Source organism: Moschus berezovskii, chromosome 1 (assembly GCF_049115385.1).
Source record: "Moschus berezovskii isolate FMDL1 chromosome 1, NW_MosBer_1.0, whole genome shotgun sequence".
In the NCBI taxonomy this organism is placed as follows: domain Eukaryota; kingdom Metazoa; phylum Chordata; class Mammalia; order Artiodactyla; family Moschidae; genus Moschus; species Moschus berezovskii.
This window is the reverse complement of record NC_142460.1, coordinates 1,934,880-1,992,100: the sequence shown is the minus strand read 5'-3', so window position 1 is coordinate 1,992,100 and position 57,221 is coordinate 1,934,880. Positions and strand designations below refer to the sequence as shown.

The 57,221-nt window shown below is 52.1% G+C and overlaps 1 protein-coding gene across 1 annotated transcript; it reads right to left on the bottom strand.

Annotated features, from left to right (window-relative positions):
- Window positions 1-42,557: 42,557 nt before the first annotated feature.
- On the bottom strand, window positions 42,558-57,020 carry RRP1 (ribosomal RNA processing 1). Its single transcript, XM_055414857.2, has 13 exons — window positions 56,801-57,020; window positions 54,814-54,896; window positions 53,356-53,413; window positions 51,762-51,847; window positions 51,287-51,348; window positions 49,349-49,478; window positions 49,189-49,253; window positions 48,864-49,021; window positions 45,943-46,022; window positions 45,207-45,304; window positions 45,051-45,070; window positions 44,058-44,168; window positions 42,558-43,076 (listed from the first exon to the last, which is right to left on the bottom strand). The coding sequence occupies exons 1-13, from the start codon at window positions 56,931-56,933 to the stop codon at window positions 42,844-42,846; spliced, it is 1,317 nt and encodes a 438-aa protein (XP_055270832.2). The 5' UTR covers window positions 56,934-57,020; the 3' UTR covers window positions 42,558-42,843.
- Window positions 57,021-57,221: the final 201 nt, after the last annotated feature.

Sequence of the window (57,221 nt, the reverse complement as noted above, 5' to 3'; positions counted from 1 at the left end):
TGCCATTAAATTTAATTGTCTCTTAGCTTGTGAGTTTTCCTGTAGTTAGGTTTGGTTCTGGTGCCTGGGATGTAAGTAAACGGGTAAGCCCACCAGGATGTCAGGGAAAAGCAGAAGACTCCAATTATTGACACTTCCTTGGGGCCGGAACCTCAGATGTAGCTTCTCTTTGCCCTGTCCAGGCCTGACCCCAGGGCAGTCCTACTGCGGTCTCCACTCCACGCTCCCCTTTGGGGACCGGGAGCCCTGACTTCAGCACCACGGCCAGCTCTGGACTTGGGGAGACAGTTCCTGCTCCTCTCAGCTCAGATCTTTTGTTCTCTTCCCACATCTTCCGGACTCTCACAATTAGACAGGAGGTCAAATACCCCACAGTGTGAGGGGCTTTGGGACTAGGTTTGTTTAGGCGGGGCAGGGACTAGATCAGTCCCAGGGCCTCCACCATTCGTCTGGCCCCTGGTCCTCAAGGAGCTCATGTAGCTTCTCCCTGGACACCACTCTGACCTGCCCTCTCTCTCTAAATCACTAACCCCACTTTTACTGTCTGAGACATTTATTCACTCTGCAGATTTGCTGAGCAAGCTCTGTTCTCACCACGGATGAGTTCAGTGACCAGGGATGAACAAGACAATCCCAGTAGATGTTGGAGTCTGGGGGCAAGGCTGGCACCAATAGGGAAGTCCTGAGCCTCAGACCACCCACAGCTGTGACCAAATGGGCATGAGGGACAGAGGCAGCAGACACTCCCAGGAGGGAGGTCATCATTCAGGTTCCACAGTAGCAAGGGGACTCAAGGTCAAACAGCTGGAATGCAGCAGGCAGGCTCTAGCATCAGGCCCAGGGCCCAGGGTTGGCAGACAGGCTCCTCGAGGGGACATCAGTAGCAGGCCAGGCAGCCAAAGCTGGCCTGTCTGAGCAAATCCATCTGTGATTCCGCCTGGAGGTAATTATCAGCATCTCCCAAAAAAATTTGTACACAAAGATGTTCGTCAGATAATTTAAATTGTAAACAGAACAACATCAAAAAGGAATAGTTTCATCAATTTAATAAAATATATAGTAATTAGAATTATTAATATTGAGGTGCTTACCATAAAATCTCAAATGATAAAAGAAGGCTAAAATTTGTACACATAATTGCTTATGTTGTTGTTATTTAGTTGCTCATTTGTGCCCAACTCCTTGTGACCCCATGGACTGCCCGGCTTCCCTGTCCTTCACTATTTCCTGGAGTTTGTTTTCAAACTCATGTCCATTGAGCCGGTGATGCCACCCAACCATCTCATCCTCTGTTGTCCCCTTCTCCTCCTGCCTTCAGTCTTTCCCAGCATCAGGGTCTTTTCCAGTGAGTCAGCTCTACACATCAGGTAGCCAAAGTATTGGATCTTTAGTTTCAGCATCAGTCCTTCCAATGAATATTCAGGGTTGATTTCCTTTAGGATTGACTGGTTTGATCTCCTTGCTGTCCAAGGGACTCTCAAGAGTCTTCTCCAGCACCACAATAATTTCTTACAACAATACAAAAAGAGTTCTACATATTTGGGGGAAAGATTGAAGGAGTATCAGTCAAAATACTCAGAATTATTGTCTTTATGTGGTCAGACTGATCTACTTTTTTTTTTTTTTTTTTTAGTTTTCTGAATGTCTCCAACTTTTTTCAATTAAAATTTTATTTTTTAATCTAAAAATATGTTTCTGTGGCAGTTACCCTGTTTCTGAGAGGCAGCTCCTAACACATGATGAAATTAGCTTCCATCCACAATTCCAGTGACGTGCATGGGTGGTTCTGGGTCCACAATGAAAGGATGATAATTATGTACCATTAAATAGGAAACGCAGTTATTAATAAGCCTCAGTGATTAATCCTCCATCCACCTCACAGTTGTGCTGGTAAAAATCAAAGACAGGAAGGTACCCAGGAGGAAATTAAAGTCCAGCTCAAATGCCAGGAGCTCACGCTCTAGAGCAAAGCCTGATGCCCACTTGCTAAATCCTAAACAGGACAAAGAGGCTGCAGTTTATACTTAACTAGACCAGATTTGCCTCTAATCCTGGAGAGCAGCTCTGCCACGGTGAGAAATGACAGGCGTAGAGCAGGTCTGTTCGAACCTCCCCTGGAGCCTGTGAATGTCCCCAGCAAGGACCTGAGGTGGGTCCTTCAGCATCCTTCCATGAGTACAGAGGTCTGCAGTGGAGGAAGCCCTGGTTTCAGGGAGCTCTGTGGCACCTAGGGCCTGCAACTACTGTCCTCTTGACCATCAGCTGTGCTCCCATGGAGTGTGATTCCCGCAGCAGTGGGGGCTGTGCTTGCAGCTCATCATGTCCCCCAGTACCCAGCTCAACAAACACTGGGCATCGTGCTGGGACATTTGTGGTAACCGCTGCCTTTGTTTGAAGGCGATTCGGGATTTGTTTTAATGAGGTGTGTTAAGACACACAGACACAGAAATGATGCCAGGAAGGAAGAGGTTTATACACACAGCTCCCTGGAGTCAGGAGACATGTCAGAGCAGGCAGGGCCCCATGGACAGGCCCCAGGGTCGCCAGGAGACAGAGGAGTAAGAGGAGAATGCGGGCAAGAGCTAGTTACACGGTGTTTTCCACAGGAAGGAGCTGGCAAGGCGGGGTCAGCAGTCTTGGGACTAGCTAGCCTGAGTCATTCCAGCAGGCTCTGCGCCCAGTGGCTGTTCCCAGGTATTGGGCACCTGCCCTGGGTGACAAGGGACAGTGGCCCAGAGTGATGGTCCTGTAGAGGAAGGGGTGGGGTATGGGCTGTCTGATTGGTTGATCTACATATGAAAGAAGCACTCGAAGGTGAGTGGTTCACTGTCTGTAGGAATTAGTTAACCTGGGCAGGGCCATCCCTCCAGGGTCAGCAAGGCCCCAACATGACAAAGCATCAGACACAGAAAATAAACAGATGGGGTGATGCAGTCTCCAGAGATGTGTATCTTATTGTCAGGGAGTCTGAGCTGCAGTTTGCTGTACATTTACTGGTTACATGCCTGTCTTGTGACTCCTGGGCCTTGGCGTTGGCTCAAGTCCTTAAGATGTTTTCCGAATACTCCTTCTTTTCTGTGGGAGTCTTTGGCGCTACCTGCCAAGCATCTCCATTTTCCCTCTGGGAGGGAACGTGCGGTAGGACTGTGCTTCTGGCTTCCTGTAAACAGGGAGGGGAAAGGGACAGTCACAGGGTTCTTACAATACATGCGAAGTAGAACAAAAACATTGGAAGGGGGAATGTGTGAGTTAAAGATATTCAGAGTGTACACATAGCAGCTTGGAGGATATGAGAGTGGGGTCCAGGAAGAGTGAAACAGAGGAGGGAGAGGGGACCCCAGAGCATGGCCTGACTCTCTGAACCTCTGTGGCTTCCCCCAGCACAAACCATAGCTCCATCCCACAAGCCATGGCAGAGCCAGAGGTCTCCTGACAAACAGCTTTGGCTCATAACCACTTCTGGAAAAAACAAATTCTTTACTGCTAGTGAATAAACTAGAGTCCAGACTCAAGCCCTACATATGACGGTAGGAAGGAAAAAACACCCCATGAAAAATTCATCTTGGATTAATTGATCTGAACATAAAATGAATGGCAGGTCCTTTGGGACACATTCCACATAAAAAGAAAGTGCTGAAAACACCACTGCTTTGCTCCAGCTTTTAGCCCATTCTGAACAAGACGGAAATCTACTGGCTTCCTTAATGAAATGATGGTCCCTTGCTCCCAGGTTGGTGATGGGTTTCCCTCATTGTCATCAATTAAAACAAAACAAAACAAAACACCAAAACTAGCAGCTGCCTTTGCTTCGCTTGTTGTGGACTGCTTTGAGACATCCTTCTCCCAAAGGACGAGGTGCACTTGGGGCACAAGAGATGGACCTCCTGGGGATATGTTCCTTCCCAAGCAGCCTTGAGCACCAGGGTTTGACTTCATTAAAGGAGTCAGAAAAGGGTACCTTACAGACAGACCCACACACAGTCACCAAACTGGCAGCATGATGGCCCAGCTACACTCTCATGGGCTCCCAGCATGACCACCATCCACCAGCAAGAAGACAGCATGGCCAGGAAGTGCCAGAAAGACCAAAACCCTCTAGCACATAGCCATGGACATAGCTCTAGCACATAGCACATCGCCTTCCCCAGGTCCCTTCCCCCAGCTCCACAAGGCCAACCACTATTGACAGAGCTGAGAGCTAGCACGCACCAGCAGTTCTGGACTGTTGACAGGGAGAGCTGCCATGCACCAAAATTAGAGAGAGGGAATATTTTAGCAGGAATAGCTGATTTCAGAATGGCTGAGTAAGGACTTCCAAAAAACTGTTCCTCCATAAAAGTAGTGAGAACACCGGCCAAAAAAATTATGAAAATGAACTTTTTCAGTACTGTGGAAATTAACCAAGGGCTTGCAACAATCTGAGAAACATTTATTCAAGAAAACAGCTGAAACTCAGAGAGAACAGTGAGCTTTGTGGCACTTTAGCTTGCCCTGGTCCCATTCCCCCATTCATCTCTGCAGTAGTTTGAAGACCAGCACCTTCAAAATTTAAGTAGCTGCAAAAGGCAGAAGCCTAGCACCCCTTGGAGGGGACAGATTGTGTTTGGGGCTCACCAAAAGTCCATCTCCTGATATGTCATTGGTTGCCCTGTGTGGTAGACCCTGGAAACCCCACTGATTGCTTGAAATAATTAGTGGCAATTGTTTAAAAGGGCAGCTGTCTGAGACAGGGTTTGCAGTTGAGGCAAACAAGAAGTCAACCAAAACATAAAAGGAAAAGTTTGCGAATGAGATGTCCATAGGGCACTTTGAAAGGCTCTGGTAGAGTCCTGGGAATGTAGAAATTAAACATCACTAGTAGAAAGATCGGAGAAGGCACTGGCAAGCCACTCCAGTACTCTTGCCTAGAAAATCTCATGGACGGAGGAGCCTGGTAGGCTGCAGTCCATGGGGTCACTACGAGTCGGACATGACTGAGCGACTTCACTTTCACTTTTCACTTTCACACATTGGAGAAGGAAATGGCAACCCACTCCAGTGTTCTTGCCTGGAGAATCCCAGGGACAGGGTAGCCTGGTAGACTGCCGTCTATGGGGTCACACAGAGTCGGACACGACTGAAGTGACTTAGCAGCAGCAGCAGCAGCAGTAGAAAGATATTTAGGAGATTCATAAATAGGTGGAAATTAAACAACTCACTCCTAAATCACCAGTTGGTAAAAGGAGATACCATGAGATGAACTAGAAAACATTTTGAAATGAATGAAAATGAAAACATGAAAACTTATGAGATGTAGTGAAGTAGTGCTTAGAGGAAGTTTATAGCTTTAAATACCTACATGAAAGAAAATCTTAAATCAATAACCTAATCTTCCACTAAAAAGAGTAAACCAAAGCAAAAAGAAGGAAGAAAATAAGATTAGAGCAGAGATAAATGAAATAGTATGGAATGGAAAAAATGTAGAGAAAATTAACAAAACCCCAAGTTGACTCTTTGAAAAAATCAACATTTTGATAAATTTTTAGCTAGAAAGAGAAAGAGAGAGAGAAGGTTCAAATTACTAGAATAAGGAATGAAAGAGGAGATATTGCTACTGACCTTGTAGACCAAATAAAAGAGATTTATGAAATGCATGAACAATTGTATGCAACAGATTAGATAACTTAAAGGAAATGGACAATTACTAAAAAGGCACAAACTACCAAAACTGACTCACGAAGAAACAGAAAATGTCAATATAAGTAAAGATAATGAATTAGTAATTTTTAAAAAACTACCCACAAAGAGAAGCCAAGCCAAGATGGCTACACTGGGGACTTCCCTGGTGGTCCAGTGGCTAAGACTTGGCACTCTCAAGGCAGGGGGCTCAAGTTCAATCCCTGGTCAGGGAGCTAGATCCTACACGCCACAACTAAGACCCAGCCCAGACAAATAAATAAAGTATTAAAGAAAAGAATACTATGAGGGTACATTATAATTTTTTCAGGCCACCCCTTGCAGCTTGCAGAACCTTAGTTCCTTGACCAGGAATTGGAAGCCCAGGAATTTAACACGGAGTCCTAACCACTGGGCCATCAGGGAATTAAATTAGTGTGTAATTTAATTATATTTTTCTTGTATAGTTTTTGCTTGGCCTTTATATTTACTTTTTAAAAAATTCTCTTATTGAAAAAGTGATGTAAAAAGAAAAATGATGCTATCTTAATGTAACACTATTCTCATTTTTGTATATGACCCCCCAGATTCTGCTTATATCAACACACATTTTAGAATTACCTGACACTATATTTAAAGTGATGAAAGGAAAGAACCTACAACCAAGAATACTCTACCCAGCAAGGCTCTCATTCAGATTCCACGGAGAAATCAAAAGCTTTACCGACAAGCAGAAGCTGAGAGAATGCAGCACCAAACACTAAAGGAACTTCTCTAAGTGGAAAATAAAAGGCTAGAACTAGAAACAAGAACATTGTGAATGGAAAAGCTCACCGGTAAAGGCAAATACTCAGTAAAGCTAGGAAATCATCCACGCAAGTGTGGTGTCGAAACCAGCAATCGTGAGAAGGAGAGAATGCAAAGGCAGGATTCTGGAGATGCATTTGAAATTAAAAGATCAGAAACTTAAAGAATCTTGTCTATATACACGGTGCAGTATTGAAACTTCATGGTAGCCACAAACTGAAAATCTACAATAGAAACACACACGAAAAAAAAACGAATCGAAACACAGCACTAAAGCTAGTCATCAGATCACAAGAAAATAGCGTTACCTGTGTGAGAATGACTGATTTCTTGAGGTTGCAAGCCAACAAAGATTTTTTTCCTTTTCCAACACAGTCTTCGTGGTGCTGATTTTGAATAGTGTTTGCCGCAGTCTCCACTGTGCTGAAGAACTTTCTTGTACTAAATGACTATTTTTTAATAACTTTAGGTTATTTTAGATTTTGCCATTGTTAATACCCTGCAAAGAATTTTCTTGTGCCAAAGAATTTTACCTCAGTTAAACTCCTATGGAATTAATTTCCAGCCAAGGAAGAGAACTTCTAAAAATGGTTTTGGTAATGTATTCTGTGTCTGTCATCTCATTTTTTTTCTTTAATATTTTTTGTAGAAAAAGTTCAAACCTCAACAGAAAAGTTGAAAGAATTACACACTGTGCACCCACCATCTTGATTCCACAATGGACATTTCTCATAGTCGACCAGTTCCCTATCTATCTCATTTTTATGCATTCAACGTAAGCTGCAAATGTGAATGTCTCCCCACAGAAGATTTCAGCATGCATTTTATTAACTAGAGTTTAAGCTCAATATTTATCTATGGCTATTCAGAAGTAAAACTTACAATAAAATGCATGGATTTGCTTCTTTCTGGGAAATCCACACATCTGTGCCACCCAAGTCCTTATTAATGTGCAGAATGTGAATGTTATTCCAGAAGTTTCCTTCATGCTCCCCCTCCAGCTCCACCCCTCCCCGCCCCGCAGAAGGCACCTTGGTTCTGACTCTCCCCTACTGCAGCTCGGTTTTGCCTTCTCAGGACTTCATATCCATGGGATAATACAGGAGGCGTACTTTTGGTTAAGGTGTAGCAGGTTTTGGATTCATTAATGTTGCTGTGTGCATTGATAATTCTTTCCTTTTTATGGCCGAGTTGAATTACACAGTGCAGATATAACACAGTTTATCCATTTTCCTGTCTGTGGACCCCTGGGCTTTTCCCACTCTGGGGCTATTATGAACAAAGCTGTGCTGTGGACTGAGTGTTACTGTACCCCTCAGAGTTCATATGGTGAAATCTAATCTCCAATCCTGGGTGTTCATTGGAAGGACTGATGCTAAAGCTGAAACTCCAATTCTTTGGCCATCTCATGCGACGAGTTGACTCAGTGGAAAAGACTCTGATGCTGGGAGGGATTGGGGGCGGGAGGAGACGGGGACGACAGAGAATGAGATGGCTGGATGGCATGACCGACTTGATGGACACAAGTTTGAGTGAACTCCGGGAGTTGGTGATGGACAGGGAGGCCTGGCGTGCTGTGATTCATGGGGTCGCGGAGAGTCGGACACGACTGAGCGACTGAACTGAACTGAACTGAATCTCCAATGTGCTGGCGTGATGGGACCCTTGGCAGGTGATGAGTTCCTTCCTCACAGGTGGATTCAACAAGAGGTCAGCCCAGAGGAGGGCTCTCCCAGAACCGGACGTCAACTCAGCCTCCCTGCCTCCAGAGCTGAGAAAAGAAAACGGTCTCTGGTCATGACCCCACACAATCCCTTCCCCGTCTTTGGTTCTTTCTTAAAGCAGCCCGAACTGGCAAGAACAAGCTGTTATGACGATCTTTCAAGGGTCTTTCTGTGAACATCTTTTCCTGTTTTTCTTGGTAAAAAACCTAAGAGAGTGCTTCCCTGGTGGTACAGTGGATGGGAATCTGCCTGCCAATGCAGGGGACCCAGTTCAGTCCCGCTCTGGGAATAGTCCACATGCCACGGAGCAGCTAAACCCGTGCACCACAATTACTGAGCCTGAAGCTGCAACTGCTGCAACCAGTACACCTAGAGCCAGTACTCCACAACAGGAGAGGCCGCCACAAGAAGAAGCCTGCCCACAGCATCGAAGAGCAGCCCAGCCCCCACAACTAGAGACAGCCTGCACACAGCAAGGAAGACCCAGCACAGCGAAAAATAAAATTTTAAAAATCTTAAAAAGAAATAGAAACCTAAAAGAGCAGTTGCTGGATTATCAGTTCAGTTCAGTCACGTCCAACTCTTTGTGATCCCACAGACTGCAGCACGCCAGGCCTCCCTGTCCATCACCAACTCCCGGAGTCCACCCAAACCCATGTCCATTGAGTCGGTGATGCCATCCAACCGTCTCATCCTCTGTCATCCCCTTCTCCTGCCCTCAGTCTTTCCCAGTATCAGGGTCTTTTCTAATGAGTCCGCTCTTCACATCAGGTGACCAAAGTACTAGAGCTTCAGCTTCAACATCAGTCCTTCCAATGAATATTCAGGACTGAATTCCTTTAGGATGGACTGGCTGGATCCCCTTGCTGTCCAAGGGACTCTGAAGAGTCTTCTCCAACACCACAGTTCAAAAGCACTAATTCTTTGGCACTCAGCTTTCTTTATGGTCCAACTCTCACATCTGTTCATAACTATTGGAAAAATCATAGTTTTGACTAGATGGACCTTTGTTGGCCAAATAATGTCTCTGTTGGGTTATAGGGCAATTGTATATTTAGTTTTATAAGAAACTCCCAGCTCTCTGACCAAAGAGTTGTAGTCTTTACCCGGCTATCAGCAGTTGCTCTACTTTGCTGCCTAAACTCCATCTTGTTAGTTTTAGCCATTCTTTTTTTTAATGGGTTTCTAAGTTTCTTTTAACACATACTTAACATGTGGTTTTTACTGATCTGAATATATTGCTGTCCTAAATTCACTCTGAGCCAGTTTACTGAATCATATTCACTTTGATATGTTTTTTTTAAATTGGAGTATAATTGCTGTTGTGTTGGTTTCTGCTGTACCACAGAGTGAATCAGCTCTGTGTATAATACGCCCCCTCCCTCCTGGGCCTCCCTCACACCATGCCTCGTGTCCCAACCTCTGGATCATCACAGGGCGCCGAGCTGTGCTCCCTGGGCTCTACAGCAGCTTCCCCCGCTGTCCGCTTCTCACCTGGTAGTGTGTATATGTCAATGCTGCTCTCCCAGTTCATCCCATCCCCTCTCCCCTCCCCATGTCCGCATGTCTGTCTCTATACCTGCATCTCTATTCCTGCCCTGAGAATAGGTTCATCTGTACTTTCTTTCTAGATTCCACATGTATGCATTAATAAACGATATTTGGTTTTCTCTTTCTCACTTCATCTGTATGACAGACTCTAGGTCCATCCACATCTCAACAAAGGACCCAATTTTGTTCCTTTTTGGGGCTAATATTCTACTGTACATATATGCCACATCTTATTTATCCATTCTGCTGTTGATGGGGCTTCCCTGGTGGCTTAGCTGGTAAAGAATCTGCCTGCAAGCAATGCGGGAGACCTGGCTTCTATCTTTGGGTTGGGGAGATCCCCTGGAGAAGGGAAAGGCTACCCACTCCAGTATCATGGCCTGGAGAATTCCATGGACTGTATAGTCCATGGGGTCACAAAGAGTTGGACACAACTGAGCAACTTTCACTTTCCTCTTGATGGAATAAGATTGCTTCCGTGTCCTAGCCAGTACATTAGTTGTTGTTGTTTAGTCACTAAGTTGTGACCAACTCTTTGCTCACTAAGTTGTGACCCCATGGACTGTAGCCCACCAGGCCCCTCTGTTCATGGGATTTTCCAGGCAAGGACTGGGTTGCCATTTCCTTCTTCAGGAAATCTTCCTGACAGAGGGATCAAACCTGCCTTCTGCTTGGCAGGTGGAATTTTTACCACTGAGCCACCAGGGAAGCTCCAAGACATTAATACTATCGTACAAACACACATTGCTGCAAGTTTTAACCATTCTGATGAGTGTGGTAACAGTAGCACATTGTGGTTTTTACCTTTATTTCCTTGATGTTTAAGGATGCTTTTAATGAACACATTTTCATGTGTTTGTTGGTCGTTTGTATGTCTTCTTTTGTGAAGTGTCTGTTCCAATTATTTGTCCATTTCTTAACTGAGTTGTCTGTCTTTTTATTGTTGAGTTGGAGGAGATCTTTACATATTCTGGAACCCAGTGCTTAACAGATATGCATTTTTACACATATTTTCTCCCAGTCTGTGGCTTACCTATTTCCTCCTTTTTTAGATTATTTATTTATTTGGCTGTGCTGGGTCTTTGTTGCTACACGCAGGCCTTCTCTAGCTCTGGTGAGTCAGGGCTACTCTTCCTTGCAGTGCACAGGCTTCTCATTGCTGTGGCTTCTCTTGCTGCAGAGCACAGGCTCTAGGCATGCCGGCTTCAGCAGCTGCAGCACCCAGGCTCAGCAGCTGTGTCTTTCAGGCTCTAGAGCGCAGGCTCAGTAGTTGGGGTGCCCAGGCTCAGCTGCTAAAAATCATGTGGCATCTTCCTGGATCAGGGATTGAATCCATGTCCCCTGCATTGACAGGCGAATTCTTATCCACTTTTCTACCAGGGAAACCCACCTATCTATTTCATAATGAAGCATTTTGATGAGCAGAACTTCTTAATTTTAATGAAGTCAAATTTTCTTTTATGGTTATTGTTTTCTGTGTACTTTGTAAGAAAGCTTTGCCTACTCCCAAGTCAAAAAGATATTTTCCTGTGTTTACTCCTGGAAGGTTTATAGTTTTAGCTTTTACATTTATGTCTAGGATCTATCTCCATTTAATTTTGCATAAGATGTAATGTAGGGACCTAGGTTTATTATTTTCCACATGGATATCCAGTCATTTAAGACTTTCTTATCTGTATCAGATCACTTTAGTGCCTTTGTTGGAAATCAGATGGTGGTGTTAGCGGGAATCTAGCTTCTCTATTTTGCCCCCATGATGTATCTGTCTACCGTATTTGCCAGGACCTTGCTGTATGAATACTGGAGTTTTATGGTGAAACTTGAGACCCAGTAATGAGTCTTCCAGCTGTTCTTTTTCAGGAGAGCTTTGGCTAGTCTAGGTTTTTGCGTTTCCATATACGTTTGAAACCTGTTCATTAACTGCCGGTTCATCAATCCCAAAATCTGTGGGATTAGGATTGGGATTTTGTATTATATCAATAGATCAATTTGGGAGGGACTGACCTCTTAACAGTATTGGGTCTTCCAAGTCATTGAACATGGTATATATTAGGTCTTGTTTAAGTTCTCACACCATGTCATTGTATGTGTGTGTGTACATGTGTGCAACTTATCATTATTAAAATCACAAAGTTTCATTGTTAAAAAAATGGATACTGTATATAACACAGGGAACTGTGCTCAACTTTGTGTGGCAGCCTGGATGGGAGGAGAGTTTAGGGAAGAAGGGATACATGTATATGTATGGCCGAGTCCCTTTGCTGTCTACCCGAAACTATCACACTGTTAACTGGCTTTAGTCCAATTAAATTAAAAAATTTTTTTAAATCTAAAAATGGAAAGTGCAGTAAAGTCAACATAATGAACAGAAAAGAAAATGCCCCACTGTCTGTGCTATTGCTCAGAGACCCCAACTGTTAACAGGCCAGTGTATTTTCCCCCAGTCTTCTTTCTATGCAGTTTTTGTCTGTTTCGTGTGGCTGTTAGTAGTGAATATAAAGTTGTGTGCTTTGCATTTATGACTCAAACATGCTGTAGCAAACTCTGCGCGTGGTGCCTGCCACGTGCCCTCAGTTTTCCCCGAAGATGGATCCAACACCTGTTTCTTGTCTCTCTGCCTGAGGGTGTGTGTCTCCAGCCCTGGAGACTGCTTGGATGGTGGTGCATGAAGCTGCCAGAAGCCTGGGGACTTGATGTAACAGGAGCAATCCTCCAGCAAGGAGATAGGATGCTGCACGGACCTCTGTAGAATGTTCCAACGTCCCCGGCAGGATGGAACTCCCAGCTCAGGAGGGCATTCTCCTCCCCTCCAGGTCCTCTCCCATCTCCCCCAAGGGGACCACCCCATGCCTTGGACCAGCTTTGGCAGGAATTCACACTAAGATGCCTAGACAGCGTATTAAAAAGCAAAGACATCACTTTACTGACAAAGGTCCATCTAGTCAAAGCTTTGATTTTCCAGAAGTCATGTACAGATGTGAGTGTTGGACCGTAAAGAAGGCTGAGCACCAAAGAAATGATGTTTTCAAATTGTGGTGTTGAAGAAGACTCTTGAGAGTCCCTTGGACAGCAAGACGATCAAACCAGTCCAATCTAAAGGAAATCAATCCTGAATGTTCATTGGAAGGACTGATGCTGAAGCTGAAGCTCCAATACTTCGGCCACCTAAATGGGAAGAGCCAACTCTTTGGAAAAGATCCTGATGCTGGGAAAGATTGAACTCAGAAGGAGAAGGGAATGACAGAGGATGAGATGATTGGATGAAATCACCAATTCAATAGACATGAACTTGGCAAACTCTGGGAGACAGTGAGGGACAGGGAGGCCTGGTGTGCTGCGGACAATGGGGTCACAAAGAGTCGGACACAACTTGGTGACTGACCAACACACTAATATGTGTTTCCCTGGTGTCTTAATTCTCTTGGAAACATCAGCTTTAGTTGCCATGTAATATTCCATCCAATGTGTTTACCACTGTTTTTTCAACACTTCCTTCCTTTTTGATGAGCTTTTCACTCTGAGGAGTTGTATGTGATGCTTTTTTTTTTAATACCAAGGGTAATTTCCTTAGGATCGCTTCCTGGAACAAGAATTTTTTTAAGGCTCCAATTCGTTCTACCAAAAGCAGTCTTCTGAAAAAACTTAAACCAATTTAGAGTCCTCCTGCTGCTGCTGCTGCTAAGTCACTTCAGTCGTGTCCAACTCTGTGTGACCCCATAGACGGCAGCCCACCAGGCTCCCCCGTCCCTGGGATTCTCCAGGCAAGAAAACTGGAGTGGGTTGCCATTTCCTTCTCCAATGTGTACCTGATTTATCATATGCTAAGTGGCCCATATTTTAAAAAGGAATTAGCATCTATTCTTAGTTTACGTAATGGAAAGATTAAAAACCTAGGTGGTTTTCTTCCATTTCAGGTGATTCAGGAAGAAAACAGACACACCGTTGATTTTCACAGCTTCCTTCTGTGTTTCTCTTCTGTGCATGCATGCTAAGTTGTGTCCGACTCTGTGTGACCCCATGGACTGCAGCCCGCCAGGCTCCTCTGTCCATGGAATTCTCCAGGCAAGAATATGGGATTGGGTTGCCATGCCCTCCTCCAGGGCATCTCCCTGACCCAGGGATCGAACCTGAGGCTCTTATATCTACCTGCATTGACAGCAGCAAACGGCTATCGTGGCCATCGGGGAGTGCTGGCCAGAAGGCCCACTGGAGCAGAGGCAGCAGCATCCACAGCAGTAACAGTTTCTGGCCTTGGAGTCAGGTCTGTCCTACTTTGGAGCAACTCAAGGACCAGGTTTGGAGAAAAATCTGATTTTTCATTTTTCAGATGCTTTTCATTTGGCTGAAGAAATGTAATAAGGTGAGAAGCCTTGCGTAGCTGAGAAATGTGGTTTAGGAGAAAAAGATTATTAAAAACTGGCTCTTCACTTGGTCTCCACAGAATTCCACTGGGGTCAGTGTCTTGGCATCGGCTTCCTGGATAAGCAAGATTGACTCCACGTTTAGCTGGTTTCCATGGTAAACAGAATGATGATCTCAAAGAGGTCCATGTTCTGATCCTCAGAACCTGAGAGTATTACCTTATGAGGCAAAAGAAACTTTGAAGATGGGGTTAAAGATGGGAAGATGCCAAGGTGAGGGGGGCTCGATATAATCACGAGGGTCCTCTTGAGAGGGAGGCAGAGGGTCAGAGTCAGAGGAGACGAGATGCTACAAGCAGGTCGGGGCAGGTCCTGTGCTGCTGCCCATGGGGGCAACGGAGGGGCCACGAGCCCGGAAGTAGTGCCTATAGAAGCCGAAAGACAAGAAAAGGCTTTACCCCAGAGGGCCGGGAGGAAAACAGCCTTGCCTAGACCTTGATTTTACGACTTCTGACACCCTGAACCGAAAGATAACACATCTGTGTTACTTCAAGCCACTGCGCTTGGGGCCGTTTGTTCAGTAGCCACAGGAAACCAAGGCAGCTATGGTCTGCTCTCCTGGTCACCAAAGACCCTCACAAACTCGTCTCAATGCTAAAGTCTCCTGCGCAAGCACCACTGTCTTAAAATGTCCAGCAGAATGAGAATTGCTTTAAAAAAACTCCAACATGGTTGGACCCAGACGTTATTGTGTTAAGTGAAGTAAGTCAAACAGAGAGAGAGAAATATATGATATCACTTAAATATGGAATCTAAAAAAATGGTACAAATGAACTTATTTATGAAACAGAAATAGACTCACAGACATAGACAACAAATTTATGGCCACCAAAGGGGAAAGTAGAAAGCGATAGATTACAAGTTTGAATTAACAGATACACACTCCTGTGTATGAAATAGATAAGCATCAAGGACCTACTGTACGGGACAGGGAGCCCTACTCAGCATCTTATAATAAACTATATGGAAAAGAGTCTGAAATAGAATATATATCAATGGGCTTCCCTGATGGCTCAGCAGTAAAGAATCCACCTGCAGGAGACATGGTCAACATGAGTTCGATCCCTGGGTCAGGAAGAGCCCCTGGAGAAGGAAATGTCAACCCACTCCAGCATTGCCTGGGGAATCCCATGGACAGAGAAACCTAGCAGTCTACAGTCCAGGAGTCGCAAAGAGTCAGACACGACACAGCATACATGCACAATAGGCGTAACTGAACCACTTTGCTCCACACTTGAAACTAACACGACTGTAAGTCATTGATACTGCAATTTAAAAAAACAAAAATCAAAAACATCTCAGCCAACCTCCCAGAGGCAGCAATTCTGCAGACACTGCCCAAAGATGCATGACTGGGGATAAAGCATGTTGTGTGTGGGAACCCAGGACCGTGTTCCCCGGCAAGCCCTCTCTGTGCAAACACAGTGGGGGAAATGGTGTCAGATGGTACAAACTAGCAGTACATTTAGAAGAACAACTAGCTCTACTACATATTAAAGATAAAATGGGCATCTTTTCTCTAAGACAGGACCAGCTGGTCCCCTTGCTGGGCCTCAGCTGTGACAGCGCACACCGTGCACAGGAGGGCGTGATGCAGACGCCCCCTCCTGCATCCACCCAAGAGATGCACCTGCCTTCTCCCTTGGGAGACGGAGGGGGGACCAGGTCGTGCCTGTCATCCTTCCGTGCATCTCAGTGCTGTCTCATGTTCATGTGGTTGTGTTCTCAGGGGACCTCCACCCTCAGTTTCAATTTGATTCCTTTCAGTTCAGTTCAGTCGCTCAGTCGTGTCCGAGTCTTTGTGACCCCATGAACCACAGCATCCAGGCCTCCCTGTCCATCACCAACTCCCAGAGTTCACCGAAACCCATGTCCATTGAGTCGGTGATGCCATCCAACCATCTCACCCTCTGTCGTCCCCTTCTCCTCCTGCCCTCAATCTTTCCCAGCATCAGGGTCTTTTCAAATGAGTCAGCTCTTCGCATCAGGTGACCAAAGGATTGGAGTTTCAGCTTCAACATCAGTCCTTCCAATGAACACCCAGGACTGATTTCCTTTAGTATGGACTGGTTAGATCTCCCTGCAGTCCAAGGGACTCTAAAGAGTCTTCTCCAACACCGCAGTTCAAAAGCATCAATTCTTCAGCGCTCAGCTTTTTTTATAGTCCAACTCTCACATCCATACATGACCACTGGAAAAACCATAGCCTTGATTAGACGGATCTTTGTTGGCAAAGTAATGTCTCTGCTTTTTAATATGATTTCTTTAGCCAACCAATAAAGTGACATTAAACACCTACTGAGTACAAAGCCTGCTGGTCATTATTTCTGCCAGTGCAGGGCCATTTAGGGGAGACTGAAACATGAGTCATACTGTCAATACCTTGACTTAATTTCTGCTCTATTTTTTTACTTTCTTTAAAAATTTATTTTCATTGTAGTGTATTAATACTTGCTTTACAAAGTTGGGTTAGTTTCTGCTGTGCAACAAAATGAATCGGGTATATGTTTACCTATATCCTCTCTTGTTCTTTTTTTTTTTTTTAATAAACTTTAGATTTCCCGAGGTCTGAGCTGGCCCCCAGGTCTTTGTGGAAATGAACGTGTCAGGTGGGAGGACAGAGCTGATGTTGTTAGCGGCTGGTTGGCTTGGTCATGATTCAAATATCGAGGCACAGCTGCCTAGCCTGTGTGTGTCGCATCCCCCAGGCAGGCCCGTGACTGTGGGAAGCTGGAGGAGGGGGGCCGATGCTCATGGCCCTTGGCCATTCACACCGTTCCTCTCCCTGTGTCCCAGAGGAGCCACAGAGCCAGCAGAATGAGCATCTGGAAGGTGCTCAGACACTGGGGAGGGGAAAGGGGCCTGCACACATTGAGTGCCTGCTGTGTGCCCTCAGAGAGTCACCTCTAAACAGTCCCTTCAAAACGATCCCCAAAGATAAGCTTTATTGTGCTAAGGTACTGTTATTCCCACTGCCCTGTGAGAACACTGGAATAGTTTGGAGGATGGGGTTGGAAGACCCCCCTCCCTAGAGCCGGGTGACTGCTCTGAAATAGAAATGACCACTAGTGCGGACCTTCAAAGGCTCTGAACCCAGAGCTTGCACGGCCCCCCAAGACAGTACAGACTGACAGGCTGCTATTACTGATACGATTACAACCTCTGTGCTCCAACTGCCTGTTTCACAAACTCTCAGGGCACAACTAAACACGTGGGATACAAGGGCAGGGATGCTGAATGTGAAGGGGTTTGTCTGATCACTCGAAGCGCTTTGGCCTCCAGGGACGTGGCTGCAAATGGTCCGCCTTGAATCTGGGATGGGGGGCCCTGGCTGACCAGGCTTCCTGAGCAGCACACACGACGACCAGGCTGGCCAGAAATAGGCCCACGAGGGTGCGTGGGCTCGAGGCGGGGAACGTGGTAGGAGGTGAGTCATCTGCAGCTCCTGGTGCCAGCACTTCTAGAAACATATTTCAGGGTCCTTTTGGAAAGCGGTTTCCAAAGAGGGCTTTTGACCTGCCGTCGTGTACCCAGGACAGAGAGGAGAGACACTCAGGGCTGAACTTGAGGTAGAGGGGAGGCAGGAGTGGGCTGAGCCCTCCTTCCCTCCTGGGGGCAGACGGCCTGTGAGCCAGGTGGGCCCTGGGGCGGGGGGTCCTTCCACAGCCACCTCGGGGCTCCCAACACAATTGAGAAAGGACCCCAAGGAAGAGGGGGACCTTACTGAGGGTGTGCATCTAAGGTTCCACATGGAGTCTCCGCAAGGGTCTTCACCACCCTCTCATCAGATCCCAGCATGTTGTCCAAGATGAATCTGGCCGAGGTCACCACGGGACAGACACACAGCCTGGAGGCCTCAGAGCAGGGGATCCCCACCCTCCCTGTGGGCAGCAGACCCGGCTGGAGGAGAGTTGAGGGGCCGGAGCCACGCAGCCCCTCTCTCTGGGCCTTTTTCTTCGTTTGCATAAAAGGAGCAGCAAGAGGAAGTTTGGAGGATTCTAGAAGACTAGCCACAAGACCCTCTGCACAGGGGCCGTGGAGCCTGACCCCTCAGGACTGAGCGCTCTGACCCTTTATCATCAGAGAGCAAGTCACCTCTTGGCACTCACTTTCCAGACACCTGTCCTTGGAACAAAAGAACTGATTCTGCCTAAAACAACCTGAAAACAGGTCAGCAGGGACAGGGATGCTGAGCAGCGCCCCTTCCGGAGCCTGACAGTCGAGAGAAAACTGCTTCTGGAGACATTCTCAGGCCCGACACAACGGTGTGTGGGGAACGCCCGCCGCTGACCCCAGGCTGGGGCCTGTGGGCCCGGGCCTTTGAGAGAGGACGGGCTCCTTCGCCCCCAAGTTCTCCTGGAAGTGTCAGAGGGTCCTAGGAGCCTGTGTTCTCATGGTGGAAACCGCCATCTGGAGGCTGTCTACCCCGTTTCTGATGACAGTGTTATCTTGCCCAGTGTGGACGCCCTGCAGTGTGGGTTGGGTGGTCTGTTGACTTGATGGACATGAGTTTGAGCAAGCTCCGGGAGATGGTGAAGGACAGGGAAGCCTGGCGTGCCGCACTCCATGGGGTCACAAAGAGTCAGACACAACTGAGCAACCAAGCAACCATTGGCAGGGTACGTTCTTCATAGGACTTCCCTGCTGACTCAGATGGTAAAGCGTCTGCCTACAATGTGGGAGACCCGGGTTCGATCCCTGGGTCGGAAAGATCCTCTGGAAAAGGAAATGGCAACCCACTCCAGTACTCTTGCCTGGAAAATCCTTTGGACAGAGGAGCCTGGTAGGCTACAGTCCATGGGGTTGCAAAGAGCCAGAACTGACTGAGCAACAGAGCAACCATCAGCAGGTTACATTCTTCATAAACAAACCCTGACTCCCGGTGTGATGGCATTAGGAGCGGGGACGCTGGGAGGATGACAGTGACCCGCCCCTAACTGGTTGACAGGGGATCAGGGTCCCCCGCCAGGGCATCTCTGTCACCAGAGCCCATGCTGGCAAATGGGACAGTCTTGTGTCCCTCTGCCCTCAGTCCTGTCCCCTTACCCCCCGGCTTGGCTGCTATCCAAACGGCCACTGCTTCTGGCCCTGTGACCATCTGCAGCTCTGCCCGGTGACAGAGCTCTGCAGGTGACCCCACACCTCTCTGCTGCCCCTGAGACTCCCCAAGACTGAAGCTGCCTCCCCTCCAAGCCGCGCCCCCTCCGCATGTCTGTCTGTGCCTCCCTAACTCCTGCCAGCCCTCAGGCATTTTCCCTCCTCAGGGGCGCCTACCTCCTGCCCTTGCCCTGTGGAGTGGTCCTGGTAGCCTCTCCCTTCACCCCTTGTCCCAGGGTGTGGGAACCCATAGCCCCCATCAGCCATGCCCCTGAGGAGGGGGCTTGAGTCCAGTCCCCAGCCTCCCCGGAGCCCAGCCCAGAGCTGGGTCAATGCTTAGACAGCAGGGGACCAAAAGGCGATGAAGACAAAATGCACACAGCTATTTTTTAGAATAGCAGTTACTTTTAGAAATTGAGACGAGATGGGGCTTCCCTGGTGGTCCAGTGGTTAAGACTCTTCACCTCCAATTCAAGGGGCTCAGGTTCCTTCCCTGGTCAGGAAACTAAGATCTCACAAGCCATGTGGTGTGGCCAAAGGTAAAAGTAAAGAAGAAATAGAGGTGAGGATGGGTATTTTTATTAATAAACATGGGTGAATTTACTAAAAAACTTGACGCTGACATTATTTGAAATGTGAAGTTCAGTTCTGTGACCAGACACAAGACGCAGGCTGCTTCCCTCCCGAGCGCTCTTACTGAGGGCCACACCCCCAACACCCCAGGAGCATCCCGGCCTAAATGAGTCAGGAGTGATAAGCCCCCACTTTATTCCACATTCTCCTCCTTTAGAGTTGTGGACACTTGGGCTACATACACATTTTTGCCAAGAAGTATGAGTCTGCAATGGTAGGGAGCCCTGCTCTCCTTCACTCCAACTTCTAAGACCATGGAGACTGATCCCTGTTGGAAACCTGACCCAGTGCGGGGAGGGAGGGGGGTGTGCAGGGGCTGAGTCAGGTGGGGTGCCGCCAGGGCTCAGACCCACCCTTCAGGAAAGACTCACACTGCACTCCTCTATGGGCCAGTTGGGGCCGGGGCCAGGATTCGGGGACAATTCAGCCCAGCTCCCGCTCTCAGGGAGCTTCTGCCCTTATGGGGAGACAGGCAAAGCCCGTATTACAGACTGTGGTTAGGGCCATGAACAAAGCAAACAGGGGCTGAGGTAAACACAGCTTGGGGCACCTCTTTCAGTGTTCCAGTGAGGGTGCCTGCCCTCACTGCCTGCCCACTATCCATTCTCCTGGCCTCCCTCTTAATACAACCCCAGTGTTGGTGGTGCAGCCATGATTACAGCTCTGAAAATGTTTCTCAGTTCCTCTTGCAACAGGGTTTGCCAATGAGATAGAAATGATGGGCTGAGACTTTCAGAAAAGTTCCTTAAAGAGGGCAGCCTCCACTGAGAAATGCTCTCTTCCCTCTTCCGTTCTTTCTTCCTACTTGGGATATGATTGTGATGGTTGGGGTTCCAGGGGCCATTTTGTGACATGAAGTGATCTTCCCAAATAGTATTTGGGAATCCAAAGTTTAAACAGAAGGTAAGTTCTAGAGCCAAACACTGGACTTTTGATTCTAAAACCTATATTCCTTACCCCCTCCAAACCCTCTTCTCTCAACACACACACCTGAGGTGGAAAACGTTTAAAGGGGAGCTTCTTGTGGGAAGGAAGACCCCTGTGAGTGCAGGGAGTGTTTCTACTCGTGTGAGTTCAGCTTCAGGCAGAAGGTGCAGACAGATCAGATGACAGCAATTCTTGTTCTCCTGAGAGCTCTAAAATCAAACTCTCAGTTCTCCTCTGTGACTACAACCAGATAGAATTACATGGTGCCAGCGACTTATAAATAGAATGAAATAAATGGGGGGAAACGAGCAGATTAAGCCGCAAGCCACCAGGAGAAATCAGGAGGAGGAATTTGCTCGGTTGCTTTTTCTCGCATCCTGCGACACTGTGGCTGGTGTGCTCCGCCTCTGCGTCTGCTGTGTGGTCCCCCGTGCCACTCTGGCTCCGTTCCCCTCTCCCACCAGCAGAACCTGAGGGGCCAGTGAAGAACACGGTGCTCGGGAGTCCCGTCTGCACTCTTGGGTCTGCTTTGGACCCTGAGTTGGTAGAGTGAGACAGTCCTCAGGAGACACGTTCAGCGGATACTCTGTGTTTGGTGGCTCCACATTCCTGCAGGTGAGGGTCCTGCAGAGAGCAGCCCCAGGCAGATTCCAAGGCAAGCCGGGTTGGGGGACACCGGCTCCGTGGCCAGGTCAGCCCAGGGATGCTTTCTCCTCCAGCATCTTCACCAGGAATTGGATGCTCACTCGTCTTTGCAAACACGCCCAAAGTCCAAAGTCCACATGAAGCAAATTGAAGAGGAGACAAGATTGAAAGTAAGATACGCAGTGCTTTGTCTCCGGAGCAGCCAGGCTCCTGGGATGTGCAGGCGAAGCACCGCTGTGCTCTGCTCCTGATAGCGTGCCGCCGCCACACAGAAGGCGCTGCTGAAATACGTCAGATGGGATGGCAGGAGACGTGCCGAGAGGCAGGAGCAGCTCAGCCTCCCGGTGACACCCCCGCCCCCCACCCGAGCTCTTCCCAGAGACGTCTGCTAGGGCCCAGCCTGCATCTCTGGTCTATGAGTTTTCTTTTATTCATGGAAGAATGAGGACTCTTTTCTTCTCTCTTTTTCCCTCTTTTTCATTTTTGGTCTGTGAGTTTCTAAGCAGGACAGAGAGTCTGCCTCATGGAAGCCTTGGGCATGAGTGCCAGGAAGATGTCCAGATACCCATGTGCAGTGACACCTGTCCTGGCCCTTGCTGTCTGCTTTGTTTCATTATTATCACATTTAAAATTTTGATATGTTGTAGTAGATTGACATGCAGTTGTAAGAAATAATACAGACTGTGCTTTTATTCCTCTTTCCCCAGGGTGACATGCTGCAAACTGCAGAGCACTGTCCCACCGGGACGGCGACACAGCCTCAGACACAGAGCCTCCCTTCCCCGAGCTCCTGCTGCTGCCTTCATCACTTCACTCCCAAGCCTCCAGCCCCACCAGCTGCCAATCTGTCCTCTCTTTCCACAGTTTCGTCATTTTAAAGATGTTCTCTAAAAGGAGTCGTATGTATGTAACCTTTGGGGCTTGACTTTGGCTTCCCCAGCTTAATTTTCTGGAGATTCGTCCAGGGGACCATCTTTGCCAACAGTCTGTTCCTTTTTGTCACCAGTGTTTTTTGAATGGCCCATCTGTATCTGGGGACACGCTGGGACATCCGTGCCCCGGTGTAGGAGCCAGAGCTCCCTCCCCGCCTCTCCAGCCCCAGCAGCCTGACCCAGGCTGAGCTGGGTGTCCCAGGTAAGGCTTCAGGTGGGGGAGAGGGCCCAGCATGGGACAGGCCGTTTCCAGGTGCATGTGAGCTCGGACAGCTTTTAGGGCCTCAGCGTCCAGGGTCAGGGTGTGCGGCAGGCAGCCAGGAACTTTCCTGGCACGAGAGTGCAGCGCCAGGGCAGAGGCTCAGGGTTCTGAGGGCCCAGTCTCAAGGTTTGGAGTGTTGCTTTTAGAAGCTTCCACCTGCTTCTCTGGCCTCCCCACCAGGTCCTGAGCCCCCGCTGTCCCTTCAAACAACCCTTTCCAACAGAACCAGCCTGAGAAATGTCTCCTGCTGTCAACTGAACACTGACTGGGGTACCCCCTTCTCCAGAAATGAGATGGGGTACGGGCCCCTGAACACACAGCTGGGGACAGCCCCACATGCACGAGCCCACCCGGTGACGAGAAGGGAGCACTGGATACAGAGCCCAGCCTGGCTGTGCAAGGGTCACACTCCCACCTCTTGGGTCTCGGTATTCTTGGCTGGAAGCCAACACACGTCACACAGCGCCTCTCATGACAACACCTCTGGCTAGTGGCCGAGCCCTGGGTCTGGCTGTGCAGAGACCTTTGCCCCATGAGCCCTTGTCTCGTGGCGGGTCTAGCCCCTGGAGACTCCTACTGGGCACCTTTCTCCTTTCTCTGCCATTCAACCCTCCCCTTGCACACTCACAGATACACATATTTGCACACCCAGGCTCACCATCACACTCACACATATTTGCATGCTCACACTCACAAGCCCACATTTGGGGTCTGAGTTCACTTTCTGGGACCTTTATGCTCAAGAATGAGCTTGAGATCAGGATAAAGCCGGCAGTCTGCCTGCTGTTTAACTGCTTCATCTGCGTTTCTTGTGCGGCCCTGCTGAGGCATCACTGGAGGAGGAAATGGCAGCCCACCCCAGTGCTCCTGCCTGGAGAATCCCCGGGACGGGGGAGCCTGGTGGGCTGCCGTCTACGGGGTCGCACAGAGTCGGACACGACTGAAGCGACTCAGCAGCAGCAGCAGCTGGGGCATCCGTTTGGTTTTTGTTTCGTTTTGATTTTACCTCCTAGGAAATGAAACCAATGACGCTGGGCAGGCATCTGATGACAGGAAGCACCACCCTTACCCTTCTCCAATGGGGTTGGGGTGACTGCAGGCCTCTCCCCACCCACCCTGGGGGTCCAGATCCCACCGCAGGGTCCTCTCATCTTGCCCCTCCCATCCCACTAGGCCCAAGGTGTTGCCAGGTCACTCCAGATTAGATGCACAAAGGACAAGAATCCCCAGATGCTGTGGTGGGAGCAGGGGGGCTGGCCTGGGTCCCCCAAGGTCAGGAGAGGGCTCAAGGATCCTGCGGGCAGGGCCAGCCCAGGCGGGAGAGCCTTGCTCACTCAGGTAAAAATATAAGTGGGTGCCAAAAACTCAGCAGAGGGATAAATAATATTTTAATAAATCAAAAGGGATGCCCACCCCCGAAATTAACAATAAACAAAATATCAAAAGTTTAAGTAGGACATCTCAGTGGCAGTGGCTAAGAATCCACCTGTCAATGCAGGGGACGTGGGTTCAATCTCTGGTCCAGGAAAATCCTACCTGCTGAGGGACAACTAAGCCCCTGCACCACAGCTACTGAACCTGTGCTCTAGAGCCCGGGAGCCGCACCTACGGACACCCCTGCACCCTAGAGCCTGTGTTCCGAAGCAGAGAAGCCACCCCAGTGAGAGGCCCATGCACCCCAGCGGAGAGGAGTCCCCGTTTGCTGCAACTTGAGCAAAGCCCCCGCAGCAACGAAGACGCAGCACAGACAAAAGTAAACAATTAAAAAATTTTTTTAAATAAAAGCAGAATCTGGCCCTTGCTTCACCAACCTTTTCACTCACCTCTCCTGACCCCAGCCCCACTTAGGGGCAGCTTGACCCCCAAAGCAGAGAGGAAGGAGGGCTCAGGGGCCCGCGTGTGGCTCAGGGCTCTCTGGGCTTTGCAGCCGGTCGGGTTCTCCTGTCACCCACATGGCAGAGGGCTTTGAGAAGTGAGTTGGTCATTCCCTGGAGTCCTACAGCCATGGCTTTGGGCATCACCAATACACATACACATGTGTGCACACACACACATTCACATCTACACGTGAACACGTGTGCACAACAGCTGGCCTCCAGGGAGCCCCTCCTCACTCCCTATGGGCTGGAGCAGTGGCTGCCGAGTCCTCATCAGCCAGAGCCGATTTCTGAATCCGGGTCAAAAGTCCTCTAGGCAAGAACTGATAGAGGCCCAGGCCCCCCACGGGGCTCAGTCAATGACGCTCTCTGACTCAGGTGTCAGCTCTGCCTGGGCACTGAGCCTCCGGCAGGGACACTTCTACATGTGCAGGTATGTGTGTGTGTGTTCATGTGTGGGTGTGAGCTCCGTGTCTACTTCCCTGGCTGGATGTGATGTCCACAGGGCCCAGCCTCTCATGGCACCCACCCCTCCACTCTGCAGCACAGAGTCGCTCACTCCGCTGGAGTGACGGAAAGAATGACATGGGCAGGGGGTCAGCGGGGGTGTGCCTTTCTGTGCAGTCCGTCCTGTGAAATGCCCACGTTGCAGGGTGGACTGTGGTCTCCTGCCGGCTCTGCAAGCCCGCCTGTCAACTTTGTGGCTCTTCAGGGCCATGGGGAAGGCAGGTGGGCTCCAGGGCCAGGGGTGCGATTCCCACTGGCCCCAGGGAGGGGGCGGCACAGACAGCACCACCCACGTGGGCTGCGCTGGGAGCCCCGTCTCGAGGCGGGAACAAGGCCGAGACGGGGCTCTGCCCTTGCTTCCTTCCCAGCCGCGACCCTCTGGGCCTGACCCGACCCACTGTGCACGTCCATTACCGCTCCCTTCTCGCAGCTTCCAGCTCCGTCCGCCCCACTGTTTAGAGCTGACTGTTTTGGGAACCAAATGGCCACTGTGACTCGGCCTTTAAAACCCACTGGAGACACTGGGCTGAAACGTTTGCCGGCGGACTTGGAGTCTGGAGGGACGGCAGTAGAACTGTCTCTCTTCCCTTCAGTGCTGAATGTCCTTTCATGTCGCAAGAGGCTTCTCCAAAAACACAGCATATTTTAAATAAACCGCCCGCTCCTCCCTCTCCTAACCCACCGTCCATGGGAGACAGGCGTCTCTTCCATTTGTGGCTTTAGGAAGGTCCCGCTGTTCCCACGTGGCCCCAGTTTCGAAATTTCACAGCCTCTCCTTTGTCCTTGGAGGGAAACCTCTGTTCAGCACAAGCAGAGTGAAAATAAATGATAAAAACCTTATCCATAACTTATCCGCTTATCCATAGCTGCCCTGGGCCCGTGTGCCTCTAAGTACTTTACACACATCAGTTCACTGAATCCTCAGACGACCCTGAGCCAGCACGTTGCCAATTCCCAGGTGAGAGACGGGAAACAGGGCTGGCTGTCAGTGCTCTGCATCCCGAAGCTGCTCTGGGCTCGATGGTCCTGAGGTCCCCAGGGCCTGAGCCCTGCCTGCTCCCTCATTGCTTGTTAGGAGGCACTGGGGGCTGAGGGCTTCTGAGTGTGTGAAGTGTGGGGGGTGATGTGGGGAAGACCCCAGGTCCTGGGGGCCGCTTGCCAGGGAAGCTTTCATGAGCTTCCAGCCAAGCCATCCTAAGTGCCCATGGGACTGGCCCAGAGGCAGAGAGGGTCTCTGGGAGAGCCAGCTCACCTGGCCGGTCAGCCGGCCCCTCACCCCAGGGCGAGGGGACCCCCCATCAGCAGGTCTTTCCCTCCTGCTGGATTGCCGTGGCTGCCGGACGCTGCCCCCACCTGCTCTATTGGGTGGCTCAGGCTGCCATCAGCCTGCTGAGCAGCCAGGCAGGTGGCGGGAGGGAAGCGTGGCTGCCGGTGGCTCTCTAGCCCAAGGAGACACCGGAAGCACCGAGAGGACCTCCCGAGGCTCACGCCCCAGGCCTGTGGGGCCAGCCCCCAAGGAGCACAGGGAGACAGGTACCCTTACCTGAGCCGGGCGTCGGCCTGCCCGCCTCCTGGAGACTGTCACCCAGCCCTCTCCAGGAAGGAGCTGGCAGATATCCAGGCAGGAGAGAGCAAGAGGGAAAGTCCAGTGACGGGGCAAGTCGGGTGAGGACGGCAGAGCCTCAGTGCTGGCCGGAGAGCAGGGGCTACCCCCTCCCTCCAGGACAGACGGGCCAGCTCTCCTGTACACACACACCCGCACATGCACACAAACACCACACCACACACACACACTCACACACACACACACACACACACACACACATTGACACACACACATTCACTCACACACACATTCACTCACACACATTCACTCACACACATTCACACACACACATTCACTCACACACACATTCACACACACACACATTCACTCACACACATTCACACACACACATTCACTCACACACACATTCACACACACACACATTCACTCACACACACATTCACACACACACACATTCACTCACACACACATTCACACACACACATTCACTCACATGTATACACTCACAGAACACACACACACATTCACTCACAGACATTCACACACACACACTCACACACACACACTCACTCACACACACACATTCACTCACATGCATACACTCACAGAACACACACACACACATTCACTCACACACACACATTCACTCACATTCACACACACATTCACACACACACTCACACACACATTCACTCACACACACACATTCACTCACACACACACATTCACTCACATGCATACAGTCACAGAACACACACACACATTCACTTACACACATTCACTCACATGCATACACAGAACACACACACACACATTCACTCACACACACACATTCACTCACACACACACATTCACTCACACACACACATTCACTCACACACATTCACTCACATTCACACACACACATTCACACACACACATTCACACACACACTCACACACACATTCACTCACACACACACATTCACTCACACACACACATTCACTCACATTCACACACACACATTCACACACACACTCACACACACATTCACTCACACACACACATTCACTCACATGCATACAGTCACAGAACACACACACACATTCACTTACACACATTCACTCACATGCATACACAGAACACACACACACACATTCACTCACACACACACATTCACTCACACACACACATTCACTCACATGCATACAGTCACAGAACACACACACACATTCACTTACACACATTCACTCACATGCATACACAGAACACACACACACACATTCACTCACACACACACATTCACTCACACACACACATTCACTCACACACATTCACTCACATTCACACACACACATTCACACACACACATTCACACACACACTCACTCACACACACATTCACTCACACAAACACATTCACTCACATGCATACACTCACAGAACACACACACACACATTCACTCACACACACACATTCACTCACATTCACACACACACATTCACACACACACTCACACACACATTCACTCACACACACACATTCACTCACATGCATACAGTCACAGAACACACACACACATTCACTTACACACATTCACTCACATGCATACACAGAACACACACACACACATTCACTCACACACACACATTCACTCACACACACACATTCACTCACACACACACATTCACTCACATTCACACACACACATTCACACACACACTCACACACACATTCACTCACACACACACATTCACTCACATGCATACACTCACAGAACACACACACACATTCACTTACACACATTCACTCACATGCATACACAGAACACACACACACACATTCACTCACACACACACATTCACTCACATGCATACACTCACAGCACACACACCCCAGGCTCACACATGTGTGCATACACACAGCACAGATACACACTCACATGCGCACGTGTTCCCCTGACCCGAGCTGTGTGTGGTCCTGCTGACCCATGCCAACTATGAACACAAGAGTGCACGTGGACGTGGGCAAGAGCCCCACCACCACTGTCACACTGAGGACCTGGGACGACAGCCCGGAGTCTGCTTGGCCCTAGGGAGCCCCAAGCAGAGACCCTGATCACACACACACACAACCAGCGCTGGTCCGGTGAGAATGTGTCTCAGAGGTTCGTGGTAGTGCTGTCGGGGCTTCCCAGGTGGGGAAGGGGCTCCACGTGGCCATGAGCCATGGAGGAAGGGATGTCCCCACCGCACAGGGGAAGCCTCACAGCCAGTGCAGGAGTTAACAACGAACCGGGGATGAACTCCCCGCACAATGACATGTACGTGGATCCAACACGCGGCCCTGCAGCGGAGGACCCACCAGCGAAGTCCAGGAGATGACAACTGAGGTCAGAGAGAAAGAAAGGGATGGAAGAGGGTCTCTGGGTGAAGAGATGTAGGCATTTCAATCTAAAAACAAACGCGCAAGTCTGGCGGTCCTGCAGTAGTTAATCAGAATTTAAATAGAATTGAGAATAGGTGTTCAGGACTTCCCTGGGGGCTCAGTGGTAAAGAACCTGCCTGCCAATGCAGGAGACACAGGTTCCCTTCCTGGACCAGGAAGATCCCACATGCTGCAGACCGTCTAAGCCCATGCGCCACAGCTTCTGAGCCTGTGCTCCAGAGCCCGTGTTCCACGACAGGAGGAGCCACTGCAAAGAGAAGCCCGCACTCCACGACTGGAGAGGAGCCCCCACTCACCGCACCTCGAGAAAAGCGTGAGAGCAACGAAGAGTCAGCAGAGCCAAAAATAAATATTTTAAAAAACTGTGTCAGTAATCTAAAAAATTAGATGTTCAAACAAAAACGCGTCCTCCCAGGAGAGGGATGAAGATGGACCTGCCCCCACGACCATGCTGAAATCACAGCTATTCACAGAGCAACTATTGGTGGGAGAGATGGGAAGCTGAGCAGAAAACACCCAGAGTAACACACCCAAGGAGATAGGAGCAGTGTAGTGGGGGTCAGGGGCTGAGGCTGCGGTGGGGTGATAGGTAATGGTGCAGGGCTCCTTTGGGGTGACAGAATGTTCCAGAACTAGGCAGAGAGTTGCACCACTCCGGGGATGTATGAAATGCTGCTGACAGTAAATGTCATGTGATGTGTGTTTTACTGCAATAAAAGCCGCTTAGGAAAACAAGAACCAGGCCAGAGTAAACTGTTGGCTCTAAGGAAGCAAGCACACTTGGGCGGTGACTTGTTCAAACACACAGGCAGTGATAACTGTGATGAAACCAAGTTTATATGCGAAGGCAGGACGAGATCCTCTCTGTATGTTTGTTTGGGCCTCTGCCTCACACATGAACCTGACTTCAAGGCGGGAAGTCCTGCACCCCACAGAGATGGATTCATCCTCTCCCTTCTGATGCCAGCGATGACACTTCTTAGAGGGATGACTGTAGAAGGCCACAGTGACTGGCCACTCTCTGTGTGCACGCTACCTGGACTCTGCCCCCCTGGTGACCTTGAAGTAACATGCCAGACCGTCATTTTGATGGATAACCCTTTGTCTCAAAAACATGCCTGAGCAGACTTTCAACTCCTAGCAGGTGGTCAGTGCTCAGAATTTCTGAGAATCTGCTTCCCGGGTTAGAATCCTCAGTTTGGAGTAAAATTCCCTGTTTGATTCTTCACATGGCCATGAACTGAGTTTTCCTGGCCCATCACGAGAAGCTGGGAGGTGGTTACCTGTGAGGCTGGGCACAGCGTGTGGAGGGGCCTTGGGTCTGGACGGGGAGAGCTTCCGGGACTGCTGTCTGGCCTGGGTGGGCTCCCCTCATAAGCACACTTCTCATGGTTTCTACGTCTGGTTTCTAAGACTACAGGCTTTTGGATATGCCCTGATGGCCATGAGCCTTATACAGGGCAGCTGCTTGTCCCCTCCAACACACACCTGCCACCCCTCATCTGCTCCCTCCCCATGGCTTCCCTGAGGGCTTGCCTACGTATGGGTGCCTCTAAGCATCTGTGTAACCCCCAGAGGAACAGCCAGCTGGCTCCACTGAGCCCACAGACGCCATTGGAAACAGGAGGAGGCAGGGCCGGCCCCTGCTCCCAGCCTCCTGTGTCCATGGGTGCTTGAGGGCAGAGCCAGCAGGAAGCTGGCCAGTGAGGAAGCCAGCAGGGGCTGGGCGGTCCTTCAGAGAGACCCCTGTCCTGAGCTGAGGACACAGGCAGGGGGACAGCCAGGCTGAGTGGGGAGCACTGGTCCATGCCTAGAGCCTGGCCAGTTCCTCAGCACCCCTGCCCCCGGGCTCCCACGTGGGTGTCATGGTGGGAGGGCGGTCAGTGGAGGGGTCAGGGTGAGTGGTAGCTGTGGAGGCTGTGACCGTGGGGCTGATACTGAGGGTGGGGTGACCTCGGTGAGCCGAGGAGGGAGCTAAGATGATTAAACATGAGAGTGCACAGATTTCTCTCCAGGTTAGGTCTGGAAGGAGGTGGCTGCTTGCAACGGTAGGTCCCTGTCACCCAGGGGACCCATCTGACCCATATCCCAGAAGGGCCTCCTGTGTAGACAGTGGGTTTGTAAGTAAGCAAGGGGCCGCCCCACACAGGACATGGACTTTTCATATAGATTTAGGCTTTCTGTGCATAAACCAGAACAGGATGATTTAAAGCAAAATGATTTTAATTTTACAACATAATATAACCAATTGATCTACTTTGTTTTCATGTAAATGCTTGGCTTTTTAAACACGTCCCATTTCCAAAGGTGGCAGTAAAAGAGAAATCATGAAAATGATGTTTTCCAAAGCTTTCTTTTACTTCTCACGGAGAAGCAGGTAACATCTCAAACAGATGAAAGAAAACAGAATCGAATAATAAATCCCGATGACTTCTGTGTTTCCCCACTTGAACACCTGCATGTGTCCTTCCCACAAGGATGCTCTCGACCATCCGTGGTCAGTCTGGAGGTCAGGAGACACGGGGGCGGGTGGCGTCCAGCCTTTGCTCCCGCTCAAGTCCTCTGGGGTCCTGTGATGTCCTTGGGATCAAATCGGGTTCCCTGAGATCACCGCTCTTCTGGCACAGTCCCGGCAACCTCTGCATTTTCCTAGTTTGTTTACTGGCATCAAAGGTTCAGTCTGTAGATGGAGACAAGCTGGTGTCTCCACTGTGCTTCTGTAGCACCCCACCCACCATCCCACTTCTTTTCCTACAGAGTTTCTGTAAAACCAGGCTGCTTGTCCTATGGCGTTTTCCCTGGAGTAAAGGACACGTTTCTATAAACAGGTGTCCGCTCTGCAGACCTAATCCATCCTGGATTCCTCTTCTTTCTTTCTAGACTTCCTTACCGGCAGGGGTAGGGTCTCTGCCAGGAGGCGCTATGGCTGCTTGTTTCTCCTTTGTGATGTCACATCCATTGGTTTCCATCCCCCACACCCCTTAATTCATCAGGGGCTGCACAATGATTCTTGGGTTCTCTCCTCCTGTCTTTTAACTCTCCGTAGTCACATCTCGACTGCCCTTGGGCAGGGAAGGGTCTCGGGGATCTGGACAGGAAGGGTGAGGTTGGCATGGAATCCTCAGTGGGCCCCCAGTTCAGTTCAGTTCAGTCGCTCATTCGTGTCTGACTCTTCGCAACCCCATGGATTGCAGCATGCAAGGTTTCCCTGTCCATCACCATCTCCCGGAGTTTGCTCAAACTCACGTCCATTGAGTTGGTGATGCCATCCAACCATCTCATCCTCTGTCGTCCCCTTCTCCTCCTGCCTTCAATCTTTCTCAGCATCAGAGTCTTTCCTAATGAGTCAGTTCTTCACATCAGGTGGCCAAAGGATTGGAGCTTCAGCTTCAGCCTTCCAATGAATATTCAGGACCGATGTCCTTTAGGATTGACTGGTTTGATATAGTTGCAGTCCAGGAGACTCTCAAGAGTCTTCTCCAGTACCACAGTTCAAAAGCATCAGTTCTTCCGCACTCAGCTTTCTTTATGGTCCAACTCTCACATCCATACATGACTACTGGAAAAACCATAGCCTTGACTAGAGGACTTTTGTTGGCAAAGTAATGTCTCTGTTTTGTACATAGCTATTTTCCCAAGGAGCAAGTGCCTTTTAATTTCATGGCTGCAGTCACCATCTACAGTGATTCTGGAGCCCAAGAAAATAATCTCTCACTATTTCCATTGTTTCCCTATCTATTTGCCCTGAAGTGATGGGACCAGATGCCATGATCTTAGTTTTCTGAATGTTGAGCTTTAAGCCAGCTTTTCACTCTCCTCTTTCACTTTCATCAAGAGGCTCTTTAGTTCCTCTTTGTTTTCTGCCATAAGGGTGGTATCATCTGCGTACCTGAGATTATTGGTATTTTCCCCAGCAATCCTGATAACAGCTTGTGCTTCATCCAGCCCAGCATTTCGCATGATGTACTCTGCATAGAAGTTAAATAAGTAAGGTGGCAATATACAGCCTTGACATACTCCTTTCCCAAGTTGGAACCAGTTCATTGTTTCATGTCCAGTTCGAACTGTTGCTTCTTGACCTGCATACAGATTTCTCAGGAGGCAGTAAGGTGATCTAGTATTTCCATCTCTTGAAGAATTTTCCACAGTTTGTTGTGATCCATACAGTCAAAGGATTTAGCATAGTCAATGAAGTAGATGTTCTTCTGGAACTCTCTTGCTTTTTCTATGATCCAACAGATGTTGGCAATTTGCTCTCTGGTTCTTTTGCCTTTTCTAAATCCAGCTTGAACATCTGGAAGTTCTCAGTTTATGCCAGCAAATCTGGAAAACTCAGCAGTGGCCACAGGACTGGAAAAGGTCAGTTTTCATTCCAATCTCAAAGAAAGGCAATGGAAAAGAATGTTCAGACTACCACACAATTGAACTCATCTCACACACTAGCAAAATAGTGCTCAAAATTCTACAAGCGAGGCTTCAACAGTATGCGAACTGAGAACTTCCAGACTTACTTTGCTAGTGTGTGAGATGAGTGCAATTGTGCAGTAGTTTGAGCATTCTTTGGCATTGCCTTTCTTTGGGATTGGAGTGGAAACTGACCTTTCCCAGTCCTATGGCCACTGCTGAGTTTTAGCCCCATCCAAAGGCCACAGGTACGTTTGTACAGCCCCGTCCATGGAGCTCACGTCTGACCCGTTAACCGAATGGCATCTTCCATCCTGGTGGATCTTCTCCATCACCTCCTACCTTGTGCCATCAAGAGCAGGGTGAATTAGTGGCATGGCACCAAGAGCAGAAGGACGCTGACACTACACTGGGGTCAGAGCTTGCACGCTGGGCGTGACCTCAGGCTCAGTGTGACAAAAATGGAGGGAGAATGGGTGGCAGGGCTGGGCAGGCCAAGGGACCTTCCCCTCCCCGCTCTCCTTTCTGTGCTGACTTTGACACAAAGATGGTGTCTAGCGCCATTTCATCTCATGCTGTCTGCGCTGGGACACAGCTGTTGGGGGCTTCTGAAAAGCAGGGAGACTCTCCCCTCCTTCTACCTCATGCAAACGTTGGCTGGTGTTTGGAAATAAAATCTGAGCTTGGCAGAGATTAAAACAGGGCATGAATTTCACAAGATGGCTTGTGGTCTGGGGACACATGAGTTTCACAAAATAAACTGGCTTTGTTTTCTGTTAGAATCTACAAGTGTCCATCTGGTCCCTGCCATGAAGGAAAAAAACAACCCTCAGAAGGATGTTGAGAAATACTTTATTAGTTATTTTCAAAATTCCTGCCAAGGCAGGAGAGACCCTCTCTCTCTTATTAAGGCTTGGTTACTGCACACCTCTGGGCACACTCCTTAGACACCAGCGACTGCACCGGCTGAATGTGTCCCCCCAGATTCATGTATTGACATCCTGACTGCCAGCATTTCAGAGTGTGACTCTGTGGAAAGAGGCGACTTAGGTCAGATGAGGTCACCAGGGTGGGTGTTGACCCCAGATGAGTGTGTCCTTATGAGAAGGAGGTCAGAACACAGACAGATACAGAGGGATGGCCTCGCGAGGAACCAGCCCTGCACACACCACGGTCTTGGACGTCCAGCCTCCAGACCGTGAGAAGATAAATGCTTGTCATCTGAGCCCCTGTCTGCAGTACTTGCTAAGGTGGCCCCGTGACTGCCCAGCTGTTACCACCCAGCTCACCCTCCAGCCCTCTAGCCTCCTTGCTGCTCCACCAGCAGGCACACTCCCCACTCAGGGTCTCTGCTCCTAATATCCACTCGACTCCTAGCTTTGCCCAAAGGTGACCTCAGAAGACCACCCCTCGCCCTCCACACCTGATCCTTCTCCTCCCTCTACTGTCTCCAGACCTGCGGTCTCTGCCTCTAAAGTGTGGTCCCGTGAGGACAGAGCCAGGCTGTAAGAGGAGCCCCATCTGGGGAGCCCACAGCAGTGATACCAGGATCCCTGGGGGCAGGGGGGCTGACTCCACTGCTGAAGCCTGGGTGGTCACTTGGGCCACTGGGTTCATGTCTGGTTTGAAATTCTGAATGATTATAAAGAGGGGTTATAATCATTCATAATCTGCCCCACAGATTCATTCTTTAGACAGGATCCTGCAAACTGTGGGCCTTGGGGACCCCACCACATTCTAGACTCGTGGGCACAGGCTCCCTGACACCAACACCCTGAATGTTCTCATCAAGGTTGTACCCCAACTCCATGGTCAATGTTGGATTTGGGGGCCGCCCCCAACAGGTTGGCCTGGCCCAAGGACAGTCCAACTCCGTAGCTGCCCTGCTCCAGGACTCCCATGGAGCCAGGTGGGAGCAGGTCCCCAGACAAACCAACGAGCAGCCGCTCCTTTCCAGCCCAGCCCACCTCCCTCCCTTCTCCCATCAGTCACATGGATGAGAAACCACCCCCAGCCATCAATGTCCCCCTACAGGCAAATTTGGGGTCCACATTCCCCTGGGCTGTGTGTACCCCAAGTTCATGCAGAAACAGGCACTTTCACAGCTCCCAGAGATCTGGGTGCAGCCGCCTCACTGCCTCAGGGACCCATCTGGCCTGAAGCTGACTTCTGGCCAAGAGCCTTTTCTCCAGTCAGCTCACCGCCTCCTTCCTGGAACCTTCTGGAACGTGCTCAGACTCCACAGGGTCATTACTCGGAGGGAGGCAGGTGGGGAGTTTGCTCTCATCTAGAGAGAAATGCATGCATGTCACCAGGACTTTCTGAAAAGGAATTCTTTGAAAAGGAAAAATAACAACAAAATAATAAAATTTCACCAGCCTCTCAGCTGCTTCCAGCCAGGAGAGGAAAACACTCACATCAAATAGGCAGGAGCATGGCCGAGAAGGAGCAGGCCCCCGATTGATCACAGTCACCACGCTGCCTACACAGTGAAGTGGGTGGGTCAGAAAATCCGCCTGAGTCCTGGACCGGGGGCTTCAGGAGAGGGAGGGACGGTCAGACCTGATGTGTCCTCAACAACACTCAGCTGCAGAGCCGACGGCCCTGACAGCATTGCGTTTCCTTGCTTTGTCGCGAGTCCTTACCCTTAGAGAGGGACTCGGTAGGTGTTGTTCACTCCACCTGCCCGATGCCTCCATCACTACTGTGGTCCCAGAGACTCTGTGGCCTGTGGGTGTCAGGATGAGGCCCTTCCTCTGGCCAGCAGAGGGTCAGGGCAGCGTGAGACTCGGGGCCTGGGCTGCGAGCTCGAGACCTTCCCCAGTGGGGGCAGTCAAGGGCACGGGAACCCTGGTATGGGGGGACACAAACCACACAGGTCAGGACTTGACCGTTGGTGACCTCACCTGAGGCCAGACAATTTCCAGAATCCTCAGGGGCAAGCCTGGGAACCCCTCCCCTGTGTAAGCTCGCGTGTGTCTAGGTTCTGGAGTGAATGCATTCTGAATCCAAAAGCCCCCCACTTCTGAAATTTAACCACATCTTCAATTCACATCAAGGTAGAATTTAGTTATTAAAAGGACAGGGGCACTTCCTTGGTGGCCCAGTGGTTAGGACTCCTCACTTCCATTGCAGGAGGCATGGATTCACTCCCTGGTTGAGGAACTAAGATCCTGCATGCCACATGGCACGCCACCAATCCCTCCACCAAAAAAAAAAAAAAAAAATTTAAAGACTAGACACAGACTGCAATGCCAAAAGCCCAAAGCACAAACCCCTTGGCCTGAGAGCAGCTGAGGCCACTCTCCCCAGGGAAAGGGGCTGGAGGCAGAGGCCCAGACTTGGACTGGGGTCCCAGTGAATCTGCATGGCACCAAGTCGAACGAGCTGTGAGAAAGTGAGAGCCGGTCGGCCTGACCTGGAAGGCTTGTTTCCTTAGAAACCGTGTTGCTGAGAGAAGTGTAGCCAAGCTGAGTGCCCTGGGCACAGAGAGCCGCAGGCCAATGGCTGCAACAGAGTTATGCAACAGAGTTAGGGTTTACCGCAGGTGCCAAGCCAGCGAGGAGAGACAAGCCGGGATCCACCTCCACCGGGTCTCTGGGTTGGGGGATGTGTTCAGGGAAAGAGCAGAGCAGCTGGGGTGAAATCACCGTCTCGAGACACTTCTGAGACGTGGTTTTGGGAGGCAGGAGGTTTCAGGTGGTCCATGGCTCCGGGGTCTTTGAGCTTTTCTTGCCCTGGAGAACCTGCCTGGATGTGTACATTAAAGATCATGTTACAGTAGCAATTTAAGTACCTGCACGATGTTATCGCCAAGAGTACTCTCGGTCACCTGACTGGCTGACAAGGGTAGTTAGTGCAGGATTGCGGTCAGAGGGGACAGACAGGGGGTAAAGTTTTGGATGAGAGATGAATCATAAACTCAGTATGGGAACTTGGCTTTAGGGGATGCGGTTCCAGAACAGGGACCTGGCCTGGAGGGTGGGGAGCCTGCTCTGGGGGGCTGTGTATGGACCAGAGGCAGTTCATGCAGAGCTTAGGTGAGAGCAAGAGCAGGATGTTCTGGCCTCAGTGGGAGGGCTGTCAAAGTGGGCACCAGCCAGACAGTTCCCACCCCCTCCCTGGAGGGACACACCCCAAGGCAAGGCCCATGCCGCTCAAGTGCCAGGAGCACGCAGGGTGCCTCCCCAGCACTGCGGCGTTCTCTAATCCTTTCATTCTCTGGCAAAGCTCCCAGGGCAAGCAGCTCTCCAGGGGCAGGAGTCTTCTGCTCCTGGGTCAGGCTCTAAGGGTAAGACTCAGGAGAGAAAGAGGACATGGGACTTATGGCATTGGATCTCAGGCGACCCAGGACACTACCCTGGTTGTGACGTCCTCCCAGCCACCACCGCCCCGGGGTGTGCCCACCTGCAGATACCCTCCCCCAGCACGGTGGGCCTGACCTCATCAGATGAGCTGGGGCTTGGGACAAAGTCAGAGGGATTCAGAATGTGAGGCTTTCTCCTTCCGGCCACCAGCACATGGCTGGGAACCGTGGACCCATGGTCGGGAGCTGTGGGCGCGTGGCCAGGAGCTGTGGGCAGTGGAGGAGCTCAGAGCCAGTCCAGCTGACAGCCAGCAAGAAAATGGGAACCTCAGCCTTGATCTTGGGCACAAAGGATTGAATTCTGCCAGCAAGAAGCGAGCTGGACAGGGCTTGGCAGCCCAGAGACCCCTGACCTACGAGGCTTCTGTTTCCATGCCACGCTCGCAGTAATTCATGAGGGAGTGCGGCTCTCTCGTGCAGGACTGAGTAAACATTGAGGCAGGAAAAGTGCAAGGGGACAGGGCAGGAAACAGGCAGGAGTGGTGGCTGTGGAGAGGGGTGGGGAGCTGGGCTGCCAGGGGCACCTCAAGGCCTGGGGTCCAGCTGGGGAGCACAGCCTCCCAAAACACCAAATGTCAAAACTGAAAATCACGTAGCTTAGACCCCCCCAAGTGAGGTGGAGGAAGGGAAGGGGTGATCAAGGTCACCAGGTGGTATGCGGGCACCGCATAGCCAAGGCCCCGGGGGGCAGGGGTGGCCACTTCACCCCTGAGAACCACTGTCCAGACTGCCCACCTCCCATCCTCAGTGTGGCTTGGTGATCTGGCACTGGAGCAGCAGTTGTGACACACTGGGCAAACCCTGACTAGGGTGACCACCTCCCGGGAAAGGAGGACAGAGGTAAGGCTGGTTTCCATCGCCTCTACCCCAGGACCGGCCACAGTCGACGAATCAGGGACGCTCTGTGAAGTCACCTGAGATCAGCAGCCCCACCCCGCGTACAGAGGACACAAGCCCAGGGCAGATGGGGACACTCCAGGGCAGACTGGGACCCGGGCTTGGCTGCTGGCAGGTCTGTCCCTAAGCCCACTCCATCCCACTGCAGCGGGGGTGGGGGTGGGGTGGGGGTGTGTGTCCCAAACCACTCTGGCTGGTCCCTCCCCTGCGACATGCAGACCCCTCCTCATCCCCTCCCCCTCCCCCCGCAGCCTTTAGACTCAGCCCCGGGCCAGAGCTCCCCACTGCTCTGCTCGCTGCTCCTTTGCCTGGCTCCAGCTACAAGAGGGAGTTTTGGGAGAGTTTGATAAGCACACCATGGGCTGATGTAAGCACTTTAAGAACTCTGGGCTGTTGTTTTGGATCCTCCTTAGCGGGCCAGGACGAGAACAGACTTCATCCTGGGTGAACCAGGGTGGGAGTCGAGAACCCAAATGGCTGCCACCCCTGCCCAGCAGGACAAAGTTCCAGGTGGGCACACATGTACTGACACACAAAGGGGGTACCGGAGACACAATGAGTGAACATGCTCCAAAGCCCGTCCAATCTCCCGGGAAGAGAACCATTAACGGAGCTGTTACAACCACAAAGCTGTAAAACACACTTGCTACCTGACACTCTCAGGTCACTCAGACACAGGGCTGTTTGTTCTAGACCCCGGCTGCTCCAGAAAACTGTAAGTGACCTTCCTAGCCTGGTGATCAATAATAACCACTGGCCCAAAGCCTCCCCAAGGGTAAGGAAACCCTGAGCACAGGGTTCCTTTGGGGGTCAATGAAGATGTCCTAAGAGGGGCCGAGGTGATGACGCACAACCTTATGAATATACTAAGAACTGCTGGATTGCATCCCTTAACTGGGTGGACTGAATGGTTATAAAGTAAATCTCAATAAAAAAGAAGGGGCCCCAGTAGACCCTCATCCACAGCAGCTCCTCCCAGGGCTGGGGCTTCCTGCCAAAACAAGGGGTAGGGACCGAGCGCCTGGGAAAGGATCTCAGGAGCTGGCCTCAAGTTTCCCACTGGAGACTGAGCTGAGGATTAACATTCCTGAAATCAATGGAGTACATATAATCTACCGGATTAGACAGGAAACCACAACCCCCTGACACAGATCAATAAGTAGCAGTTTGATGAGAAACGGTACCAGAATTTCAGAGTCCCTTCTACAACACTGTTAGCCCCAGGGGGGAAGGCCACTTTCTCAAGATCCGCCCCATTCTCCACACACACACGTGCGCGCACACACAGGCAGGTGAAAACTCAGCGGGCTGGACACACACACACACACACATACACAGGCAGGTAGAAACTGCAGACTACACTGCTGCTGCTGCTGCTGCTAAGTCACTTCAGTCATGTCCGACTCTGTGTGACCCCATAGACGGAAGCCCACCAGGTTCCCCCATCCCTGGGATTCTCCAGGCAAGAACACTGGAGTGGGTTGCCATTTCCTTCTCCAATGTGTGAAAGTGAAAAGTGAAAGTGAAGTCGCTCAGTTGTGTCCGACCCCTAGCAACCCCATGGACTGCAGCCTACCAGGCTGCTCCATCCATGCGATTTTCTAGGCAAGAGTACTGGAGTGGCTTGCCATTGCCTTCTCCGGCAGACTACACGGTCAGGTGGAAACTCTGTGGGCTGGACACAGACACACACACAGGTGGGTAGAAACTCTGTGGACTGGGCAGGATCCGGGAGAAACCACATGAGATCTGGGATGCTCCCACCCAAGGGCGGATCTGCACAGAGAGGTATTTACTACTCAGCCCCAAAGGGAGTGGAGTTCTGATACATGTCCCAGTGTGCGTGAACGATAAAGACACCGCAGGAAGCCACACACTGAAGGACCCCCCCGCCATTTGAAAATTCAAAACGGAGAAATCAGCACAGGAGGTAGGTGGGGGGAGGGTGGAGGCTGGGAGGGGCCAGGCGTCCTCAGGGGTGGAGACGTTTGATGGTGCGTTCATCACAGCTCAATAAAGTGCTTTAAAGGGGGAAAAAATGATACATGGGGAAAATAAAAACAATGCCCCCTTTTGAACACGAGCTTTCCAGGGAACAATGGTTGGCATCTTTACCCATCTTGTCCAATGAGAATGTTTCCCAACACTGGAGAAACACTGCCCTTCAGAAAGACAGCGACCCACTGCCCACCAGCGCCCACAGCTAGGTAACGCGGTTGAAGTTGAAGGATCCTGAAGACACAGGAGGTGGTGGTACAGCTTGGCCTGGCACAGTGACAGGAGCAGGGTGCGGACGGAGTTAAGGAGGGCCGGGGTTTGAGAACTACAATCGGGCATGAGGCTTTTTCTTCCCCCCAGAAACTTCTGAAGGGATGCTTGCTTCCTTACTTTTTGATCAAAGGAATTCCACCAAACAGAAACCCACACCCACCTGTACCCACAAAACAGCGCCAAGAGTGGCGGGACCTCCCTCCGTCCCAGGGTCCCTGCTGAGGAGGAAGTGACGCCTGAGGGCGCCAGTCAGGTCAGCCCCTTAGCCAGCCCTGCTGCCAGCAGTGTGTCTCTTGAAGCTGCTTTGTGGAGATGACAGGAATGTTCACCCACTGAGGTGAGGGGAGGGCCTTCTGGCTTGTACAGGAGTTAACCTGCCTTTTGTGCTAACTGCAGCAGTCTGAGAGCGGCCTATCCAACACACACCGTGACTGCGCTTTAGTGACTGAAGAGAAGGGCACAGTCACGAGAAGCAGATCAAAGATTAAGAGCCTCTTTTCCTGGGACGCCAGTCCTTCCTTAAGACTTCTTCCCAGGTGCCAAGGCCATGCTGACTCACTGCGCACCTGTGGGCCTGGTTTTGAAACCGTGAAGGAAAGGGTCCCTGACTTGTCAGTATTTTTTGTTCTGACAAGACACAAACCTGTGCGGAGGACTTCCCTGGTGGTCCAGTGGTTAGAACTCTGTGCTCCCAACACATAGGGCACAGGTTCAGTTCCTGGTCGGGGAAGACCCTGCAGGCCAGGTGGGGCAGCCAAAAAAAAAAACCACAAATTGTGCTGAAAACCTCGCTTCTCTGGAGCAGTGCCTCGGCTGAGGGTGTCCTCTGGGCTCCAGTCCTCAGCCTGGCTCAGATAAAACTCTCTTCTATTCCCATCACAGACTGTTGACTACTTCCATCAACAGGGGGGTAAACTCGGGTACTTAACACTCCCCTCCCCCCTCCATCCCCCCACACCTGGACTGGAAAGGGGCCCACTGGGGACCTCCTCCTGGGGGTACGAGCCTACACACAGCTGGGCTCTGAAACTGAGGTTCAGCTCCAGCCTCTACAGGTCCTCCCGAGGCTGGGCCTCCCCCTGGGCTCAGCCTCACACCTTGGCCCAGCAGAGGCCAGCCTGGCTAGAGACAACCCCCACCTGAAACCCAGGCAGCCCTCTCTTATGGGCACAGCACCACCTGGAACCCCCCCGAGTCCACTCTGTACTGCATCCCGTTTCTATTTCCTGTCTAGTCAGGGCTCAGGCCAGGAGTTGAACCCAGCGGAAAGGAGCAGGGGGCCTGGCTGGCAGAGGCCCAAGGGAACCTCAGGCCCAGCTCTGCCTCCAGGTCACAGATAAGGGGTGGGTGGGGAGCCGACTCTCCCGCCCACATGACAGGGTAGGCACCAAGCACCAGTTCGCTGTCAGCTCTCAGCCCGAGCTGATAGAGTACATGTGCAGGCGACACTGCTAACACTTGGCATCGTCTCCAGCATCTGAGGAAGATGTAAACAGGCTCTGCGGGTATAACACCAAAACCGCCGGGCACCTGCCAGGTCACGTGACTGGCCATCCCGTGAAACCATACCAGGGCAGGACCGCTGTGTAGGCACCACGGGGCACTTTTATTTATCGACACCCGTCGAGTGGCCAGTCTCCTGCCCAGGGAGGGTGTCTGTGGGGGGCCTCCAGTCCCAGGGTTCGCTGGCCTGACTGAGGTCAGCACAGCCGCAGTGTTTCTGGGATGAGGGCACCAAATGCGGGCCCGACCCCGTCAGTCCTGGCCTTGGCTGCCTCTCGACACAGTAAGCTGGGGAGCAGCCAGTTTCTGGAGCCTCAGGGACCCAGCCCAACTGGCCTGTCCCTCAATCTCCCAGGGGGCCTGGGGAATGTCACTTCTGGCCCTCTGGGGTCCGCTTCCTTTTCACCTTTGGCTCCTGGCAACTGGCAATCATTGCTTTGGCCCCCACCCGAGGCCGCCGCTGCCTCCTGGGGGCCCCTCTCCCGCCATGGCCCCTGGGCCGCTCCCGGGGCACAGGTGGGTCACCGCCTGCTCGCCGCCGCCGCCTCCTCCTTGTGGATCCTGGGCTTGAATCTGAATGTAAGGCTTCCTTTGCGTCTCTCCCTGAAACACAAGGCTGAGTGAACGAAGCATCAAGAAGGTCAGCTCCGACTCTTGAGATTGTCTGGGGTTTTGGGGCCGGGTGGCAAGGACACAGTGTTCGGCACGACGGCCCTGGGAATGGACCTGAGTCAGCCACCCAGGGGCCTGCATCAGTGAGGCTGGAAGGTCCACAGCCACCAGGTGGGCACACAACCTATGGAGACTGACCAGGAAGTGGGCCTTTAAGACAACCAAAGTGAGGACAGGACCAGGAGAGAGGGATGTGGGCGAAGAGGAGATGGATGGGGGCCCAGGCTCAGCGCATGGGGGCAGAGGGATTGCTGAGAAGGTGGGGCTGGAGCTCAGTCAACGTGACAGCTGTGAGTGGCATCCAGGGCCCAGCCTGGCGTGGGTGCACAAGATGTCCAGACTGCAGAGCAGCCTGGCATAAACGGACCTGGACAGGACTGGCCTGGGCTGGAGCAGGGGTGAATGGAGACCCTTCAAAGGGCAGGTCACATTCCAGCCACTGGCCTGTGTACAAGCTGGTGGGGAGGGGAGGAGGGAGGGGAGAGGAGCAGGAAGGGGAGGGGGAGGGAAGGGTGGGAAGGGAAAGAGGCAGGAAGGAGGGAGGACGGGGGAGGGGAGGGGGAGCCTCTAAAATCAAGGAGGGCACAGTGAGGTCAGGGGGTTCCTGGAGGATGCTTTAGAGGGGGAAGGGGAGGCGTGGAGCAGGTCAAACCAAAGACGGAAAAGGGTCAGGAAGAGGCACCAGAGCAAGCCGCAGGGAAGAACAGGGAGGACAGCGAGGGCGTCTGGGCCCGGGTGCCACCTCTCCAGGACACGTGGGCAGTGAGGGGTGCGGTGGGAAGGCTTGCAGCAGGCTGGGGAGGGAGGCAGGGAGTCACGTCTAGAGGGAGACAGGCTGCAGTCACAGGTGACACACAAGCAGGAAAGCAGTGGGAAGAGCACAGGTAATGAAGCCACCACTGCCAGGCCTACCTGTCTGGTCCTGCAGCTGGGATCTGGACAAGCGCTTCTTCATTCTTACCCGCCTCCCGCCCCGCGGATTCTGGTATGCTTCTTCTGGGATGTCAGCTTCAGGGAAGAGGCCTGCGGTCCAAGGCAGGTGGTCAGGAGGCTGTGGGTCCGGGTGCTTACGGTCCGTGCGTCCACTGCCTCCAGCACCCCGCAAGCACCACGGTTGTGAGTTTTGGGCAAGGAGCCCTGGTCTGACTCCCACACGGCCAAGGGCAGCTCACAGGGCATTGCCAGACACTGTCTGGAAGAGCCCACGTGGAGCACTGGACGCGTCACGCTCTGCCTCACACACACTTAGCTGGGGAGAGGCAGGAGAATCTTCAAAATATTGATGGCTTTGAGTCACACCAGCGTATGTCAGTCAAAACCCACCAGACGAACCCAATGTTCACGTGCTCTGTTGTACGTTAACTTCACCTAGAAGGTACTACCCCAGCATGAAGTATTTAGAAAGTACACTCTGACTGAGGGGTGAGGGTGGATATATAACAAATCAAAGATGAAGAAATGCTGAATCCAGGTACTCACTGTAGAATCCCTGAGACTCTGCACATATTTAAAATTTTTCACAATGAAATGTTGGGGGGAAAACACTTACATCTTCAATCTTACACTTTCTAGGAAACTGTTTTTCAGAACAAGCCACACCAGCTCCACCAGCCACGCGCCGAGAAGTGGAGCCATATGCTGCACCACAGGCCAGCAGTGTGGCCGGCCCAGGGAATTTGCTAGAAATTCAGGTTCTCGGTTAGTCACACCCCGCCCCCACCGCCGCACACTCAGCCCTGAGAACTCTGGGCTTCACCAGGACTCAAGTTGCATAGGCCCACAGCAGCCTCCCCGAGAGAAACACCGTTGGCCTCCCCACAGCCACCGGTGCTGGGGGTGAGCACACATGACCCGATCCGCTCCCGGGAGGACGAGATGCCGTCAAGCTTGGTGCCCAGTGCTCACCTTCTGCAAGGGCCTGCAACCTGGAAGGACAAGAGAGTCACTCATCACACACCTGAAGAGGAGGGGTCGTCTCCCTAGGGAAGGCTCTCCCAACCCGATCTCTGAAGATGGGCCACCCATCTGAAGATGGGCAGAGTGGAGGGCCGGGGTACTCACTTCCGGATCACTTTGTAGAGTCGCTTCCGGTTCTGTGGAGGGGTGTCCTGGCGACTGGCCACCTCAAACAGTCTATCGGCAACAGCCTTGTAGTCGAACTGTTCAACGGAGAGATGCCGCGGAGGCCCAGTCAGTCCCCAAGTGCTCCCAAGAGGAGCCCCAACAGGGAACAAGCAAGAGGACCAATGCAAAGGCCGCCCGATGCCCCCAGCTGGGCCCCCACACCCTCCTCCACCTGGCAAACACCGGCCCCAGTGAACATGAGGGGCTGCATGGCGAGCCTCTGCACAACTGTAAATCCTCCGGGAGCCATGTCAAAACGAGCAGGATGGAACAAGTAAAATGAACCTGGTGAATTTAGCCCAGGACATCTAAAATCTTATTAACTCATCAAGTAATCATCATCTGACACTGACTAGGAAGCCCCATGGGTCCAAGCCACCTGAAGTCCCCGATCCTGTCTGCTGGGCTCACGCTCCGAGTGCGGACCTGAAGGGCCCCGCTCATCACGTGCCACCCCAGTGGCCGAGCACCCGAAGGGGCCGGGAGCAGAGGCGGGGTGACTGCTGAGCGGGAAAACCTGGGCTCAGCCTCCCGGGACCTGGTCCCAACTCCCCTTTCAACAAATCTGTGTTCTACAGACGAGCCTCCAGAGTCCCTGACTCCCACCCAGTCCCAGCCGGACAGATGCCGCCCTGCTTGATGTCCAGCTCAGCCCACAAACCCAGCCACACACCTGGAGGACAGTGCTGGCGCTGTCCTCGTCGTCATCTCCCGCCTGCTCGTCCAGGGGGCGCTGAGCCCTGCAGACAGAACCTAGAACAGAAGGGCCCCACGGACTTAGACACGCCTAGTGCAGCAGGTGTTACAGGCCCAACCTGGGGCCTGGGCACCCTGCCTGCCAGGGCCACAGCTGAGCTCAGGAGCCCACAGCGGGATGGCAGGAGCGCTGAGGGCCTTGCCCCAGGGCAGCGGTGCCCCACAGACCAGGAACCAAAGAGCCGTCCCAGAGGCGGCAGGGCCTGACCACTTCCAGCGAAACTGGGAGGGGCTGACAAAACAAGGGACAATGGCACGTTCCTCAGGCAGGAATGGCGGGCCAGGAGCCCCAGGAAAAGGAGGAAGGGGGCTGTCCGGCCATGGGCAGCCTGGTCTAAGAGGTGAGCAGGGAGAGCAGTTTCGGGTGAAGGAGCGGACCCCAGACACTTGGGGCCCTGCCGTCTCCACCTACAGGGGACGGGTTCGATCACCAGCTGGCCTGAGGGGCGAGCATGTGTGACAGAGAATGACAACAGCAGGGCTGTGGGCAGGCCCTAGGCCACCATGAGCCCCTGGGTCCATCTGTGCTGGTGAATCAGGCTACTGAGGACAAGGAGGAGGGGAAGGAGGGCCAGGAAGGATATCCAGGACGGCCGGAGAGTGTTGAGGGGCATGGCTGACCAGCAAGGAAGCCAGAGGAGCCAGCAAGGGCACCGGACTCAGAGGCTGCAGCAATCAACTCTAGCTCCTACCATCCTATGACCTCCCACCAGGGCACAGGACCGTCCAGGGGCGAAAGGACGGTCCCTTCAACAAATGTGCCAGTACACCCGACATCAACACACAGAGAAAGAAGCTGGACCCTTCCGATACCACCACAGAGCAAAATTAACTCAACATGGACCAAAGACCTAAAGAAAGAACCAAAACAGCGAAACTCAGATGTAAACATAGGGCAAAAGCCTCAGGAGACCGGATCTGGCCACGATTTCTTGGGCTAAAGGCACAGGTAACATGGAAAATTAAGACAACCAGACTTGATGAGAACTTTCAAATCTGTACATCAAGACGCTGTGAATAGTTAAGACGACCACCCAAACAGCAAAAGACTCCTGAACATCATAACCTGGGAAGGAGTTACAACCAAAACATATGAAGGAGCAAGGCGGTCGCACAGCTGTCTCCGACTCTGCGATCCCACGGACTGCCGCCTGCCAGGTCCTCTGTGCATGGAATTCTCCAGGCAAGAGTACTGGAGTGGGCTGCCATTCCTTCTCCAGGGTCTCCTGCACTGCAGGCAAATTCTTTTACCAACTGAGCTACTAGGGAAGATGCCCGAACATACGAAGACCTCCTAAGACACGGCAAAAAAGCAATGACTCAAAAAATGGGCCAAGGGCTTGAATAAACATTCCTTCAAAAATATGTGAAGAACCAACAAGCACATGAAAAGGTGCCTGACACCAACAGTCACTAGGGAAACGCAAGCCACAGCCAGGGCGGCAGCACTCGCACTCAGGAGGAGGGCCACTATCAGAGAAGACGGGAAACTGGGAGGGCGCAGAGGAACCGGAGCCCTCCAGCACTGCTGGCAGGAACACAAATGCGGCCGCCGCCATGGGAACTGTGTGGCAGGTCCTAGAAAGTTAAACATAGATTACCCGAGGACCCAGCAATCCCACTTCTGGGCACAGACCAAAAAGAATTGAAAGCAGGGTCTCAAACAGATATTCATACACCTGTGTTCATATTAGCATTAACCACAACAGAAAAACATGGAAGCAACCCCAAACTCCATCTTCCAATGAAGAACAAAACGTGAACTACACATTCAATGCTGTATTGCTCAGCCTCAAACATTGCCACACAGGATACGGCGTGGCTCAGGGAACTTAGCCAGACACAAAGACAAATACCGTGTGAGCCCACTGCCATAAACACAGACGCCGACAGGCAGGCTCACAGGACTGACAGCAGGGCGGCGGGTGTCAGGAGCTGAGCTGGGCGGAGGGAGGCACGGGGACAGCTTCGGTCTGGAAGATGAGAAGTTCCAGAGATGGACAGTGATGACAGCTGTACCACGTGAACACGGTTAGTGCCACTGAGCTGTGCACTTACACACGGTTAATAAACCTCACGTCATGTGTGTTCTACAACAAAAGGCAGGGGTGGGAAAGTCTGCAGCTGGTGGAGGACACGCACCCCTAAAGGCACGAGGACCCACCACACAGTCCCCCCGAGGACACGGCCATGAGCCTAGCTGGCGTCCCCCGAGGGCCCACTTAGCACAAGGTGGACAGGCTGGACCGGACACCGTCGCCGCAGGCCCACGGGCCCCGCCTCCAGGGGGGCACTCACTCATGCTGCCTGCTACTCTTCGTTCACAGCCTCTCCCTCCTCCAGCTCGATCCAGCGGGCCCCGCTCCCAACAACAGGGACACACAGCTCCTATCCTGGTGGATGGGGCCAGGCACCCGGTGGTGGGAGACAGGCCAGAAAAAGGAGCAAGTGACTTATGTAGTTTTAAGTGATTTACTCCAAAAAGTGATCGACCATGGAAATGCCCATTGAGCGAGCTGGGTAGGGATTGGGAGGCTGCACTCTAAATGGTGGGCAGGGCAGGGCAGGAGTGATGGAGGGCAGAGACCTCACAGGGGCGGGGCGGATACCCGGTGACAGGAACAGAGCCTGGGGAGTTGTGAGGAGGCAGGGGCCATGGAGTGGGCACTGGGAGAGCGAACGGCACGTGTGTTTGTTTCCAAGGTCAGCCGGGCTGCCGCACTGAGGACAGACTTCAGGGGCGAGGGCAGAAGCGAGGGGTGGGACAGGAGAGGAAGGCAAGGGTCCACCGCAGGCCGGGACCAGGACAGGCTGTCACCTGGTGCGCGTGGTCCTCACCTTTAGGGGGCTCTCTGGACAGCACGCCCCGCTCCTGCGCCTCCTCCTCCGACAGCTCCTCCTCCTCCAGTTCATTCATGAGCTCTTCAATGGCCAGTGGGGCCTGCTCCACGATTGTTTCAAAGATGCCTTGAGCGATATTGTGCAAAACCAGAGAGCTGAGGGGAAACACAGAGCCGCTGTCAGGCTGGACAATCCTTGTGCCCGCCCCTCCCCATGCTGGCCTCTGGACCTCGCTGGACTGTCGTGTGCACACGGCATCTTCCAAGAGCAGCCCCTCAGGGACTCAATGGAAGAGAGGAGGCAGGCAGGAAACAGCACTCACTCCTGAGTCTGGGCAGCAATCGTGCAGAAGGGCCCGATGAGCCTGAGGTTCTGGTCCGCGGTCAGCTGCAGGGAGAGGGTTGGGGCTCAGCTCCCAGGCCACAGGCACCGAGCAGCCTGGCTACTGCTCCCCTCGTCCTGCCCGGCTGCCAACCACCTACCTCATGGGCGCCCACTTTGGTCAGCTCCTCCAGGAAGATCTCGATGAAGTGGCTCTTCACCCCGTTGGGGGCTTCACTGTCCGGGTGCAGGATCTCTGTCGTTAGTAGCTCCAGCAGCTGCTCGGTTTGTCTGGGGAAGAAGTGGCAAGTCAGGCAGCAGCACCAGGGGCCGCTGAAGCCAGCAACAACAGGGTGCTGTCCCCGGACCAGAAGCGACCCAGGCCAGGGCCGGAGACCTCTCCTCCAGGCCATGACACACACACTTACCAAATGTCACCCTCAGTCTATTACATGCATGAGAATGGAAAAGGGCCAGAAAAGCAGATAAACTAGCTATTTACACAGGGCAATGGCAAGCCACTCCAGTACTCTTGCCTAGAAAATCCCATGGACAGAGAAGCCTGGTAGGCTGCAGTCCATGGGGTTGCTATAAGTCAGACATGACTGAGTGACTTCACTTTCACACATTAGAGAAGGAAATGGAAACCCACTCCAGTGTTCTCGCCTGGAGAATCCCAGGGACAGGGGAGCCTGGTGGGCTGCTGTCTATGGGGTCACACAGAGTCGGACACGACTGACGTGACTTAGCAGCACACAGGGCAATGGGAGGTTACCAGCTTCTTCATAAGGATCTGAGGCTGAATTACCAGCAACAATGAGGATGCAGCTACCTTCCTAAGTTAACACAAGTAACACCATTGCTTCCACTGAGCCCGCTGCAAACCCTGCACTGCCCCCGTGCACCAAGACAGCAGAGCCTTAAATCCTGATACGAGGGACACTGCCAGTCTCAGGGCTTCACAGGATTTTTAAGGATGAAAATCACTAAAAAACCAGAGGCAGCCTGGCCCTAAGCGTGGAGTCAAGTCCCCCAGGGCCATTCTCAACATAGAAAAACAGCTCCAGTAACTACAGTCCAACTCCTGCTGATTTTTTTAGCAGGTTAGGCTAGGGGCAAGACTTAAACTCTGTGATCCAGAAGATGGAAAAGTCCTACCGTGATGAGGGCCATAAGCTGCCCTTTCCAGTCTGGCAGCTGTTTTGACATCTGGGTCCTAGATTTATTATCCTTGTGCTTAAAAATAAACTGCTTTACCATCACTTTTTAAACACAAATCAATTCAAAATCTGCTGTTTCTAAGCCCTTTCCTCTAGCACCCGCCCTCCCCAAATCTGGTGGCGGCAGGACACTCACATGTGGGATGCTTGGACACACTTTCAGTAAAATAAAAAAGCAGTCTCTATAAATTCCACACCCAATTCCATGCCTCTTTTGTACCAAGCACAGAACACCACCATATTTTAAAAGTAATTGTCAGAGAGTCCCCTGGTGGCCTAGTGGATTCCGGGCTTTCACTGCCATGGCCAGGGTTCAAACTGGGGTTCAAACCCTGGTTGGGGAACTGAGGCCCCACAAGCCATGCAGCACAGCCAAAAAAAAAAAAATTTTTTTTTAATTATTTGTCTGCTGGAATTAAAATTGCTTTTCAATGTTTTCAAAAAGTTTTTCTGGGTTCTTTATACTGACCACGCATCCATCCTCTCATTAAAATAAAAGTTTTTTAAAAAATTTAATTTCAAAAACTTTAAAACATGAATCTGCAGAAACTCACTTTGTGCTGTGTCAGACCGCCCCCTGGAGGTTTGGAAACCAGCTGGCTGGTGGAACCTGGACGCAGGGTGGCGGGTGACAGGTCCAGGCAGCAGTAGCCCTGCCCATCTGCCCAGGGAGCCCTGCCCACCAGTCTCCAGGAGGGACTAACGGGGAGGGGTAGCTAAGACCAGCAGAGCCCTGCCCAGCCCCACTGGAGGACCCCATCCAGCTGCCAGTTGCCAGGGAGGCCTGAGGTGAGCCAGGAAACACAGACCCTCTCAGTCTGGAGGGATACAGACCGCCCAGCAACGGATGTGAGCAGCACAGGCGGCCGGGGCACCCACCTCTCGTCCCATCCCCGCGTCTGCAGGGCCGTCAGTGCCTCGCGCAGGACCATCCGCATGAGCTGTGACACAGGAGGAGACCCCGTGAGCAGACCAGCCCAGACCTCCCCGCTGCCCGCCACCTGTGTGCCCACCATGCACCGCGGGCCCTTGAGAGCAGCCGGGGCCTGGGCCGGGGTGCCAGCCTCCCGGGAGCAGCAGGAGGACACTGGGGAGCAACTGCAGCACCAGGACCAATGGCTATGATGGACGTTCCCACAGTGAAAACAGGACGAGGAGAAGCCCCTCTGTGGGAGTGGGGCCTCCACACACCAGGTCTGCAACACACGGTGCTCACCCCTCAGGGGCCTTGCCCGTGGCACTGTCGGGCAGGGGTGCCAAGACCAGGAGTCTGGACGCCGAGCTCGGCTCTGGGAGCGCTGTTCCCCAGCCCAGCACCGGGGGGCCCCTTGTGGGGAGCAGGCCGCATCCTCACCATGTAAAACTTGTCCAGGCGCAGTCTGTCGATGCCCGGCCACTCACGGTTCATGGTCTGCCAGAAGGTCTGAAGGAACAGGTGCTCTAGGGGAGGGACAAGGCCAGAAGAGTTGTGGGGAAGCGGCAGCTGCCTCTGGAGGGCAGGGGATAGCAGAGACCACGAAGAAACCTGATCAGGAGGTCCCACGGCAGGGCCTTGGGGGCCCTCAGCCTGAGTGTGCTAAGAGGAGTTCTGCAGATCTGGCTTAAAAATGGGACTTTCAGGAACCTCAGAAAGAAAAGTACAGCCCAGCCACAAGCCTGAACCATAAGCACATCCTCTGAACATCAGGAGTAAAGAGAAGGTGAGGCCTGGCAGGAGAGGCGCTGCCCAGGCTGCCCCTTCCCACACGGCCACTGCCACTGCCCCCACCCCAGCACCTACACCCCACCCCACCACTTACCCCACTGGATCCACTGACCTGATCAAACACAAAACCCTGACCATAACAGGTATGTCAGGACCATGGGGCTGTGGGTTCAACCAGGTTCCCCAAAGTCCTAACCCTCAACCCTCAGCATGTAACTATACTTGGGAAACAGGTCTTCGAAGAGGCGATGAAGAGAAAAGGGCACTGGTGTGGCCCTAATCCAACCTGACTGCTGCCCTTATAAGGTGAGTCAAGACACAGGCATGCCTAGCCAGACGGCCACGTGAGGACAAAGGAAGAGACAGCCACGCGCCCAGAGAAGAGGTCTGAAGAGATCCTGGCCTGCTGACGCCCTGAGCTCGGAACACGAAGGCCACCACTATCGCCGGCTGCAGAGCATCCCCACAGAGAGGGCTGGTCAGACAGCCCAGTGAAGGACAGAAGTGCGTCCATTACCTTGCTCAAGTGTCACCAACTGGACGCTCTGTACCTGCCCTCCTGCTGAGCACGGAAACACTTCTGCACGTTCTTACAAGGTGAGACTTACAGAGAATGGATTTCCTCAGATGCAGTAGAGAGTCTCCCAAGAAAAGAAAGTAGTGTCTGTAACTGCATCACCCCTGCTTTTGATGACTTTGGCTACTTAACCATAACCAAACTACACCTACCCACACGGCCAGGGCACCACCAGCAATGGTCCCAGTGGCCCCAAGGTCCAGGCCAGGGAGACCGCCGGACCTTGGCTGCCCTTGGAGCAGGGTAGGGAGGTCACAGATGCTGGCACATGGGCCCCATCCAGAGCTTGACTCAACAGGACCAGGGTCTACATACATATCAAGATTTCTAAAGACACAAGTGATGAGGATCCCTGGTGCTGGTCCGAAGCAGCGTCAGGAAGACGCACTGCAGGGAGCTCACGCCGTCAGCTGTGGACACGCCACAGCTTCCACCGAGATTCTAAATGCAAGGCATTAGCCCTCCAGGTCTCGGATGGCTCCAGACCTCTGTCCTGGGTGAGTGAGGAACACGTGCTGGAAAGCAGAATAGCTTCTTCTGCACCAGCAAACGCCGGCTGGGATGGGGCCCTCACTTCCGCTCTCAGAACGCAGGCCTCGTGTTCAGGGGCAGGGTCTCTGTGGATCCAGCCTCACTGCTGGGACTCACCGTGGCAAGGATACTTACGTGCCTCTGTGGTCTGGAAAGCATGGACAAGCTGGGAAATGGTTCGGCCAAGTTCCTCCTGCACAGGAAACAGGACAAACGCCCTCAGTCCCTGAACAAATGGGATCCTATGCAACAAGCCGCGGCAGGAAAAAACTTAACTGTTCTCACACTCATCGTGGGATCTGGCTCCACAGGGCCCTGCAGCCCAGTGAGCTTGGGGTCTGCAAGTCTCACACCACTGGAAGAGGCCTCCCCTGAAGGCCATGCCCACCTAGCCTCACAACGAGCAAGGGCATGTACTGCCCTCCTGACCGAAGCCCAACACGCAGTAACGGAGACTGACAGTCACGGCAGGGTGGGGAGCAGGAGCCTGGGCGCACACGGCCACCTGAAAGGGGGCTGAGGAGACCCCCAGGTTACTAGCCGCCCACCCGCCTCGGCGTACAAGCACCACCTAGTGCGCCGGACCCGAGAGCAGCATCTGGACTCCAATAAGCACCTGCACGATGCGGGGCGCTCTGAAGAGCGAACAACTCCCGCTGAGACGCACCCCAAGAAAGGCGAGTGCTTGAGGGCAGTGACGCCACCCTGTAAGGTGCACGACGACGGACACGCGCCATGATCCACGCACTCAACCCGCAGACGGCGCAACAACAGAGCAACCCTCATGGACCCTGGGTGCTGAGGATGCGCTGGGTGGGTCCATGGATTGTGAGAAAGGGCCCACTCCCGCGGGGGTGCGGACAACGGGGGGAGGTGGCACGGGAGAAATCGCAATACCTTCTCCTCTCGTGTTGCCGTGAACCTAGAACTGCTCTAAAACATAAAGCCTATTTTTATAAAAGACACCTAAGAAAAAAAGGCTCGGGACTTCCCTGGTGGTCCAGTGGCTAAGACCATCCCATGCTCCCAGTGCAGGGGGCCCAGGTTGGATCCCAGGTCAGGGAACTAGATCCCACATGCCGCAACTAAGACCTGGTGAGGCCAAACAAATAGAAAAAAGGAACAAATACTTGTCTCAGAAAACTCGGATGCTGTTCCCTGGGTTCCAGCATTTCAGCACTCAGCTCATCATCTCTGACAAACACAAAACAGAAAACCCAGGAACTTCTCCAGTGGTCCAGTGATTAGGACTCAGCTTCCACTGCAGGGTGATGGGTTCAATCCCTCATCCTGGTCAGGGTACTAAGAGCCCACAACCGCTCCCACCCCCAGCCAAAAAAAGCCAGAAAACCCAGTTTTCAGCCATGATGTACCTTGGCATTCACCAGCATCGCTATGGTGCCCAACTCACCAAGTGTGAGACCCTCCCTAACCCAAGGCCGTGGCCCTCCAGGCCTTAAGAAAAATAGCATCAAAGCTATAAAACTGCACTCAGCATGTCTGCTGCAGTAAAACGAGGGCTGACAATGTGCTCGTCCGCCCTCCCACTCACACTGTGGCCCCGGTGCCTTCTGTAGCCTCCTGGGCACTCACCTGCAGCAGTGGCTTGTCCTGCATCCACATGCAATAGAACAGCCCTTTCCACACCTTCAGCAGCTCATCATGAGTGAAACCACCTGCGCCAGAAACAGCACCATTCAGACTAAATGAACCCCATCTTTTAGTACCAGAACAGCCAGAGAACTGTGACTGCCTGAATTAGCCCAAAGTCCTCTTACTGTACAGGTGCCTGGCCCTTGCTCTCAACCAATCCTCCCAACTCAGAACCTGCTGGGCCAGTGGCTGCAGGGTCTCCAGCAGGTAACTGCTGTTTGATTCATTCAATAAATGTTTACCGAGAATCTCCAAGTATCAGAGACTGTGTTCCATTTTTGAGATTCAAAATGGAATGAGTCATCATTTCCTGGGCTTGATGGTGGCTACACAAGTGAATCTGTTGGCCACAGTTCACCTAGTTTTACACCTGGGCTTTGCACACTTTTCAAATTTTAAAATTACACTTTACCTAATTCAGGCTCATTATGACAAAACTAGACAGCATATTAAAAATCAGAGACATTACTTTGCCGACAAACATCCATCTAGTCAAAGCTATGGTTTTTCCAGTAGTCTGTATGGATGTGACAGCTGGACCATGAAGATAGCCAAGCACCAAAGAATTGATGCTTTTGAACTGTGGAGTTGGAGAAGACTCTGAGAGTCCCTTGGACTGCAAGAAGATCAAATGAGTCAATCCTAAAGGAAATCAGTACTGAATATTTTTTGGAAGGACTCGTGCTGAAGCTCCAATACTGTGACCACCTGATTAGAAGAAGTGACTCATTGCAAAAGACCCTGATGCTGTGAAAGACTGAAGGCAGGAGGAGAAGGGGAAGACAGAGGATGAGATGGTTGGATGGCATCATTGACTCGATGGACATGAGTTTGAGCAAGCTCTGAGAGTTGGCCATGGGGTTGCAAACAGTCAGACATGACTGAGCAACTGAACTAACAGATATATAAACTGACTGATGAAGACATATATAAAATCACCCAACAAGTATATACTGAGTTCTTAACTATGTTCTGGCACCCTGTTCCAGAGCAATGGTTCTCAGACTTTATTAATAGGATGGCATCACCTGGAGGGTTTCTTTAAAGATTCCTGGGCTTCCCAGATGGCGCAAGTGATAAAGAACTTGCCTGCCAATGCAGGAGACATAAGAGACATGGGTTCCATCCCTGTTGGTAAGATCCCCTGGAGGAGGAAATGGCAACCCACTCCAGTGTTCTTATCTGGAGAATCCCATGGACAGAAAAGCCCGGTGGGCTATGGCCCACAGGGTCACAAAGAGTAGAAGATGGCTGACAAGACTAAGCACACACCCAGCCTATCTGCCAGAACTTCTGATTCAGCAGGGCTGGGATGGGACTCACAAATGCACATTTCTAACAAATGTCCAGGTGATGCTGAAGTTGCTGATGGGGCCACTTTCTGAGAACCACTAAGGAGCGTGATTCCTGACAACTGTATGCTGCATGAAACTCAGACGACAATCCAACAATTACATAAGAAAAAACTACCAACAGTGACAAATGCCGCTCTGAGAGAAAAAAACATGGTGCCCAAACAGTGGATAGTAGGGGTAGCGGGATATACAGGTTGACAGGGTCCTGCTCCCAGAGTAAGGCAAGTCTGAACTGGAAATAGATCAGGGGCTTGGCGGGGGCGGGGGTGACCCTCCGCAGAGGGACACATAGCGGCCGAGAACGAGGTGACGCCGCGCACCTTCAAATCAGTCAGCGAGGATAAGGGGATCCGGGGAAAGCGTTCAGGCGGGAGCGCGAGCGTTGGGGCGGGTGGGAGCATCCCCACGGCCCCACCAGGCTCCGCCCGGCCGGCCGGACCACGTGGAGGCTCCACGCGGTTGGAAAGTCAGCTAACTCGGGCCGCCGACCCCAACACGAGCCACCCCGCGCCCCCAGCCAGGCCCGGTTCGCGAGACGCCCCCGGCCCACATCCCGCCAACCCCGCGCCAACCTTCGGCCCGCTGAGTTCTGGCGACGATGTATTTCCGGAGCTTCCTCACCGCCCGGTCCCGGGTCACCTGCTCATTCCCCGCCAGCCGCTGCGCCAGCTGGATTTCGGGCGGGAGTTGTACTCGCGGACCCATGGCGACCGCGCCGAGACCCCACAATACCTACTACCTCGCCGCTCTGCCTGGGTGCGTTACGTGACGTCACACGCCCGCGCCGGCCTCGATGGGATTCAGTGTGACGTCACGCTCCCGCGCCCGCCTCTCCAACACTCGGAGTGACGTCACCTTCCCGCGCCAGCCTCACCCGGGTCGCACGCCTCCGCCTCCTAGTGGCAAGGCCCCGCAATGACAAGTGCGTGGGGCTCCGGCTCCATTCATTCTGCTGCTGCTGCTGCTAAGTCACTTCAGTCGTGTCCGACTCTG

Excerpts from the sequence above, each read along its gene's own strand:
- RRP1 (XM_055414857.2), bottom strand. The coding sequence starts at position 56,933 with ATGGGTCCGCGAGTACAACTCCCGCCCGAAATCCAGCTGGCGCAGCGG. Across the intron at positions 54,897-56,800 it reads CAGAACTCAGCGGGCCGAAG|GTGGTTTCACTCATGATGAG; the intron begins GTTGGCGCGGGG and ends TTTCTGGCGCAG. Across the intron at positions 45,305-45,942 it reads GCGCCAGCACTGTCCTCCAG|TTCGACTACAAGGCTGTTGC; the intron begins GTGTGTGGCTGG and ends TCCGTTGAACAG.